Below are 70686 nucleotides of genomic sequence, written 5' to 3' on the forward strand. Positions count from 1 at the left end.
AAGAGGCTATTTATAGCGCTGGTTTTTAGAACTGTTCCCCTTACCTTACGCTAATAGGAACCTCTCGTCTTTAACTAGCGGCGGTAGATTATTAGGCTAACTCTGCGTTTAAGACTTAATACTAATTGCTAGTTAGCACCCTAATGTACGCTATGCTTAGTACTTAACCTAATATTACCTTCGCCGTCTCCTTTATTAGTTGCTTTACTTCTAATCCTAATAAGTCTTATATATAAGCTGTTCTTTAAATACTTTCCTACTTACGCGGCACACTTAACCTTTAACTTGTCCTTTAAGGAGAGATATAAGCGCTTTAGGGGTTTATAGACTCTAGCTAGGTAGATAACTTAGAAACTCGAAAATTAATGTCGGGATTTATATTTAATATTAGAAGCGGTGCGATTAGCTAGTCCTTAAAGCGCTAACCTACGGTAGTACTCTTAACCTACAAAGCAGAGTATATGGTATAGACAGTTGCAGTAAAAGAAGCCATTTGGTTATAATAACTCCTTTAAGAACTATTTTTAACTAACGAATCCCCTTACGCAACGATTATTTACGCCAACAATTAAGGTGCTATTGCTCTTGCAAAAGACCCTAAGTTTTATGCTTGAACTAAGCATATTGCTCTCCAATATTACTTTATTTGGGAGAAGGTTATAGACGGAGATATTAAGCTGGAATATATATAAACAAGTCAACAAATAGCTGATAGTTTTATTAAGGCGCTGCCAAAAGATGCATTCTATGCATTTAGAGATGCTTTAAGTTTAGAGAGATATTAACGTCTCTTATGACCTTTATATTGTTACCTATATTTAGCTTAAGGGGGGCTATTGAAGTGGGTTCCAGTTAGCGTGTATTGCTTCTTGTCGGGTGGAACCTCTAACACTCTTCTATATAATTGTCGCTTCCCCACCCTCTTAGAAATGTATGCTTAATAAAAATAATCATCAAACTATACCTATTTTAACACGAAGTACTAGAACAATTCTACGAGATACGTAATCCATTACGACTACTACAGCCTCGGCCTGGTTTTGCTCGAGATTGGCGCCTGGAAGCCGCTGGCTGACATTATCAAGGAGTCGAGATCAGAAAACCTGTCGCCTGAGCGCATCAGTACGAAACTCAAGACAATGGCCGAAAAAAACCTGCCTTCCACCGTGGGCGAACAGTACAGCAAGGCCGTGTTATCTTGTCTCTCTGATGAATTGGAGTCAAAAGAACCGGAAAGCTCAAGTCTTAAGTTTGAACAGCAAGTGGTTCGAGTACTTGCATCGTGTTCTGTGTGATGATTTAGAGTCACTTTGAGTACTTTCCTTGGCACGAGTATAGGGTTGGGATTTCTACCGTGTGTAACCTAGAGACCATTGTAGGTGTTAGAGAAGTTAGGTGGCGTGTGAGAGTCATCGGAATAAAAATAATTCAAACTTCACGGAGATAGCTTCTAAATTCGATATTTTCCCTTCTACTTTACAAAATCCTGTACCCCGACGTCAGCTCCAACATGTCAAATCGATTCACACCATCGAGATCCTCTAGACGACCTTGACCCCTAGCGGTTCCCAGGGGCCCCGCCACAGTAGTGGGCCCTGCCATAGTGCAGGTGCCCCTGCGCCACATACGCTACTCTGGGGCTGATCCCAACAAGTAGCGCCCCGTGTGTCTCATTGAGCCGCGAGGACTATCCGACTGAAGTCAGGGAAACGTTTGAGGTCAATCTAAGATTCGGTTGAGATAGTCACCCCCCGTTTCCAACATAGAGCCAGACTGTGTTCGTGTTCGTAGAAAAGCGGCAGTAGAGAAGAGGCCCTACAGGCGAGAGGATGAATAGAAGAATCAGAAGTTCCAGTACATGTTAGATTAATCGATCCTGCAACCTTGAGCATCTCTCAAAAACTCATAGGCATTTTTGAACAACCCTTCAGCTGAGGCTGCAGCTGAGAGTTCATCCAGAAGGGCCACCTTATAGCAGGGGTAGTCTATCTATCCCTTTCTATATTATCCCTTTCTGGACCCCCTTTTCTACAGAGGGTACAGGTGGAATTCTACCTGTTTAATAGCCTAGGTAGGCAAAATCGCCCAATCTATATTACTTCTAACCATATAATCGCGGCAAGCGCAAGGACGTCGAACAGGCCAGATGTAACATTAATTTTAGCTGCCAAGACGGCCCAATAGGTAGAAACCGAGCAGGCGAGGTAAACAAACGGCTCCTCCCTGTTGAATATCTGATCGACCAAGAAATATGCACCTGTTCGTTCCAGGTGGGTTTTTTGGGCCACGAACAGATAGGCACGAACAGGTGAAAAATAGTTAGTAAACGAACCCCAAGGCAACCCGAAGATATACTGAAACAGCAGGTTTGAGCGTCGCCTAAGCAGGCGCAGAGAATGCAACGGCACCATTCTTCTGGCCCTCTATGGACCCGTTCTGGTTTTAGAGAATTATGTTACGACTATCCAGTATTGTTTCAACTTGCTAAAGTAGCGACCAAATTGCATATATATACCGAGTCTCGGTAAAATAATAACATGAAAGTATCTGCTCAGCCTGACTGTCTTTAACGGCCTAGTTGATGAGATAGAGTGAGTGGCGTATAGCTGACTTTGCAGCTGCAACCGACGCAGTTGAACGCAAATTTAATTGCTCCATCTGGTGGCTTCAGGGAGTCTGAGCAAGATGGCAATGTTGACGGGCGTGTCTGGGTGTTCCCGTGTCGAACGTTGAGGTCACTGTCAAGTACCACCTTATGACTCACACCCTGTTTCTTGCCATCGTATGTCTTACTATCTATTTTCTATTACCTATTCATTACCTATCACCGACTGAGTGGCAATACCGACCTTGTGGCGATTGAGTAACAGTTACCAAATCGTCGTCAGCGTCGTCGTCAGTCTTTTGCCCCTACCTCATGCATATAGAAAGCTTCTAGAGCCAGCTTCAATCGACAGAGTTCTTATGAGTGATTTGTCCGTCCGACATCCTGCCAATTCCCATTTGTAAGCTTTTGCAGTGTGGGTATTGAACGAGCGACTTGATTGTAAATCTATGGAAATCAAGTGGTATAACAACATAAAAGTAGACCGAGTCGGTGACCGAGTCAAGGGCTAGGCAACTGAAACAAGGTGGTACGCTAGTGAGACAAATGACGTTTTGACATGGTACCGGTAGTCGGTTACACCATTTCTACTATCTGTACGGTGAGCATTTCCTTCTATCGTCCTTTATCCCGGTTCGCCGACATCAGCTAGAGATCTATGCAAAAGATTACATAACTGGCTTGGGTCCGTGGTACAAAGAGCGCTCCGGAAAGGCATTCTTAGTGATGGCAATCCGCTCGGGGAATCCTTTGAAAGACACGGCATATGTTGCTACGGAATGGGCGACGAGCTACAAGCCGTTTGTTAATGTCAAGAGCTACGCTCAGGAAGAAAAGCCACTTTACCTTTGCGTTGAGTTCCCAAGCTTCAAGATTTAGATTATCCACCGCATCGCAAAGTTGATGGTAACAATGATCAAAGCTTTCACCAGCCGTTCCACCAAACATCTCAGCCTCTTTTTTCGTTTTAACTCCTTCTGCACCAGTCGCAATGCCGCCAGCTGGGATCCCGTTCTTGATGAATGCATCATAATCACTGCGTCCATCAAAGGGGATGTAAGTGTAGTTCTGTCCATGAGCTTCATAAAACTCGGTGTACAGATCGCGTAACTCTTCGGATCCAACAGGGTTGACGGCGTTGGTGGCGTTGTAGACCTGATATGCGTAGTTTGGCGAGGCAAGCATGTCGTAGTCCATGAAAAGGCGAATCTTCATATTCTCTTCCTTCGAGAGTTGGGACACGTAGTAATCAGAACCGAGGAGGCCTTCTTCTTCGCCGGACCACCATCCGAAGCGGACGCAATTATTGACCCTGTATTTAGTCAAGTGGGTTGCAATCTCGAGCAAAGCCAAGGTTCCGCTTCCATCGTCGTTAATGCCTGGGCCTTCGGCGACGCTATCGCTGTGTCCTCCCAGCATTACACAGTTTTCAGGGTCTCCTCCTTTGGTCTGCGCAATAACATTCGTAGTTCTAATTTTCTCAACAATTGCATCAATATACGCAGACGAGTCTACAGTCTCGCCTGCCTGCAATTTCTTGACGAATGGCTCGGCATCGACATCCGAAATCCCAAAGGTCGCGACATGATATTCTGAGGGCTGCCCCAAAGTCCCCGATAGGTTGCCTTGAATATTATTATATATGACGGCTGCAACAGCTCCCGCTTTTCCAGCATTTTCAGACTTGGTTCCAAAGGGGCACGTGCCTCGGCGAATGAAAGCGATGGACCCGGTGACATTTGCAGGGTAATCAGATGCCTCACAGCCATCATCTGCCACGAGAACTAACGGCCCATAAACCGGCTCCTTATGCTTGGTGGGAGGAGTAAGGCTCATAGGCCCAGCAGATTTTGGTGTGGAATGTCCTAAGACGAGACGAGATTCGAAGACATTGCCCACTACAGCAGGGAATGCCTGGTTACTGATATCATAATAATCCCCCAGATCGGCGAGTGTCGAGTAAATGTAATCGATAGTAGCAAGATGCCCTTTGTAGGTGCGTCAGAGCTGTCTTAATAGGGACGGAGAGATAGTAACGAAGATAACGGAGCTTACCTTTGCTGCCGATGACTCGTGTCGGGTGGTTATACTCCTCAACCGCGAGCTCTGCGAGCTTGTAGAGGTGTTTGGCGCGTTCTAGGAGCTTGTTTGAGCTGATATCGTTTTGGATAGCATTTGAGCTGACGAGAGGCTTGGTGTTGACAAGGGTTTGGGAATCGGCCAGTTCGACCAAGGGATGCTGGATGACAGAAGCAGCGACGAGTGATGATATTGCGAAGAAGATGAGACGGCGATGCATAGCTGCGGAATATGATAAATATGCTTCTAATGTGGTTGTAGGAACGATAAAGCTGCTGAGGGAAGGGAAGTGCAGGTGAGCATTGTATTACGGCTGCAGGGTACAGGAGCTCGGGCCACCAGCTAGGCTCGGCTTGTCCTGATAGATCGTGCTCCTGGTACCTATATGTCGGGTATCTGGCTGGTACCTTATATATCACAGATCAGATTAGCTCTGGAGGCTCCAGATCGGTTTGATCCTGCCCTCAGAATTAGAATTAAGCCACAAAATTTTAAACGCCCTTTTCACCGCCAAATAAACACGCTAACGTAGGTGACAGGGTTATGACGGGTGTCAGAGTTATGACGGTTAGGAACACCAAAATTCTGCCGGATGGGCCCAACCATAGTAAATTAGCAGTAAAATTCATCCTATAGCATCCCGCAGTTTCTTTTATTATCCTAAAAAATAAAGCTTTATATTTGTATATAAATCACCTTATTTAGATATTTACTGGAGGCGAGGGCTAATAAGGGCTCCTTAGTCCTCCAGCCGCATATATATATCCTTATCTAGCGCCTTATCGTCGCTTAAATATATAAAGTCCTTAATAGGCTTATCAACAAGCTTATCTTCCAGCGTCTCCTCTATCTGCTTACCCTCTTCTATAACCTTTTTAGAGGCCGTAAGTAATTCTTTATAATGCGCTGCAGCTGCTATATAAGTAGCAGTAGAGGATTCCGCTAGCGTGTTCTTTGCAGCTTGATCTACTTCTACTGCTGCCACTAATATAGCAGCAGCGGCAGCAGCGTCTTGGGCCTCCAACGTATTCTTCTTCTTTGTGATATTAGTGGCTAAATTTAAAGCCTTGCGCGCCTTTTTTGCTAATCTTACTACCGCCTAAGTATCCTTTTAGTGTTGTTCCGCGATCTTTTTAGTAGTAGAGGCAGTAGAGTGAGCTTCCTTTCGCGCTATTACTTGCTCCTTCTTAAGTGCTGCTATATTCTCCCTCCTTTCCTTATCTTACTCCCTCTATATTCTAGCGTCCTCTTTAGCTTAATTAGCGGCCTCTTATTCGGCGATAATTTCTCTTATTAAGTCTGTAGTAAGTACTAATCCAGTAAAGAGGACCTGGCGCTTACGCTCCTTCCTTACCCTCCTTTCTACAGTGGCCTACCGAAGCTTATTATTTTCTATTTATAGAAGATGTTTCTAATCCTTACATAATTCTATATACATTATTAGTTTCTTTACTACTGCCTCTATTGCCTTAGGTATAGTTTCAGGATAGAGAATCGTGTAGGCGTACCGTATACAATCGTCGCGATTTTTAGGGGTATGGGGGTGTAAAGGTGAGGATAGGATTGTTACTTGCTGCATAGAGGATAAGGGGGTAGAAGGTTAAGAGGGCGTAAAAGGATTTATATAGCGCTTAAGTACTTTATCTAGATTATAAGGAAGAAGGCCTACGGCTTTAAAGGCGCTGTTAATTAGTCTTAGTGTATATATCTAAGGGCGGATCTCGCCTAGAATCCTTAGAAAATATTCCTTATTAATTCTAGTAATACCCCACGTTATATATTCGTTGACTTTAGATAAGTAGAGTTACTTAAGTTATAAGAATATTATAAGATCCAGAGGCTGTAAAAGGTGTGTTAAATAAGGTGGCAGGCAGATTGGTATAATCTTATAATCTTCGCAGAACTGTATAAACTTAAGATTAATGTGACTACTATAGCCGTCTATAATAAGCATTTAATAACCGTAGATATAGTTATTATCCTAGCCTTCGCCAAGGGCCTTCTATTTGCGTATACGTCGAGTATAATGCTTAAAATGGCGCAGCCACTGTATACCGAGTTCTTAATTTAACTATCTATTATCTGATATTCTAATAGTATAGTTACCTACAGCGCTTACAGCCTCCTGCCATAGTAAGTCTGTATACTACCATCCCTTAAAGATAATAAATAATGGTATAGTCTAGCTGTATATACTAATTACGTTAATCTGGCTCACCTACTCCCTTAAGCTGTTAATTATCTTAAAGTTGCTTATATTACCGCATAGTATAACTACTTTAGCGCTATAAGCAAAGCCTATAGTAAAGCCTATCTTATCTATATTCTAAGTATTAATATCTACAATATTATATTAAGTCTTAATATTAGCGTAGTCTATAAAGAAACTTATAACTAGGGCGGGATTATTACCAGCCATAGCCCGTTCTTAATTAATTAAACGTATATAGTAAGTACGCAATTCTTCCTACTAATTCAGAAAGTAATATACCCATTATTTGCCTAGTGGGGGGGGGGGTGGCTGGAGGCAAGGGATCCTCCAATACTCGCGCAGGTAGATTATTGTTACTATTATTTAAACGGTATTAATTTAACATAGAAATCCGCCTTTAGCAAGATATATATAATGTTAAATAATTATACCTTTGCTAGAAGACGAAATACGTTATTAATTATTATAGGCGACTTTATAGGACTGCTGCTTTTGGTTAATCCTCCTGTAAAATGTATTTGGGTTAATATCATATGCTTTTACGCAGGCTTTCTTGCTTTTATAGTAGCCCAAATTCTAGGCAGTAATAGCTATATCTATCTTCTTATCCGAATTAGGTTTGCGAGGCTAGCGGGGCATTAGAGCGTTGGTAATGAGTATTTAAATTAAGTAGTAACAATCAGGGGGAAGACGAGATTTGGAAAGTTAAGGCAGCAGAATACTAAATTAGGTGAGTGCTAAGCCTAATACGGCAGGCGGTGTTACGCGACCGTCATAACTCTGACACCCGTCATAACCCTGTCACCTACGTTATAATCTAGCACCCTCAACTATATTAAGGAGTTGAAATGGAGCTCTTGGCGTCATTTTAATACGGAGCTTGAACATTCAGATTCTATTTCAATTTGAAGCCTCATATTGCATACGGCCGTGCCACGGACGCGTGCCAAATTAGGAAGGAATGCCAGACTTTCGGTTCGGATTTTTTGCAACCGAACGAGCCTAACACTCTACAAGGGGGTAACACGAATTGCTCAGGCGCCCCCCCTGCTAGTATGGTACACAAAATAACCTAACCCTGCTATATTACTTGGGGCTCGCTTATTTTCCTCTCCATACTAGCAGGGGGGGCGTCTGAGGCATTGATGTTACCCCCTTGTAAGAACGAACTGCACAATTGCGCAATTCTACATTACAGAAATTACAATCATCCAACCTGATGGACAACTGTAGCTACCTTCGGTCTGCTAAAAAAAATTTATCGAGCACAGCAAGAAAGGATGGCTAAGTAACTTGACAGCCAATCTAATACCATATTGGCCATCAAGTTTACTCCCTTCGATTCATATCCACAAGCTCGTATCAACGCCTCCATCAGGATGAGCGTGCCCATTCCCGTTTTACACAACACCTGTAAACCTTAGAAGTTTCTGCGTCACATCCAGGGTCGGGATATTCCCATCGACATCCATCCACCCATCAAAGCCCCTCCTACTAATATCTTATAAACCTATACTTCCTTTAATAATATTTAATAGAAAATAGTAGAAAATAGTAGAAAGTATTAAATAGCGGTAGATAGTAGTAAAACGCCCGTGCTTATCTAATATTAGGTAACTAATAGGGCATTTTCCAGAAGCCTTCCTCCAAGTTCCTCTTATAAATTAATTGGCCTCAAGCACGTACTATAATGCCAAGTAATTATTAATGGTTATCGATTATCGACCTAGCGATTATCAATCGATGCTTTATCGGTAGCATCGAAGACCAGCCTGCTATAAGCTACATATTTGGTAAGCCTGCCTTACTATATCTACAAAATCAGCATCAGTTTTCCTCTCCCTTTCCCTGCCGTAAGCTACATATTTGGTAAGCCTGCATTACTATGTCTACGAAACCAGCATCAGTTTTCCTCTCCCTTTCCCTTCCTTCCCGAAACATATTTTCAGTTGTGACTAAATTACTTCAGGGCCTTCTTCTCCATGGATTATAGCTATATGCTCGAACTTGTGATCTTCTGGAAGCTGTGGAATGGGGTGCTGCGGAACGGGGCGCAGCGGCGATGAATCAGGAATCGGCGCTGTCGATGAACTATCGTCAATATCCATATCCAGCATCGAGTCCGTATCCAATTCCCACTCGTCCTCCGCGTACGAATCCCATCTGTTTCGCAGTTCCATTGCAACATCGTCATCGCTATTATCGCCATCATCGCAAAAGTCGTCCAGGGGTTCAGCAGCTCCACTCATTGCTGTCACGCGGTGTAGGAACCATTGCATCTCCAATACCTTGAAGTCGGGCAGGGGCCGTGTCGCTGGGTCATCGGTTTCAAGAGAAATTTCATCTCCAGAACAGATTTTCTTGTCGGTCTGATGATTCCATAGCTTGGCAAAGTTTGGTCCTTGGTCCAGGCCCTTTGGTAATGACGGAGTTTGCAGGATGTTGACTTGAGAGGCGAACTTGTGTTGCTGCAGCCAGAAAAACTGCACATCCAGACGCTTCTTGTCATCTGAAAGTCTGATCGGTTTAAGGGCAAAATATCCTCTTTCCCAATATCCATGCACGTGTAGGGCAAGACAAATAAGGTTTTGACAAACCTCGGTGCCTAAAGGGAATATTGCATTATGCCATGCATCCACACGCTCTTGAGCCCAAAACATGCGTAAAGTCGCCCAAAACGAGCGCCTCGGACGATCAACATTAAGAGAGCCATTCTCATATCGCATGGAGAACGGAAATATATGTGCAACCTCAATTGGCTCGCCTGCCTTCGTAAGCACACATTTCTCTTGGTCCCTCTTATAACACTAGGGGTTGTTAGCAAGAACTTAATTGACCAGGATGGAACTAACTAGGCCTCGCTGTTCTTTGTTGCGATTAATCACCAGATTTTCACTATCCCGCTTTCGCTTATAACCACGAGGAAGTTTTCCCTGTGACGGAGATGGCTGAAGTGACGGAGACGGCTGAAGTGACGGAGACGGCTGAAGTGACGGGGACGGCTGAAGTGGAGATGGCCGTGATGGCAGAGATGTCAGCTGTGGAGTAGATGACAGCTGTGGAGTAGATGTCAGCTGTGGAGTAGATGACAGCTGTGGAGTAGATGTCAGCTGTGGAGTAGATGACAGTTGTGGAGTAGACGACAGCTGTGGAGTAGATGGTCGCTTTGGAGTAGAAGTGGTAGAAGACGGGCCACGTCGTTGTGTCCCTTATAATATTAGCGGTCCATAACGTATTATAAGGTTGACAAACCTACATGTTTGAACTATTTTTATCTGATTTTCTACGGACGCAAAATAGCCCGCCAAGAAATCAGGTACTTCTTGAGCCCTAGCCACCAGAGTCCGTAGGTTATCAATGTCGCTAAGCCAGAGGCACGCCCAGGTTGTTGATCCTTCTATTACATGGACACCTAGGGCGGTTTTCAAGGCCTCGAGTAGTTCTATGCGCTCCGGTTGATGAAACTCAGCGTCCGGTCCCCCTTCAGACGCCATGGTGGTTGGTTCTGTTGATAGACTCCGACAGACAACGGAGGATCGGTGAAGAGGACTCGAGGACCTCGTTCAGAAGTTAACCGGGTGCAAACTTGTGGATCACGTGAGGAACAGAACCAAAAACGGCACTAGCAAGCTGGCATATGCCAGACACGCCCGCGAAGCCCTACTGCACGCGTCCACGTCGCCGCGGGTGGAAACATCATCGGGAAATCATTCCTTATGATGGCTAAGTGCAGAGGCGATGGAGGAGAGCCGTCGCAGCGCGCGCAGCGCGCTGGTGTTGCGACTCTGTGGTGTTAAGCCTGCGACGCGTACATCGCCCTCAACAACACCAGGAGTCCTACTGCCCCCGCTTGGGGCTCCTGCCATACCATCCAGGGGGGCCATCAAGGGAAACTGGGATACGAAAACCGCCCGACGTATAACTACCTGGCTCGCAGCTAGGCCCGAAACTGGCCTTATTCAGCCAGTCGACGTGGACGCGCCCTAGGCGTACGACAGGACACCCTTGGGCTTGCACTAGCTCTGAGACCGAGAGGATACGGCGAGGGCGTAGGGAACCTCTTTTTATAAGAACTTGTTAAGGTTAACGCGTTGCAGATACTTTATACGAAACTTGTTAAGGCCCCAAGGCCACCGTAAAGAACTTGTTAAGGCCCTGCCTAGAGAACTTATTAAGGCCCCTCCATAAGGGCCTATCTGGTATCCAGTACACCTAGGTAACTTAGAAGAGGGTCTTAATAGGCGTGGTGCGCGCGACCTGGACGACGGCGACGCGCCGGCAACGCGACGGCAACGCGACGGCGACCGGATGGCGACCAGACGGCTTAATAAGGTGGAAACACGGGTAAAGCTCTAGGCAGCGGAAACATAGGCCAGCTTCGACGGCCCTATGGCGTTCGACTTACAGTCGACTCACGGTCGACTTATAGTTGACTTACAGGCGACTCACAGGAGGGTCTTAATAGGCGTGGTGTACGCAACCTGATGCGTATATGCATAAGGCAACTCACAGGAGGGTCTTAATAGGCGTGGTGCACGCAACCTAATGCATACATATGGGGGAGGCTGTAGGGGAAACACAGGCCAGTCGGACGAGGACTCGACAGTTAGAGACATAGGCCAGCTTATAAAAAGGGGGGACACAAGCTTAGTTAGTAGGAGGGGGGAGAGCAGGTCGCCCGGTGCGGGACCTGGTCTCTACGGCCCCCCTCCTATAAGACACGGTCGGCCTATTATAAGGAGACTCTTATAGGCAACGCGAAACGGGAACTAGTAGTATATAGGGTGTTACGCCCCTATATTACTACTGGCTTCCCGCGGGGTGTAGTACGTAGTAGCCACTGCTAGCTCTAAGGACCTTATCCCTTAACTGGGCTCTAACCTTTGGTGTACCTGGTAGGCAGGCAGGATTATACCCTGGCCGGAGAGACTACTACGTGGCTCGAGAGAACGGATGCGCGTATTGGTATATCAATAGACGGAACCGTTCGCCTCTAGGGCGGCTCGCCGGTGAGATATGCTTAAGGAGCAAATAGGAGTTACTTAGGCGGGAGAGGCAGTGGCTCGGCCTCGTCCGTAGAAGGTGTACCCAACTATATTGCAGGATGCAGCTATGACGCCTCTGTAGGATTACGTTAGTAGGCGCAAAGATGGGAGTTGCGACCCCTGGAAACGGCAGCTTATGCCCGCGCCGGCGGAAATAATAAAGAAGGCATAAAACTAGAGGCTATGGAAGGCTCCTAAGCCATGTGAAAGCGTACCAACTCTAGGAGGAAACTCTTATATAGACTACTGGGGGGTAGACTGGTACTCGGGTAATACTATTATAAGATATCCAAAAGAACTGGTGAAATTCCCCGCAATTGGTGGTGGCAGCCAACTGCTTATAGTTTGGGACCAAAGCACTAGAAAACTGGGGTAGAGGCCTAGATAAGCAGGTATGTTAAACTCTACTGTATTACTAGCTAATATATAACTACCTGCCGCAAGACAGCTATTTGGGGCAACGGTAGCGCCGGTGGTAGACTACGCCTTAAACATCTGGATGCATGCCTATAGGGGTTCTGCTACAGCCACAATGAACAGGGTACAAAGAATTGGAGCGCAGGCAATCACAGGAACCTTCTATACGGTAGCTACAGTTATTGGGGAGGCCGAAGCATGCATACAGTTAGTACGCGAGCGGCACTCGGAGAGGGCCACTAAGCTATAGGTCGACCTCCGCACGCTGTATAAGATAAACCTACTATCAAGGCTCCGCACCAAGGTGCTTTAGAGGTTCACGTCCCTACTGCAGAAGATAGCCTACACACACCGATATACACCCATAGATAAGATGGAGGTCATTTAACCTTACGTGGTACCACCATAGGAGGACTAACTGCCTATAAGCATTAACCCAGATAAAGATAAGGCAACTGAAATAGCCAACTCCATACAAGGGATACGGATCGCAACGAGCTCATCCGGGAGGAGAGGCATAGTAGGGATAGGAGGTGTTGTCTGTGACACCCTTAGCAATAGGGAAGCAGCGATATACTCAATTACGCTAGGACTAAGAGCTGAACAGAACCTATACACGGCGGAACTAGCGGCAATATTAGTGGCGATAAAATGCTTACCGCCGGATCTATAGGGGAGACAGATTACTATATTCACCAGTAATTAAGCAGCACTACTGGCGCTTAGCTAACCTAAGCAACAGTCCGGCTAAATAAGTATTGCATAGATCTATAATACAGCCCGCACGCTAAGGTAAAGAAGTAACCGCTTTCTTATTATATGGGTCCCACAAGGGGAGTTTAAATTAGGCAAAAAGGCAAAAGTAGTAGCTCGGCAAGCCACTATATAAGGACGCCTACTGTAAGGACAATAATACCAGGCTAAGGCTATAATAATAAACACCGTAAGAATAAAATAGTGGGGTAGGAAAACACTGCCAGAAGGAGTAGGAAGGTACTTAAGAAAAATAGACATAGCGCTACCAGGTAAATATACCCGTAGGCTATATAACTCCCTTAAGCGAGGAGAGGCAAATATATTAGCCCAGCTACGGACAGGAATAATACAACTTAATGGATATCTACACCGCATTAGAGCGGCAGAATTAGATTAATATAATTGCGGACAGGTAAGAGAAACAGTTAAATACTTCCTCTTTAGGTATATAAAATGGACAGTATATTAAGAGCAAATGCTACAGCAAACAGATATAAGAAGAAGCAGCCTATCCTTCTATCTTGGGGGGAAGGCGCCAACCAACCCTAGATAATGGACACTAAACGTGGACGCGGTCCAAGCGATAGTAAAATATATAATAGCCACTAAACGACTTAAAGCGGGATTAGATCAATAACCCGTCCACCATAGTTAGAAAATCCCCCCCCCCCTTCTTACGCTTTAACCATCCCACACTACGCATCCTTATGCTACTAGCAGATCTTGCTTTAATCGCCAAAGATAGGACACTAAACACTTAGAGGAATAGCCCCCCAAGACTACCTGCTACTAACCACCCACGAGATCTCGTAGAATAAGGCATAAGTAATACTAGGGAATACTAAACAAGGTATATGTACGGGCTTGTATGAGAATATGGCGAGACTAAAGGAAGCGTAATTATGTAATATAGTACTAGTGCCCTTTAGGCTTAGTGCCTCCGAGCGGAATAAACTTCATTATATACCAGACACCGCAAATACCTCGATGTCGCCTACTTAGGGGTCTTAACAATCACGGGATTCTTATCAATAAAATAATCGTTAATCGTTAAGAATCGTGCGTAGAATCGCGATAATCGTTAAGCCATAGCTATTTTATTAATAAGACCCTTATCTAGGTATTTACGCTAATCTACATATACTGTTACGGACGCTTTAAGTACGATGTTACGACTACTAGGAGAAGAGTCGGAAGAAGCTAGTTGGTTGATTCAGGCACGGTTTAGGATGGAGCCGGTAGAGCCATGTGACGAGGAATGGTAACCGAGGTCACGTGGGGTGATCTGTATAATCTGTACGATCTGTNGGATCTGTAACAGAGCAGACGGAGCACATGTACATCACGTACAAGAAGGATTTCATAGGAGTATGGTTGTGTATTTAAGGACCCTTAGTCCCTACCTAGATAGTTCCTTCCTTATAGTAATTCTCAGAAACAATTAAAGTTAATCTATTAGGCAACTACTCCACCAGTTATTATCACGTTATTAACTTTTATACTTACATTTCCTATATACCTAGCCCAATAATAAGCCCATCATAGTTTTTGCTATAAGGTTCCGTTACACAATTACTACCTAGTTATAATATTAATATAAGAAGTTAAATAATATACCACCAAAAGCAGCTACCATAATGCCATTAACAGCGGTAACTACTTCGAGATTAGGTAATAACACTAGTATAGCAGATACTAACTTACAGCAACCTGTAACGGTTAGATAACTATAAGAGATAGTTAACTAGCTAATAGAAAATAATATAACGTTAGAAAATAGGATTAACGGGATAGGAGCAGTAAAGGTTAAGTTACTATTAATTAAAAGATACTTAGGAGAGAAATTAAAGCTTAAAGGATTCCTTACATAAATATACTTTAAGATTACGTAGGAAGGAGCGAAGCTAGCAATACTTATAGATTAAATAGCCTATGCAGGACTATTTCTATTAGGAAGGGCACTTAAATAGTTTAAACCCTACCTTATAGAAATATAGGTAAATAGAATAACGACTACTAATTAAGACGTATAGTATATGTTCTTAAATTAGGAAGGGTTTATAGAGAGATTTACGCAGATATTTAGGGACCTGGAGGTAATAACCACGGTAGAAAGGAAACTTTAGAACCTTACACAACGGACCTTAAAAATTAAGTACACAACGTAGTTCTAGACGTTAGTAATATAAGTAGAGTGGAATAATAGGGCGCTTATAGCATAGTATAAATAAGGACTTAAGGCTAAAGTCTAGGACGTAATTATCCTAATAAAAGATACGGACACCCTAAGGGAACTAATAGATTAGGCGATTAAGATTAACAATTAAATCTACTAAAGGGAATAGGCTAAGAGAGGCTAGGATAGAGTTCTATAGTTATATAAGGCGTAGAGTATACAATAACAAAAGCTAAGTTAGAAACTATGGTATAGCGCAGAGCTAATAGACCTAAGTGGTACTAAAGAAGCCTATAAGAGATAGAGTAAGATACCGTAGAAACCTAAAGGATAAGGATTAAGTAATTAGAGGTCTAAGGAGTAGAGGCTAAATTAGGGATCTTAATAGCAGAAGATATTTAGGCGGACTCTATAGTAAGAAAAATAGTTTAAAGAAGGAGCTTATATAAATTGCAGAAAATAGGGTTATTACGTCAAAGACTATAGAAGTAGGTAGAGTTACTATACAGTAAAGGGTATAAGACTAGTAGACAATATATACGTATAGAGGGATAATAATATACTATAAGGAACAAAAGAATGTTTAATTAGAAGTTTTACGTTTTATTATAATAATATATACTAAATTTATAAAGACGCTAAGTATAGCGCAAGCTATTAGCTATAAGAGCTAGCACCTATAGGATATAGAGGAATTAATAAACTAGTTTACAGATTAGATATTAAGGATAATAAATTTAATATAGGCGAAACATTTCGTGACAATAAGGCAATAAGAGCGGTTTACTAGGAATACGTAGCTATTAGAGATATTATACTAGAGGTAAAGGATAATTCCACTATAGAATAGGGAATATTAGTAGGGATTAAGACCTTACTAGACATAATGTCTATCGCTTTATAAGACGCAAGAGAAGTAGGACAGTAAACCACTTCGGCACTTAATAAAGGTAAAAGGCTAAAGGCTTAAGATTTTTATAGTAAGATGTAAGACAACTAAGACTCTTAAGATAAGATAAGGTAAGCTTAAGGACCTATAATAAACGATAACCGATAGAGTAGAGTAATGGCTTAGTTTAGTAATATACGAATAAGCTTAGGACGAAGTTTCCTATAGGCACAAGACTCTTAAGACAAGATAAGTAAGATTTAAGACTCTTAAGACGAGATAAGAACACTAAGTAAGCCTAGTTGGACTAAGGCTAGAGCTAAGCTTAAGTTAGAAGCAAGCTCAGGATTAAAGAATCTAAGGGACTAAGAATTTGGAGTATAAATTAGGATACCTATAAGCAAGAGGCAAGGAGCTTCTTTACAGATTAGAGAATCTATAGCGTAAACAGTAATTAGATTAGGAGACAAATATATAAACCTAGAGGACTTATTAGTAGAATATATTATTCGGACTAAAGATCAAAAAGTTAATACCGAGATTAAGAAGTAAGAGAACTTTAAGGATCTAAGCGTAAGACGCAAACTAAAGGAAACTATAAGAGAGTTTAGATAAAGAATTATTGCATAATAAGAATAGAAACTAGATAAGAGATCTAGCATATTAGGACGTACTAAGGACAGAGCGCTAGTATAAAGAATTACTAATAGGCCTAGGGTAGGCATACTAAGAGCTAAGTAGCTTACTAAACTAGAAGATGAAGAGGATTTAGGGATCCTAACTAGGTTCGAAAAACGACATATAAAGGGCTGTTATGACATAGTAATAAAAAGATACTTCCTTACGGACAAGCTGTATATACTCTAGCAGCTATATTAAAGATAGTATAGACAAAGGCATAATAATAAGTGGGAAGATTTCTATATATAGTTAGACGAGAAAGTTATCTAAGACCACCTAATTATAGAAAAGGCTATAACATATATTAAAGGAGCCTTAATTATAATATTAAAAGATCTAAAGGAACAATCAGAGGACTAGAGAAGCGAGAAACGTATCTTAGTACCTATAAATAAAGTTATAATATTCAGATCAGCATAACAGAGGTTTAAACTTAAAGATAAAGATAAGTTAAGAGTTAACCTAAAGCACCTAGTATACTACACGTTATTATAGATTACGTATATAGATAATATATGCGAAATGCATAAGAATCCAAAGGAAAAGAATCGGAAATACCCTATAAAGATGTACTAGATAATAGATAAGCAATAATATAGGAATGCCAAATATATATATAGATAGCATCCAGCAGAGGTTTAAGAGGAAGGGAGTTTAGTACTTTAACTAGGAAAATTCCTTATAGAAGAATACTTAGACGGATAATAGTAGTAGGAATGCTTAGAGAACACATATCTATAGTATATTAAAGACAAAAAGCGAACTAGGTATTAGCTAAAGAGCGAGCTAAGTATAACAGGATTAAGTAGCTAATAGTTAGGAAAAGTAGAGGCCTATAAAACTAGAGGGAGCTAGTAATAGAGCCTTAGACCCTTAAAGGAATTTAAGGACAATACCTAAATTTATAAGTTAAATAGTAAGATTAGCAGTTTAAAGTGCTAATAGATAATAGAGCAATAAGAAACCATATCTTACTAGCAGCAGTTAGAAGAATAGGGCTACCTTATAGATAAAAGGAGGAACCTTACCTATTAGTAATAATTTTAGAAGATCTAATAGCCTATAGGGGAGGGATTATTAACCTTAAAACAGGACCTATTTAGATAACCATTAAAGGGAGACAAATTAAGATGTCTTTTAATATCCTACTATTAGGAAGGGATAAGGCGGTATTAGGAATACCTTAGTTACAGGAATACAATCTAAGGATTAATTAAATTATAGGTTAGGTTAATATTAGAGATACTTAACGCCGTAAGATACAATAATAAGCTAAATTAGTATAGTACTAAGTAGGAGCGACCTATAAAGAAATAGAGAAAGGACTAAGTTATGTACTAAAGAGATACTATAAGTATAGTGAGAAACTATAGTCACTAGAAAGTAAAAGGCTATTAGAGTATATAGTATAGGACTATAAAATAAAATTAGAACTAGGAATAAGTCTAAGGTTCTTTTTAATCTATAAGCTTACTAAAGAAGAAGATAGAGCACTAAAAGAGTTTATCTAGGAAAACTTATAAAAGGGATATATTAGACCATTATAGTTATTAGCGGGATATCCAGTACTATTTATACTAAAGAAAAATGGCAAACTAAGGCTGTATATTAACTATAGACAGTTAAACAGCATTACTAGAAAGGATAGATATCCTTTACCCTTAATTAGCGAAATTTAAGACAGGATAGGTAATATACAAATCTTTACGAAGATAGATCTAAGATAGGCGTACTATTAGATTAGGATTAAAGAAGGCGATAAATAAAAGGCAGCCTTTAGGTTAAAGGAAGGACTATATAAACTATTAGTTATGCAATTTAGGCTTATAAACGCACTAGTAACGTTCTAGAAGCGTATTAATAATGTATTAGGAGAACACTTAGATAAATTTATTATAGCATACCTTAATAATATTATTATCTACTTAATAACTAAGGAAGAATACGGGGAATATATTAAATAGGTCTTAAAGAGACTATAAGAAGAACAGATGCTAGTAGCAATTAAGAAATATAAGTTCTTTACTAAGAAGACCGATTTTGTTAGATTTATTATTAAACTAAGCCAACTTAGTATAGATCTAAAGAAGATCGAGGCTATAGTAAATTAGTAAGAACTAGAGAACGTTATATAGTTAAGATCGTTTCTAGGGTTTTGTAATTACTATAGAAGGTTTATAGCGCAGTAGTTAAAGGATATTAAGCCATTTACACAATTAATAAAGAAAGAAGAACTATAGGTATGGGGAAAGGAACAGAGAGAACTCTTTAAAAAAGTTAAAGAGTTATTTACCTAGGAGCCAGTTCTTAAGATCTATTAACTAGGACTAGAGACAGTTATAGAAATAGATATATTAGACTATATACTAAGGGCATACTTTATATAGAAATATTAAGATAGATAGCACCTAGTAGTATACTATAGTTGGAAAATAACACTACCGGAACTAAACTATAATATCTATAATAAGGAGTTATTAGGTATAGTTACAGTATTAAAGAAATAGAGAGTATTCTTATAAGGTATAGAAAAACTATTTATAGTTAAAACAGATTATAAGAACCTAATAGGATTCCTAATAATAAAGGAACTCAACTAAAAATAGGTTAGATGGGTAGAGATGCTTATAGAATACCATTTTAAGATTTAATATATTAAAGGTATAGACAATACAAGAGCAAATACTCTAAGTTATAAGGCTAAACTATAAAACGATAAGAAGCCATTAGGGGCTTTACTACGAAAAGATACAGACGGATTAATTAGGTATAATTATCCAAAAATTATAGCAACTTAAGAAGAACTAGATAGGGTTTATAAGATACTAAAAAGCTTTTAGGTATAAAGAATTCTAGAAGTATAGCTAGAAGATCCATAGACGGATATATATAAGAATTAAGAAGTAAAGTATATTCTAAGAAGCATAGCAGAGCAGTTTATAGAGGACTTTTATAAGGGATTAACTTAAGGATATAATAGAGCTATAGGCTTAGTGTTAAGACTTTAGGAGAAGTATATTATTAATAAAATCTAGAGTATAGCTAGAAGAGTTACTAGAGAGTATTTAGATTACTAAAGGAATAAACTAATAAGGCATAAGCTATATAGAGGGCTACAACCTATTAAGACACTAGAGAGACTATAGGAGGTTATATTATAGGACTTTATTATTAAGTTACTAAAATTAAGAGATCCTATTACCGGACAAGATTATAATACAATTTTAGTAATAGTGGATAAGCTTATAAAGTGGGGATACTTTATAGTATATACGGAAGAAATCTTAACGGAAGATGTTGCTAGAATCTATATTAAAGAAGTATTTATAAAATATGGAGCATTAAGTAAGATTATATTAGATAGAGATCTAAGATTTATAGCAGTATTTTAGGAGGTATTCTTAGCGGAGTAAGGAGTTTAAGTAGCAACTTCTACCGCATATTATCCGCAAACAGACGGTTAAACGGAAAGACTAAATTAGACGCTAGAGCAGTATCTAAAACATTATATTAATTACGCGCAGAATAATTAGGTATCGCTATTACTAGTTATATAGTTTACATATAATATAACACCTTAAGAAGAAATAGGCATATTACTATTTAAGGCAAATTATAGATATAAGCTAAGAATATCGTTATTACTATAGTAAGCGAAGAAAACAAGTAGTATAGCTAAAGAAAGAATAAAGACGTTAATAAATCTTTATATAGACCTTATAGAATTAGTAAAAAAGGTATAAAAGAGAATAAAAAAGTACTATAATACTAGGAGATCTAAAGGACTAAATCTTAAGGAGGGAGATAAAGTATGGCTACTATATAAATTTTTTAAAAGTTAACAACTAAGTAAGAAGTTAGACTATATTAGACTAGAACCTTTTAAAATTATATAAAGAATTTTACCGGTTATGTTTAAGTTAAACCTATTAGCTAAGATAAAGATCTACCCTATATAATATATTATAATACTAGAGCCAGTATACGGGAATATTAAGCTACTAGTTTATAAGGCAGATATATATAAAGAATAGGAAGAAGATAAATAGCAAGTTTTAAAGATTATTAGTTATAAGGATATTAACGATAAAATATAGTATAAGGTTAAGTGGATAGGCTATACTAAGACTACCTAGGAGCTACTAGAAAATTTAAAAAACGTTATAGGAAAGGTATAGGAGTATTAAAAGAGATTAGGTTAGGCAGTATTAAGAAAGGAGGATTACTAAAGAATAAGTTACCTAAGGGGGACCTAGAAAGAGCAGTTGCCAAACTACTTAAATCTATTTCCTTCTCTATTAGAGGAGAATCTGTTCTTTTGTCGCCAAGTTCCTGTAAGCCTTATTCTATAAGCTTCTACTCCTTAAAACATACCTTCTTACAAACCTTTTTAAGACAGATTAGTTAAGTGGACGCCGCTAGACGAGGCTTAAGGGCCCTTTACTAAGCATTAGCAGCCTCCTATTTAGCGTCCTAAAAACGGCGCAATTCTACTAGAGTAATAGATAGTTTATTATCTAGCTGTATAGCAGTAGATTAAACACAAGACCCTAAGACAAATTAATTAGGGAACTAGACGACTATTAAGAGTAATAGATCGCGTATATTTAGTATTAAAAGTAGAGTAAACGTTATAGGATAAACAAAATATTCGCTTTAGTGTACTCTAAGTAAGAGGACGGTTATTATAAAGATAGGTTCGCTAATATAATATAAACTAACCCCTCTTTTAAATAGTGAGAATATAGAGACAGTATAATCTTACTAAGAGACAATATCGTAGCAATAGTGCGAGTACGACGAGCAGTTAAGAACGAAGAAATTGCTTTAGGTATAATAAGTAATAATATTAACCAAATTAATTAGACGGATATTACACCTCTAGTAAACAACTTAGAGATATTTTAAATCTTTAAGAGCAAAGATAAAGAGGAGGGAGATAGTATTACGGACGCTTTAAGTATAATATTACGACTACTAGGAGAAGAGTTAGAAGAAGCTAGTTAGTTAATTTAGGCACGGTCTAGGATAAAGCCGGTAGAGCTATATAACGAGGAATAGTAACTAAGGTTACGTAGGGTAATCTATATAATCTATATAATCTATAGGATCTATAACAGAGTAGATAGAGTATATATATATTACGTATAAGAAGGATTTTATAGGAGTACGGTTATATATTTAAGGACCCTTAGTCCCTACCTAGATAGTTCCTTCCTTATAGTAATTCTTAGAAATAATTGGAGTTAATCTGTTAGGCAACCACTCCACCAATTATTATTACGTTGTTAACTTTTATACTTATATTTCCTATACACCTAGCCCAATAACGAGCCTATTATAGTTCTTGCTATAAGGTTCCGTTATATATACGCTATTATAAAACTTACCTATAATATCTTATTTCTACCTACCCTGCCATTTTTTGCCGTCTTTAATATTAGAAGTTGCTTACTAGCATCTTTAAACTATAAGGACTATTTTTAAAAGCCTTTCTAAATATTACCTTATATACTACTCTTATATAAGCTAGAGTTTTATTTCTACCCTTTTAAAATACTACTTTTATACTAGCTTTTTAAATACTTAGGTTTTTTTTTTTTAAATATTATTTAGTTATAAGGGTATAAAGAGACTTTAAAGTAGATTTAAAGAAATAAAATATATTCTATTTAAATCTAGGGGTATAGCTCTTATAGAGAACAAGACATTGCATAAAGAAGAGAAAGAAATAATGAGAGAATCTTATAATTAAATAGTTAGAGGTCTTGGTAGTTAATACGTACGTATATATATACGCAGTCTTTAATAGACTTTAGTAGAATTTAATTAATCTAGCAAAACTTAGCAGAAGTTAGTTAAGCTAGCAAAATTTAATAAATTTTAGTTAAAGCGTCAGAATTTATCTATTAAGTATTTTATTAAGACGTTCCTACTATAACTAGGCTAGTTCTATTATAGTACCCCCCTTTTAATTAAAGGTCTAAAATAATTTAATTTTAGTTAAGACTTATAACTTATCGCGTTTTATATATTTACATTAAGTAGTAGTATAATATTTTACTAGTTCTAATTATTAAATAGACTAATTAGGATTTTCTATACCTAGTATAGAAAATTACTATAACGGAACCTTATAGCAAGAACTATAATAGGCTTGTTAATAGGCTAGGTATATAAATAAAGCAAGTTAAAGTTAATAAGTAATAATAACTAGTAGAGTGGTTGCCTAATAGATTAACTCTAATTATATTTTAAGAATTACTATAAGGAAGGAACTATCTAGGTAGGGACTAAGGGTCCTTAAATACACAACTATACTCTTATAAAATCCTTCTTATATATAATATACGTCTTATATATAAGGTACATAAGTTCCTCTTATTCCTTTTATTTAATATATAGCACATTATATAACCTTAGTTACCATTCCTCGTTATATAGTTCTACTAGCTCTATCTTAAACTATACTTAAATTAACTAACTAGCTTCTTTTAACTCCTCTCCTAGTAGTTATAACATTATACTTAAAGCGTCTATAACACTATCTCCCTCCTCACTATCTTTATCCTTAAAGATTTAAAATATCTTTAAGTTGTTTACTAGAGGTATAATATCCATCTAATTAATTTAGTTAATATTATTACTTATTATACCTAAAGTAATTTTTTCTTTACACGCCCAACGTCGTGCTTATACTATTACTGCAATATTATCTCTTAGTAAGATTATACCGTCTCCGTGTTCTCATTATTTAAAAAAGGGGTTAGTTTATATTACGTTAGCGAACCTATCTTCGCGATAACCATCCTCTTACTTAAAGTACACTAAAGCGAATATTTGTTTGTCCTATAATGTTTACTTTACTTCTAATACTAAATATACGCGACCTATTACTCTTAATAGTCGTTTAGTTCCCTAATTAATTTGTCTTAGGGTCTTATATTTAATCTACTGCTACGCGGCTAAATAGTAAACTATTTTAAGCCCTTACTAAATTAGAACGTTCTTAGGATGCGGAATAGAAGGCCCTAAATACTTATATCGCGGCATCTACTCATTTACTCCGTCTTAAGAAGGTTTATAAGAAGGTGCGTTTTAAGAAGTAGAAACTTATAGAATAAGGTTTATAGAAACTTAGTAATAAAAAAACGGATTCTCTCCTAATAGAGAAGGAAATAGATCTAAGTAGTTCAGTAACTACTCTTCCTAAGTCCCCCTTAGGTAACTCGTTCTTTAGTAATACTTCTTTCTTAATACTTCCTAACCTAATCTCTTCTAATACTCCTATACCTTTTTTATAGCATTCTTTAAATTCTCTAGTAGCTCCTAGGTAGTTTTAGTATAGCCTATCTACTTAACCTTATACTATATTTTATTGTTAACATTCTTATAACTAATAATCTTTAAAACTTACTATTTATCTTTTTCTTATCCTTTATATATATCTACTTTATAAACTAGTGGCTTAATATTCCTATATACTAGCTCTAGTATTACGATATACTATATAGGGTAAATCTTTATTTTAGCTAGTAGGTTTAACTTAAACGTAACCAGTAAAATCCTTTATATAATTTTAAAAAGTCCTAGTCTAATATAGTCCAATTTCTTACTTAGTTATTAACTCTTAAAATTTTTATATAGTAGCTATACTTTATCTCCCTCCTTAAGATCTAGTCCCTTAAATCTCTTAGTATTATAGTACCTTTTTATTCTCTCTTATACCTTCTTTACTAATTCTATAAGGTCTATATAAAGATTTATTAATATCTTTATTTTTTNTTAGCTATGCTACTTATTTTCTTCGCTTATTATAGTAATAACGATATTCTTAGCTTATATCCGTAATTTGCCTTAAATAGTAATATGCCTATTCCTTCTTAAGGTGTTATATTATATATAAACTATATAACTAGTAATAGCGATACCTAATTATTCTATATATAATTAATATAATATCTTAAATACTGTTTTAGCGTCTAATTTAATCTTTCCATTTAACCGTCTATCTATAGATAATATACGGTAAAAGTTACTACCTAAACTCCTTACTCCGCTAAGAATACTTCCTAAAATACTACTATAAATCTTAGATCTCTATCCGATATAATCTTACTTAGTACTCTATATCTTATAAATACTTCTTTAATATAGATTCTAGCAATATCTTCCGCTAAGATTTCTTCTATATATATTATAAAGTATCCCCACTTTATAAGCTTATCTACTATTACTAAGATTACGTTATAATCTTATTCGGTAATAAGATCTCTTAACTTTAGCAACTTAATAATAAAGTCCTATAATATAACCTCCTATAGTCTCTCTAGTGTTTTAATAGGTTATAGCCCTCCATACGGCTTATACCTTATTAGTTTATTCCTTTAGTAATCTAAACACTCCTTTATAACCTTCCTAGCTATCCTCTAAATTCTATTAATAATATACTCTTCTTAGAGTCTTAACACTAAGCCTATAGCTCCATTATATCCTTAAGTTAATCCCTTATAGAATTCTTCCATAAATTGCTCCGCTATGCTTCTTAGGATATACTTTACTTCTTAATTTTCGTATATATCCATTTATAGATCTTCTAGCTATGCTTTTAGAATTCTCTATACCTAAAAGCTTTTTAGTATCTTATAAACTTTCTCTAGTTCTTTTTAAGTTGCTATAATTTTCGGATAATTATACCTAATTAATCCGTCTATATCTTTTCATAGTAAAGCCCCTAATAGCTTTTTATTGTTCTATAGTTTAGCCTTATAACTTAAAGCATCTACTTATATATTATCTATACCCTTAGTATACTAAATCTTAAAATAGTATTTTATAAATATCTCTACCTATCTAACCTATCTTTAATTAAGTTCCTTTATCGTTAGGAATCCTATTAGGTTCTTATAATCCATCTTAACTATAAATAATTTTTCCATACCTTATAAGAATACTCTCTATTTCTTTAATACTGTAACTATACCTAATAACTCCTTGTTATAAATGTTATAGTTTAACTTTAGTAGTATTATCTTTCAACTATAGTATACTACTAGGTACTATCTATTTTAATATTTCTATATAAAGCACGCCCCTAGTATATAATCTAATATATCTATTTCTATAACCGTTTNTAGTTCTAGTTAATAGATCTTAAGAACTAGCTCCTAGGTAAATAACTTCTTAACTTTCTTAAAGAGTTCTCTTTATTCCTTTCCCTATGCCTATAGTTCTTCTTTCTTTATTAATCGCGTAAATAGCTTAATATCCTTTAACTACTGCGCTATAAACCTTCTATAGTAATTACAAAACCCTAAAAACGATCTTAACTACATAACGTTCTCTAGTTCTTGCCAATTTACTATAGCCTCAATCTTCTTTAGATCTATGCTAAGTTGGCCTAGTTTAATAATAAATCTAACAAAATCGGTCTTCCTAGTAAAGAATTTGCATTTCTTAATTGCTACTAGCATCTATTCTTCTTATAGTCTCTTTAAGACCTATTTAACGTATTCTCCATATTCTTCCTTAGTCATTAAGTAGATAATAATATCGTTAAGGTATACTATAATAAACTTATCCAAGTATTCTCCTAATATATTATTAATACGCTTCTAAAACGTTGCTAGTGCATTTATAAGCCTAAATTATATAACTAATAGTTTATATAGTCCTTTCTTTAACCTAAAGGCTGCCTTCTATTTATTGCCTTCCTTAATTCTAATCTAATAGTACGCCTATCTTAGATCTATCTTCGTAAAGATTTACGCATTACTTATCCTATCTTAGATCTCGCTAATTAAGGGTAAAGGATACCTATTCTTTCTAGTAATACTATTTAACTATCTATAGTTAATACACAGCCTTAGTTTACTATTTTTCTTTAGTATAAATAGTACTAGATATCCCGTTAATAACTATAATAGTCTAATATATCCCTTTTATAAGTTTTCCTAGATAAACTCTTTTAATACTCTACCTTCTTCTTTAGTAAGCTTATAGATTAGAAAGAACCTTAAACTTATTCCTAGTTCTAATTCTATCTTATAGTCCTATACTATATACTCTAACAGCTTTTTACTTTCTAGTAACTATAGTTTCTTGCTATACTTATAGTATCTCTTTAGTATATAACTTAAGCCTTACTTAGTCTCTTTATATATCGCTCTAACTTAATACCATACTAACTTAGCTTATTATCGCATCTTATAGTATTAAGTATCTTTAATATCGACCTAACCTATAATCTAATCGATTCTTAGATTATATTCCTATAACTAAGGCATACCTAATACTACCTTATCTTATCCTAATAGTAGGATATTAAAAGACATCTTAATTTGTCTCCCTTTAATAGTTATCTAAATAGGTCCTATTTTAAGATTAATAATCCCTCCTCTATAGGCTATTAGATCTCCTAAAATCGTTACTAATAGGTAAGATTGCTCCTTCTATCTATAAGGTAGTCCTATCCTCTTAACTACTACTAGTAAGATATAGTTCCGCGTTACTCTACTATCTATTAGCGCTTTAAACTATTAATCTTACTATTTAACTCGTAAATTTAGGTATTATCCTTAAATTCCTTTAAGGGTCTAAGGCTCTACTACTAGCTCCCTTTAGTCCTGTAGGCCTTTACTTTTCCTAACTATTAGCTGCTTAATCCTATTATACTTAGCTTACTCTTCAGCCAATACCTAGTTCGCTTTTTATCTTTAATATACCATAAATATATATTCTCTAGGCATTCCCACTACTATTGTCCATCTAAGTATTCTTCTATAAGGAATCTTTCTAGTTAAAGTACTAAACTTTCTTCCTCTTAGACTTCTGCTGGATGCCATCTATATATATATTTAGCATTCCTATACTATTGCTTATCTATTATCTAGTATATCCTTATAGGGTATTTCTAATTCTTTTCCTTCGGATTCTTATATATCTTGTATATATTATCTATATATGCGATCTATAATAATATATAGTATACCGGGTGCTTTAGGTTAACTCTTAACTTATCTTTATTTTTAAGTTTAAACTTTTATCGTGCTAATCTAAATATTATAACTTTGTTTACAGGTACTAAGATATATCTCTTGCTTCTCCAGTCCTCTAATTATTCCTTTAGATCCTTTAACATTATAATTAAGGCTCCTTTAATATATATTATGGCCTTTTCTGTAATTAGGTAGTCCTAGATAACTCTTTTATCTAACCATATATAGAAATCTTCTTACTTATCATTATGCCTTTACCTATACCACTTTTAGTATAGCTACTAGAGTATATACGGCTTATCCATAAGAAAGTATCTTCTTATTGCTGCGTTATAATAGCCCTTTATATATTATTCTTCGAACCTAGTTAGGATTTCTAGATCCTCTTTATCTTCCAGTTTAGTAAGCTATTTAGCTTTTAGTATGCCTACCCTAGGCCTATTAGTAATTCTTTATACTAGTACTCTGTCCTTTATATATCCTAATATACTAGATCTCTTATCTAGTTTCTATTCTTGCCATGCGATAATTCTTTACCTAAACTTTTCTATAGTTTCTTTTAGTTTGCGTCTCGCGCTTAGATCCTTAAAGTCTTTATACTTCTTAATCTTAGTATTAACTTTTCGATCTTTAGTCCGAACACTATATTCTACTAGTAAATCTTCTAGGTCTATATATTCGTCTCCTAATCTAATTGCTATTTATACCACAGATTCTCTAATTTATAAAGAAGCTCCTTACCTCTTACTTATAGGTATTCTAATTCATACTCCGAATTCTTAACCCATTTAGATTCTTAATCCTAAGCTTGCTTCTATCTTAAGCTTTACTCCAGCCTTAGTCTAACTAGGCTTACTTAGTGTTCTTATCTTATCTTAAGAGTCTTAAATCTTACTTATCTTATCTTAAGAGTCTTGTGCCTTTAGGAAACTTCGTCCTAAGCTTATTCATATATCGCTAAACTAAGCCGTTACTCTGCTCTATCGGTTATCGTCTATTATAGGTCCTTAAGCTTACCTTATCTCATCTTAAGAATCTTAGTCGTCTCGTATCTCATCTTAAGAATCTTAAGCCTTTAGCCTTTTACCTTTATTAAGTACCGAAATAGTTCGCTATCTTACTTCTCTTACGTCTTATAAAGCGATAGACATTATATCTAGTAGGGTCTTAATCCCTACTAATGTTCCCTATTCTATAGTGGAATTATCCTCTACCTCTAGTATAACATCTCTAAGGTNTACNNNCTCNTANTAAGCNGCCNTTATTACCTNATNNTTANNNAATNTTTCGCNTANNTTAAANTTATNNTCCTTAATATCNNATCTGCGAACTAGTTCATTAGTTCCTCTATATCCTATAGGTGCTAGCTCCTATAGCTAATAGCTTACGCCATACTTAGCGTCCTTATAAATTTGGTATACGTTATTATAATAAAACGCAAAACTTTTAATTAAATACTCTTTTGTTCCTCGCAGCATATTATCGTCCCTCTATACGTATATATCGTCTACTATTAGTCTAGTTCCCTTTATTACATAGTACTTCTAACCATCTTTATAATCCCTTACGAAGTGACCTTATTTTCCGCAATTTATATAAGCTCCCTCTTTAAACTATCTTTCTTATTATAGAGTCCGTCTAAATATCTTCTACTGCTAAGATCCCTAATTTAGCCTCTACTTCTTAGACCTTTAATTACTTAATCCTTATCCTCTGGGTTTTTACGGTTTCTTACTCTATCTTTTATAGGCTTCTTTAGTACTACTTAGGTCTATTAGCTCTACGCCATACCATAGTTTTTAACTTAGCTTTAGTTATTACGTACTCTGTGCCTTATACGACTATAGAACTCTATCCTAGCCCCTTTTAGCCTATTCCCTTTAGTAGATCTAATTATTAATCTTAATCGCCTAATCTATTAGTTCCCTTAGGGTGTCTATATCTTCCATTAGAATAATTACGTCCTAGACTTTAGCCTTAAGTCCTTATTTATACTATGCCATAAGCGCCCTATTATTCCACTCTACTTATATTGCTAATGTCTGGAACTGCGTTATATACTTAATTGCTAAGGTTCGTTATATAATATCTTAGAGTTTCCTTTCTACCATAGTCGTCGCCTCTAGGTCTCTAAATATTTGCGTAAGTTGTTCTATAAATCTATTTTAACTTAAGAACATAAACCGTACCTCTTAGTTAGTGGTTATTATACCATTCGCTTATATCTCTGTTAGGTAAGGCTTAAACTATTTAAGTGCTCTTCCTATTAAGAATAGTCCTATATAGGTATTGCCAGCTTTGCTCCTTCCTGTGCTACCTTAAAGTGCATTTATATAAGAAATCCTTTAAGCTTTAATCTCTCTCCTAAGTACCTTTTAATTAATAGTAACTTAACCTTTGCTACGCCTATCCCGTTAATCCTATTTTCTAATATTATATTATTTTCTATTTTTCTATTAACTGGTCAACTATCTCTTATAGTTGTCCGACCGTTACAGGTTACTATAAGTTAGTGTCTACTATACTAGTGTCGTTACCCAATCTTAAAGTAGTTACCGCCGTCAATAGCGTCGTAGTGGCTGCTTTTAGTGGCATGTTATTTAACTTTCTATACTTATTACTGTAACTAGATAGTAATTGTATAATGGAACCTTGTAGCAAGAACTACAATAGGCTCGTTAATAGGCTAGGTGTGTAGGTAAAGTAAGTTAAAGTTAATAAGTAATAATAACTGGTGGAGTGGTTGTCTAACAGATTAACTCTAATTATATTCTAAGAATCACTATAAGGAAGGAACTATCTAGGTAGGGACTAAGGGTCCTTAAATACACAACCGTACTCCTATAAAATCCTNCTTATANNTAATATACGTNTTATACNTAAGGTACGTAAGTTCCTNNNNTNNCTNTNNTTTAATANGTAGCACNTTATATAACCTTAGTTACCATTCCTCGTTATATAGTTCTACCGGCTCCATTCTAGACCGTGCTTAAATCAACTAACTAGCTTCTTCCGACTCCTCTCCTAGTAGTCGTAACATCGTACTTAAAGCGTCCGTAACAATTACTATTAACCTAGTTAAGGTAGTAAGCTAAACTAATATCTTTATAGTAGGTCTTAATAAGGTAAATCTAACTAATTAGGTAACTTTAACTGGTGGTTAAAGTCCCTTAATATATTATATATTATATAACTATATTATAAGTATTATAATATATATTAAGTTTTTTTAAATTTAAGTATTCTACTATTATGTTTTATATATTCGTATTAGGTAGTTATTACGGCACTAGTAGAAACTAGTAGATTATAGCTAATAGATATTAGTAGATTATCGTAGACAGTTATAAACAGCTATAGATAGTTTTATACAGTTTTAGATAGTTACTATTATATAACTAAAGGATTATATATAACGTTAAGCGGCGCTAACCTCTATCTCCTTTCCTTTCTCTAGCTTTAGATCTTCGTTTATAAACTACTAATCGTATAGGCTTGCGCGTCCCTCTTACTATGCTTATACCTTAATTAACTAAGTCGCTAATATTATCTAAAGCTTAACTACCTCTTCTTCTTAAGAAGGAACTTAAAAATATTTACGGACTATAAATAAGAATAGAATATAGAAGTAGACCTAAAGACTATTACTAGAACTTAAAGAATAAAATAAAACTAGAAGAATAGAAAAGAATAATAAGATTTATAGAATATATATAGACCAGAACCCCTACAGAATCCTACTAAAAGTTACCCTAATAACTATATTACGATGCTAAGAAATATAGTAGCCGGCAAAGCAGCTATAGGACCCTTAAATACCTCTAATAGTAAAATAGCAATTAACTTAAACTTCTAGGTAGAGCTTATAGCAGCTAATACCAAAATTAAATAACTTTAAGAGCTGCTTAAAGCTAGAGAACCCCCTATACCTAGTAAAGAGTTATTAGATACCTAGAGACTTACTATAGTCCTTAAAGCTCTAGCCTAATATATAGCATTAATATTATTGCGGTCCGTAAAGGTTGTAAACCCCCTATTACTTATAAACGGAACCAACCCTATATTTAATAATTGGAAGCTTTAATTATAGAATAAGCTTAAAGTTAATGTGGACCACTTCCCTACTACTTAGGCTAAAATGGCCTATATCTTCGGCCGTACCGGTAGGGACGCCTAGACGTATTTACGTTCTTAGTATATATAGGACTTAGCAGATCCCTTCCTATTTAAAGAAGAGATAATTATCTACCTATCTTTTATTTATAAGGACCCCTTTAAAGTATAAAACGCCTGACTTAATTATAAAAGCCTAAATATAAAAACAATAAAGACCTTTTTGGCCTTTTAGACCCGCTTTCTGCACCTAGCCAGCTAGGCTTAAATTCCCTAGAAAGATCTAATACTAGACCTATTTAATAAGCTTACCCTAAACCTGTAGCGAGCTATACTATTAGTTTTACTACTATATAGACGCTAAAGGAACTTATAGATTAGTGCTTAGCTATTAACTAAGGCCTCCGCTAAATTAAGGTATGCGCTAAATAGTATAAAGCTAGAAACCCTTTAAATTAGACTATAAGTAATATAAGAATGGCCCGCAATACCCTAACATAATTAGCAACCTCCATAGCACCGCCTATATAGCCCGCCGCTAATTTAGCAGCTAGCTATACGGCTAGTCCTATTATAGGTCCGGTAAATACTTGGCCTATATATAGTAACCCCTATATATAGGCCCTTAGTAATTAAGGAGCTTGCTTTTCTTATAGTTAGAAAGGTTACTATATAAAGGATTACCTAACGGGCGTAAAAGCGGACGAGGTTCTGTTAATCTAAGAGAATAGCATAAAGTTAGAAAAAGAGGAACCCTAGAGGAAAACTCCTCTCTAGGGTTAAAAGGGATTAATATATTAGATATTAATCTAAGTCAGCTAGTTAGTAAAAAAAGCTGCACTATCCCTTATACTTTATTCCGTGATAAATACTAAGTTTTAACCTCTACTTTAGCTAACTTTAAAGTAAATGCCTTTGCCTTAATAGACACCTAGTATACCGTAAAGCTGGCTAACTTTCTAAATATACCTATTAAAGAACTACCTAAACTAATTCCTATCCGCGGGTACAATGGGCGGATAGGGCTACTTATTATAACTATCTTACGGATTTACCTCCGTATTAACAGACGAAGGCAATATAACGCCCCCTTCCTTATTATAGACCTAGGTAGCTATAATATAATCTTAAGGTGAAAATAGCTAGCCTATTTAGGCTTACAGCTTAAGGCAAGACATGTGATCGCCTAAGGCATTCATGCTAAACCGCACGAATGAGACGTAGGAGGAAAACATAATGTTAATACCCCCATCAGTTTTGCGGCTGCCGTCAAAACACGGGACGCTCCTCGATGCTGGCCATGCTCGATGCTGGCCATTTCAACTGTGAGTGATCCAAAAATCGTATATTCGGTTCTAGATACGAGACGCGGCGCAAAGAGAGTGAGAGGGTCGTTGTGAGTGTCATTTTGTTGGTGTCACGCGACGAGGTGTTGTCGTAGGATGAGGTGTAACAAGAAAGAAAGGGGGTAATTTTGGCAAGAGGACATAGGAAGTAGCTTGCAGGATTGTTTGTTTTGACATTCCCTACCCTGAAGCTTACGGCAGGCGACACCGTCCAAAAAGACCGCTCCAACTCTTTCTCGAAGCTCTACTTCACAGGAACCGAAGTCCTTTGCTCGTTAAAGGCGCTGTTATGATAAGGTAGTTGGGGTCGGGGAGGCTGAGGGTGTGGATAATGGTGTACCTGGAGGAAGGATGATGACTGGGACTGATATGAACACCACCATAACTGCCGAGAATCTGTTGTAATGTCAGCAACTCCAGATATCCGGGAGCGGAGTACTTACGCGGCCGTTGCTGTGAAGATCTCAACTCTCGTGCTGGTCCCTTGAGTAAGGAAGATCAGCCCTACGGCAAAGATCACCGCGAATCCGGCTATACATAGCAGCAAGTCTCTAGTTCCTTGAAGCTGGGACAAAACGGTAATGGCGACGACGGGAAGCACGCATGCGACTACCGTTGACGCCCCAGACGTAAATCGCAGCGCACTCGTCTCAGACCAGGTCTCTAAGGTCTTTTGCTTCTTTACCTTGTCAACCCAACCGCTGGCACCGGTCGCGGCCTTCTCCACATCGGACCTCTCCTTCTTTTTCTTCTGTTGGTGCTTCCGTAAGGCCGTATAGAATGGGATGAAATACCAGACTACCCACCGCGTCAAGCCGTCAATCTTTGCCTGAGGCTTTGTCGTCGCCAAGTCAAGACCGTCCGTAGGTGGCGGTTGCGCCCAGATGAGAGTCCAAAGAAGTCTTCCAAATTGTCTCCAGAGGCTCGGTGCATGTTTGTCCGGGTCCGTATAAATATCACCCCAGGTGTTCTCTAGGCCATCACGACCGCGGACCTTGAAGTTTCCCCCCTTTTTATACCGTAGCCACTTCCGGAGACTTCGCATGTTGTACGTGTCTGGGTCGGGAAGCGCACATATCTGCGAATATTGTAACAGCGCTTCGTCTATTCAGCGTCAGATGGGTGGCTTGAAGTTGCAGATTTCAGACCTAGGACTCACTATACTCCTTTAGTACAACCCTCATGTCCTTGATGAGTAAGAATTGGTCTGATTCGGTACTTTCCACCAACTTGTCTGCACGCTCAGCCCAATTTTTCCCTTTACCCGCATCTGCGTATTCTAGGTCGTGGAGCTTCTTTCTCAACACCGTCAGCTGTGCCTGGTAGTACAGTAGGCTCTTGACATTCAGGTCTCTGAAACGGGAGAACGTCGCAAAATCCGGAGTTTTGGCCATCAGCAAGGCCAATTGAGGCCATCCCTGAATTGGATCTTCGGGAAACGGAGCCTCAGATACATCATCATCCTCGTCGCTTGAACTCGAACTGCCTGCGCCGCTTACAGCATCTGACAGTTCCGGAAAATCGGGAACCTTTGGCGTGTTTTGGCTTGAATTCGGGTTAACTGCCGTGGCCTCGGCTGAAAAATTGGAACCGCGACTCGACGTTGAATGCCGTGGGTCTCCCATAGCCATTGCTATGATTGATAAAACTTTGTAAAGTGGTTTCGGACGAGGCAATGAAGGCGGATAATCGGAACACAATTCTGGGACGTCAAGCCGCTTAATACTCGAGAATTTTGCCTGCGCTGGGCTGTGTTCAAGCCATGGAAAATTTGAGAGCTGGGGGGGGCGGAGTGTGAACCCGGCCACTGCTGCAATCAGTGGCGGGAAGGGCCGATATGTCAGATAGCGGGACGGGCTCAATTCGGTGGATGTGCCACGTCTTCGCTCGTGATCTTCTTTTGCAGATGAGTTTACCGGATTTTCCTCGATGGGCTCTCTTTGCGTCCAGCCGACGTGTCTCGACTACCTTGATTCGCTCTTTCACTTGTACAGAGCCGCCAAGGTGCAGAGATGGCGGGAAGGTTGCCTGATGCTCGCGCTATCTTTGCCTTACTCCCCACATTGTTAAGGCAAACTCCAACGGGAGGAGCTAAGAGGGCTGTGGGCTGAAATAAACGATTCCTCTTAGCACCCGATTTCGACATGCGCAACGGGACTTTATTCCTCAAACTCTTAGACAGCATCCTCTGGACATCTAGTTCAGCGGCTATCCCTCGCAGCCTACCGACTCCAATCTGCATCCGGGGATGCAGAGCAACGTTTTACGCTGAGAGGCAAGGCATGTGGTACAACTGTTGCAATTGCCAACACAAAGCGGGGCTAAGACTTCCATTTGCTCCAGACTCTGGTTGTACTGTGAGTACGTGCGGCAAATAAAACGATCAGGCTACTCACACTGCTCAGCCGTTACGCCCATTTTCGGGTGAGATTCCCGACGTCCCGAGTTAGAATGCGACATACACATCTTTTAGGACTTCAAATGGCCCCCGTTGTGGCGCGCAATCAATTTCCAAATCTCTTTTCTCTGTTTAGAGTAGTGCGAGTAGCAGGAGTAGTGATCGGACGATGACCGGTCAGTGCGCAACGGGCTGCTGACATGCATAACATCGAAGCGTACTTGCGCGAGCTGAACTCGACCTTGCGTGAGCTGAACTCGACCTCGGCAACATCCCTGGCTGCTAAGAACACTCGCTGCCTTCCCGGATTGCGGCTCTATAAGAGGTGGAGTTTCCCCGAAGGTGTTGACAAGGTGAAAAGGAATCTGTATGAATGGAGGACCTCGAGGTCCGCATGTTTCGTTTCGCGCCCGGCCGGTTATTTTGTCGCTCGTGCCATACCAATGGAAGACGATGTTTCGAACCCTCTGGGGGCCAAGGGGTTGAGTGGTGCCGACGAGATTCCGGCCTCGAGGCTTCAAGAAACGGGCAGGGAGTAAAGAAGGAAAGCAATGGCTTAGGCTCGGGAAAGAGGATGGAGGGTGGGAGAGCGCCATCTTATGCTTGAACTGATCGCCACCTACACCCACGCACCTTCATGCCGAAATTGGACACGAATTGGAACACAATTAGACTCGGCCATCCTTACCGTCGCTCAGCCCAATGGCCCCAAGCTGTAACCCGTAACCCAGACGAGTCCATGGTGGCGAATGTCTTAAGAGCTTCCTCGGCGTTCCCATGACCAGCGAAACCCGTACAGCATCGATTGGCTCAAAGTCCAGGCAGCACTGCCTTTCCCGGTCACAATTTCACCGGCGAGGTGGAAAGAGGCTCACACACGGGAACTGGCAGGATTTCAAGGGGTTTTGGGGGCGGCCTGTCAAGATAAAAGACCCGCACCGCTTCACTTTTGGCGAGAACCAATAACCAGAATATGCCAGCAAATACCTACAGCATCATGGGTGGCCCTGAAATACGTGGTAAGCTGCGGCACTATCCTCTTCAGCGAATCTAAAAACTTAACGAAGTTCAATAGGCCGGAGCCATGAAGGCGAGAAAAATGAGCGTCTTTCAGTATCATCCGGCACAACGCGAATTGGCTCTTCGCATCATCGCTCGGCCTCTCCAGCACCTTCCTTTCGCACTACTATCGAGGAAAATCCAGAATTCGTGCGTACAAACGCGGCAATCAAGAGGCGCAGAACCCAGGTAGCTGTAGTCAAGTTGTCGTGGTGGGACTGCTTCAAGGGATTTCTTTTGGGTCCCAAGCGATTAAAGCGGAAGCTGGCTGCCACTGTGAGAATGGCGGATCTGGAAGATGCCGATGTGGATGTAGGTGTTCCCTGAGTCCCGATTTCGTTCCTTGAGCACTCATGAGCCAGATGTTTGATCACAAGGAATGCCCTTTCATCCTTACGGTTTCCGTCTTCCCGTGTGTGAGTTCCGGAGTCGAGCAAGTGAAGTGTGTATTCGATACTGCGTGTTTGCAAGGCAACATCATCTCCTCAGCACTTGCGCGTCGTTTGGGCTACAAAGAGTTCCAAAACCTGAAATCCAGGGAAGAGCCTGGCGGCACTGTCGCAACAGGGCAAATACACAAAGTGAAGGGAGCTGTTCACGTATCATGGTTCCACAGCGCCAGTCCCCAAGTGTTTAGGGACATGCGTTTCCTCGTTTCAGAGAGTGCGCAAGTCGACCTCGTGATCGGGACGCATTCAATCGTGAGGCATCAGCTCATCTCACCGCCTAACCTTCTTGTAGATTTCACAGCGGATGCTGGTAAGAACGAAATCTCGCGTGAATTTCTGCAACTCGACTGATAGCTCCACAGATCCCGACTGCGAAGACCTGGCTGGAAAGGTAGCAAAACTGAAGACCGAGCTTGAGGATCTCAAAGACGATCGTGAAAGTAAGGGCGAAGACAAGAAGCTCGATAGGAAGATTAAGAAGAAAGAAAGGGAGTACAACCTTGCAAAAGTCAAGCTTGACATGTACAAGACCAAGGCAGCTTTGAAGGAGAAGCCAACGGAGCGGACCAACGCGATTTTATTGGATCTTCAACGGCAGATTGATACGCTTGAGGCTGAGTCAAAGAAGCATGTGCATAAGAAGAAGGCGGACAAAGGGGATGCGGAGAAGCCTGCACAAGAGATACCTGATATCAAAGTCCGAACCGCAACCGGGCTTTCGGCTGCTTCGACGACTGGCGAGGTTCGTAATCGCAAGTAGGTATTTCCTTCAGGTTCCTAACAGGTGGCTTTCTCCTATTGCATAGTAAAGTCTAGCTATATATACTCTAAACTATTTTTATTTCGCCATGCGAAATTTTGCTGCTAGAACTTTGGCATGGGAACCAAGGTTTAGCTATAGGGATTCCTTTCCGTGCCGCATCGCAAAGCCTGTCGCCAACAAGGAGTGGCACAGCGCCATAGGAAAGAGTGAGGGAAAGGGATTGGCTCCAGGACCTTGTATCCCTGCAGCCAGAACCTTAAAAGAATCGTTCCTCCATTTTTCTGCCCGAAATCATTCAAATTGGCCGGTTTTACACTGACATATTGGATTAAACTGCTGACTCCACACTATCTAATCCAACCTGTATACAGGACCTTTATATCTTCACCCAGCCTTAACTTTGCCAACACCATTGTTGCCTCATCATCCGTCCCGCTCCTCAAAATACGTACCAGGCGCTCCAAATCCTCAACCTTAGCTTTCAAAGCCTCCATTCTTGTCATCCCCTCTATGAAGCGTCAGCGCAGAGCGATGGTGGAGACCGGCGCATTTCTCCTGGCCATGGCAGACATTGCTGGTTGGGATGTTGATTGGTCAGATATGTGTCGAAAGCGTTTGGATAGGAGTAGCCATGGTCCATTGGGTTGAAGTCTGTATATGCTGTTCATAAGTGAGAGCTGTAGGGATGGAAAGTATAAGTGAGACCCTGGAGCTCCTGGACCCCCTGGAGCCTCCTGGAACCTCCTGGCGGTCCTGACAGGAACCTGCCAGGAACCTGTTCGAGCCGAGCAGGACTGCCAGGAGGCTTCAGGAGGCATCCTCACACTCCAGTTCCTGTCAGGATCCCGATCGGACGGTCAGTGTTGTCGGGTCCCCGTGTTGAATTGAGGTTATGGAGCTAAAACTATATATAGGTGGCTGAAGAGATTTTAAGGAACTTTGACCGCACGGTTGAAGTTGTCTGATTGGTCAGATTTCTGCCAAGAGGTTTCTGCGAGTTCTAGGGGCCTAAGTTTAATTATATTATAAAACTGCCAATCTATGCCAATAATTTATATAATATTTATTTTTGAAATAAGTATATTTCTACTACAATAATTTTATCCAAACTGTTGCCAATATTGAATATTGACACTGCAAATATTAACAAATGCCAATATTTTATTGGCTGGAATTTCGCTTATTGAAAACCGCGCTGCGCACGATGTCGCGTGCCTCCCTACTTTGTTCGACACGACGACCCAGTTCGATACAGCCCAGTCGTTTTTATTGTCGAATCTTGGATGGAATTCCCCTCCAGCTTGCGGGGCCTAAACCTTCCAATCGAGTCTAGCGTCATATTGCATCAGCCTGTCAGGGCCGCTTGTGGCGACTATTCGCCATTTCCATTGGTTTTATAACTTGCACCGTCTCCAATGCTGCTATGAGGACCAAGTATTTAGTGGAACCACGATTGCAACTTAATTCGAACATCTCTAGGGCACTGCTAGCTGTCTGTAGACCATGACTTAGACACAGCAGTCTCTCAAAAGTTTATCTTAGCAAAATAGATATGAGAATGGGCGAACACTGCCCGCTTAATTCAAGCAGCAATCCTTAAAACAGACCCGAGAAAGACAATATTTTTTGATAGTTCAGGTGGTCTAGATACCAAGAATGTGGCCCAGTTCGTCTTAAGACTGAAGAGAACCCCGTAATCCATACCTAGCCTCCACCATCGACTGTTTCGTAGCCCATCATGACATAACTCCAACAAAGGGAAAGAAGGAGAGAAAAAAACGACCTCACAACCCGCAAGCCATGCAAGTCCCATTCTATGCAATTCCCTCAAGAGACTCCAGCCAAGATCCTTCCCCACCCCACCGCTTCGCCCATTTCCTCAGAGAATAAAGCCGCAAAGAGCCCCCCTACGCCTTCTTCTTCCCGCCCCTACCCCCACGCTTCCCGCTCCCCAGAGCCGCCTCGCGCATCTTGCGCTCCCGCTCCACCTGCTCGCTCTTCGCCTTCTCCGCCTCAGCCTTCTCCTCAGCCTCGGCCTTCTTCCGCGCAGCCTCCGCCTCGCGCCGCTCCCGCACCAGCTTCAGACGCTCCAGATCCGCGCGCGCCTCGTCCGTCTTGCCCTCAGCATGCAGCTTCTGGTAGCGCTCGCGCGCCTGCTGCGCCTGTAGCGCCTCGCGCTCGCGGCGGCTCAGCTGACTCAGCGGCGTCGCCTTCTTGCCCGCCGCCGCATCGCCAGCGCCACCGGCAGCAGCAGCAGCGGTGACGGCCGCGGCGGGCGCGGCGGCCTGGCTGCGCGCCTTGGCCGTGTGGTTCGGGTTGGCGGGCATGCCGTCCTCGTCCTCTTCTTCATCCTCGTCGTCGTCGGACGACGGCGGCAGGTCGCCGGGCTCCGTGGCTTTCTGCTTCTGCTTGGCGATGGCGGCTAGTTTGCGCGCTTTGGCGGCCGCGCGGCGCTGCTCGCGGGTTAGTTCGGGCTTGGGCTGGCCGTCGTCGTCTGAGGATTCTTCTTCCGAGGATTCTTCTTCGTCGTCATCGTCGTCTTCTTCTGAGGGCTCGGGTTTGGGTTCCTGTGGGAGGGGTGGGTTAGCTGGTGGAGTTTTGGGAGGGAGAGGTGGGGTGGGGGCGCGTGGTATGAGGTGTTTGGAGAGGTACGGTGGATATGTATTATAGGAGGGCGAGATAGGATGGTGTGGGTATCGCTAGTGGCCGGGTTGGGAAGGAGGAAGGGGGAAACACATACACCCCACATGCCCAAGACCTCGCCATCTGCATTGAGCGGTTGTAGGTCTCGAGAAAAGTGCTTGCCGCCTGTATGGACACCCGAATGTAAGTCACACGATCCTAAACGCACACAGCAGCAAGAGTGGGAGAATGAATTGCGGCCTACCTCCACGCTTGGGCTTGCTGAACTTGCCACCGCGGCCACGGGTGCTGGTAGACATTCTTGCTGGTATTCCGTCTAGTATTCTACTCCAAGCGGATATTGTAGTCGTAGTCGAAAGAGTACCGTAGCGTTGACTCAGACAACAGATTGTGTGTGTGGGTGCAATATCGGAGTCGAATATTGAGGAGCGGAGGAGTCGGTGCAGAAGTGGGTTGTGAGAAGAGAGGACAGAGAGACCGCAGCAGCTTTATAGTCGGTGGGCGAAGGTAGAAGTTGAACCAACGGCGTGACTCTTGTACGCTCTAATGGTCTTCCACCAGATGCCAGCCAACGCACACAAGGGGGTGGGTCAGTAGGAAGCGAGAGCGGATGACAGCCCCAGGCAAAAGGGACCCCTCCTTCTGATGTAAGGCCCCACCGCCACTCGCCCCATCTCACTATACCCAAAACGACCCCTGCCGAACACGCTTAGTCATTGGCGAAAAATTCCTATATCTACCCGCCTCGCGTCTCTCTTCCCTCCCTACATAAAACTATCAACCCTTCATATTCACTCTGCTTTCCCGCTTTCCATGGGGCTTCGGAGGGGAAAGTGGAGGGGAGAGTGACAATTCGTCTACTTACCCCTCGGCCTTCTTCTTGAGAGGGACTCAGTCTCTTGGTGGAGGTCGAGGAAATTTTCAAGATGGGACATCCTTTTGTTGGCATAATGGGGTCCAATGGAATAGATGCTTTACTTGAAGACTCCTGTTTAAGCTAATCTCTCTCTGGATTTGCTTAGTATACTTCGGCGTGCTTGTTCTTGAATGCCAAAGGATCAAGCATCAAAGCTTCGAGGTTCGGCGGGTGGGAGATGAACACATAAACTATGAAACACCAATGTATTCCTGCTTCCATAGTCGTGAAGTCAAGACTGCACGCCATTGCCTGGTCTCCAGCCATTTTTTCAATTGTCAAGTAATTGCCAAGTCATCGCCATGCATAATCTAGATCACACTCACAAAGATGATGCTAAAGTTGATTTTTTGGGAGAAGATGTCCATCTCACATTAGCTCATAAGGAGCAATTTTAGTATTTAAGGCTTGTTAGCTAGGTGAGAGACAGCGCCACCAACCTAATCCTCAACTTCGCCACCATTGAAGTAAACCATAACCCGTAACCAGTAACTTGTAACTCATAACTCACAAGCAACCGCCCATTCATATTCCCAAGTAAGCCTTATGGCCGAAACCTGACCACATTCCCTGGCCCAGATCCTCCGAGACAGATGAAAAGCCAGCAGGAAGCCTATGGAGCTATATTGAAAAGGAAAGTATAAAGCTTGTTATAAAGAAAGGGAAGAAGCACCACCACCTACCCACCATATCGAGGCTACTCCGAAGAGTGCAAGAACGAACCAGAAATGGATCAAAGGAAGACTTGACCATGAGTAAGTTGGGTGTGGATATGATCGCCTAAATGTACCACATGGTCTCGTTGATGCCCAAACCAGGGTTCATGGGAATAAGAGGGGCAATCTCCACTGGAGGCTTGTCAGAAGAGCTCGTTTCAGTCTTTGGCTTTTCAGCCCGAGTCTCTTTCTTGCCGGAAGACACCGGTGCAGTGTTGCCATGGGATCGAGCGCGATCGGCGGCAAGATGAGCGTAGTAGACTGCCGGAAACAGCGACACGGGGGTGGTAGACCGCGCGTACTGGAATGAGTGTTCCAGAATGAATTGCTGGAGCTCCTCGCCTCCCCAGTTGCCTTCATTTAGAATGACTTGATAATGGATAGGACGGGCCGTACCCTTGATGGCTGAGTGAGCGCAAAGATAGAAGTCAAACTCGAAAGGATGTGTGCAGCCAGATTCGACAAGAGTACCCGGGTTTGGATTGCCGTTCCTGTCGCCGGCGTTTCCCTTAGGGAAGAAGCGGATATGGTGGCGCTTGCCAGCAATGGCAACCGTAAATTTTGGATCAACATTTGGAGCTAGTTCTTTGAACAAGGACTTCATATCGCGCACTTCTTGATCGAGGACATGCTGATATTGTCCTTCGCTAACACCATCACGAACATATAGAACTCTCTGCGGTGCAGCACCTCTACCGGTGTTCATTATCCAGTGCTTGGCCATGCTGCCAAGGTGATCCCGGATGTTTTGCGTCGTAATCATTTCCACACGGTGGCCGTTGGTATCGCATTGAGCGAGGTACCGAGTGCAGCCTGCATCTTGAGACATGGTGATGGCGCAGAAAGACGCTGATTGCGTAGCATCAGAGCCCGGAGCAGGATGAGAAACGTCGGCACCAATACACATTGTAGGGATCTTAGCATTGTTGGGAGCAATTCTCATCAACGTACTGCCCATCGCCCGGCATGTGGACCCACCAAGCTTCGCGTTGACTTTCATGCAAACGTTGGAGATGTATTGCGCCTTATTGTCGCGAACATGCTTGGCCTGGAGGACTTGAGACACTACACCATAGCGGCAGTCGCATGACTTCTTAATGCGCTTGTAGATCTCAGAGTTCCTGTCGGTGACAATGAAGACTATGAACTGGGGTTTGGCGTTGAATTTGTTGCCAGTTGCATTCCAGATATCAGTCACCATCTCACCACCTCTAGCTAGGTTTCCTGGACCAAAGGCAGGTTGTTTGCCTTCAGGTGTGAACCTTCCGCCATGGCCCCCATAAATTTTGATGAACTGGGAGATGAAAGCCCTGGCAGTTGGTTCGTCAACACCACCACGGCCTTGGACGGCACAAACGCCCCATGCATTGAGAGGCTTTGAATTGGGAGTGAGAAACTTCATGTTATCAATCCTCCAACGGCCTTGAGAAGCCTGGCTAGCCGCGATTTTCTTATTCGCACCAAAGCAGACATCTGGCGTGGGGAGTACGCGAGCTTTAACATCTGCCGGTGTAGGATTAATGCGCACTCCGTAATGCTTCAGATATGGGTCGTTAGCCCAATCAAGGAGCTTCACGCCATGCTCCACAGCACTCCAGCGATCCCTCGGGAGTGTAACAGCAAATTTGATCATTGCTGACGTCTGTGTCTCGTTGAGCTTTGCATTGTACCGTTGATTGGGTTCGATCCTAAGAACATCCATTGGAAGATATTTGTCTTTTTTGGTCATCTTGACCACAGGAAAGTTGCGTTGGAGGATGAGCCCATACGCCTCACGGAAGTACTCGTATAGAGTAATCCATTTCTTGGATATGACGTTTCCGTTAGAATCCCTTTTTGTCTGCTCAAACTTACACTCCGTTGGATCCTTGGCGATAAACTTATCAATACACCACGAAGTGACTTGATCTTTTCGATGCGTGTCAATGACGTGAAGCCTGTGGAATCGCTTTAAGTCCCTTCGGAAATAAGACCTGTCCCAGTCCTCTTTGGCAGCCTGGAACTTGACTTGGACATCGGCCGGAGCACGAGCATTAAAGTTTTGCATGACAGCTTGAATCAGCGGTTGGGAAGTCCAGAAAGTGCCATTGGCGACGTCAACGTTAACAGTCATGGCCTTCACGCCCTTGTCGTTCAACACCGGACGAAGTGAAGAGAAGACGCCTTTGAAAGCCTCAATACCTTGACCAAGAGGCGCGCGCTGCTCACCACGCTGAAAGAATGACTTCTTAATCTGCGTGTACCTCTGAGATGGCCGTTCACGCATGACATGATCTAAGAAGTTCACAGTGTCGATACAGTCGTTAGTCCATGACGCTTTACCTTCTAGAAAAGCGCTGAGACTAATGAAGTCGATCTTCTTGGTCTTGCGAAGGTAGACTCTATGCTGATTTTTGCCAGCCCTCTCCGGGTTGAACTTCCGACCCTCTTCGACATCAAGGTCAACGGTGATGCGGACCTCGGGCTTGGATAAATCCTTCATCGACCTATTGATGTGTAAGCATTGCTTTAGCATCGTTAGGTTTCTCTAAGATTTGCTTACCACGCCAACTTGTTTCCATCATAGAGCCACATATTATCTGCGCCAAGCTCTTGCTGGACAGTCTTCGATGCCCAGACTTTCTTGATGAGACCGCGCTTCTCAGTACCACTACCAATAGTGACCTACGATAAGTTCAGCATAACTTCATGGACAAAATGCGTGTGGGCTTCTAGGGCTCACATCGTACTGCCAGACCGATTTGGTGGGTAAAGCCAGGACATTGAAGGTGTTAAGAGTCAGGCTAATCTCCTTGCCAAGAGAATTGAACTTCTTGGGCCGAGGAGGCAGGGAGGGCGGAAGCCCGAACTTGACAATGTTAGTCTTGGTATCAAAATGCCGAAACTAAGTGATGTCTGCCAGGCATCGTAGATCGCCCATGATGAATGAATGGTAAGATAGAAGGTAAATGAAAGACAATAGGAAGATAAGAATAGAGATGAGAATACCCTATAAGATGGAAGTGTGATGGAAGGATGATGGAAGGATGATTGAAAGGATAGAAGATCAATGCGGCAGAATGCGCGGATCACGAAATCGGAGCGGCGAGGGCCAAGGCAAATTGAAGACAGGTGGTGATAAGACAGTATGAAGGAGCGCCGGGTAAGGGCAACGGGTAAGGGAGAGACAGATGCAAAGGAGACGTGGAGAAATTTGGTTCAGTGCTTTGACCAACGCTCTCCCATAATAACTTACTCCACGTGCGATGTACCATCCTGCCATTCCAAGGGCATCCGAGATATTCCTCAAGTTCGCATAATCAGCGGAATTCTGGCTTAAGGTCGCCAAATCCATCGTCTGGGGATCTCGATTGCCATCGAAGCGTGGCAAGGACTTCGGGGTAGAGCGCTGCGGGGTCTCTTCACGTCCAGAATTATGAGACGACTTATGTTCCTCAGAAGAGACATTGCTCTTCTTTTCGGCTTGCGCACGCTTCTTAGCTGGGCCGGCCATACTGGATGTTGACTCTGAGGCGCGGATTAGCGGTGACTACGCGTGGGGGTGAAAACGGCAATGAGCGGTGATGGTAAACAATGAGGCCGGACGAACAGAACGGTATGTGACGTGCTTAACCGGAGCCTCAGATAGCCGTGAATTAAGAAAGGCGAGCGGGAACAATAGCGGTACAAGCTACTTTGGTAGTCAACAGAGCAGAAGGTGAAATTTGTGAAGAGTGAGGTGAAACTGGATCAATAGAAAGAAAAGCCTGTGATTCAAAGTAGAGACTACGTACGTCAGAGAAAGAAGCTCTTGCTGTGAACTTGCGAATGGCGAGACTTCGTGATAGTTGGAGTTGCGAAGCTCTAGAAGTAGTGAGATCGATGATAAGTCGACGGTTGCAAAATATATATGAGCTGACTCAGCGGTGCGTGCGGCAAGCGTGAGGACTTCCTTAGCGATTTGGTGGCGTAATGACTGTTGGTGGTAAGAGCATCAACGAGAAGAGATGGTGATTGATCAAAGTTAGATGAGCTAAGCAAGTAGTGGTGAAGAGATTGTGAGGTGAAGAGGTGGAGGAGAGACGGAGGCTTGATGATGAATGAGATGGGGCTTTATAGTTGAGGTAGGATGGAAGGGAGAAGGAAAGAGGGCAGTGACATTGCCTGCTTGATTTGACCCACGCAAAGTAAGGCGTAAATCTTAGAACAGAGACATTTATGGAGATACGAGACACAGCAAACGTTTCACTATCAAGGAAATTTTTTGAGCAGAGAGATATCAGCATCAACATCATGGAGCTACAGCAAAGGGTGCGGCTCATCTGGATAGCCGTTTGGGGATCTACCAGGTTGAACTAGAAAAGGGAACTACGAGATCTTACGAGAGAGTCTAGGACCCTGACAGTTACCGTTCATTACGTTAGATTTTATGGCTTAAACTTTGGGAGGATGGAACTGCTTAAAACTCTAGCAATTGAAACATTCCATGTAGGAGCGAGACGCGTGAGGTCACATCTCGGCAAAGCCTCGGCGTAATTCCAAAGCCACTAAATTCTTCACCACAAGGAAATAAGTTGATTTTGTACAAACTTTTGATTGAGATTAGGTATGGGTGGTCTATGCTACAGAGTGAGATCATTTGATGAATTATGCTGGTGAAATCCCTCTGACGCCTAGGTTTCCACCTCCCGTGCTTTGCGACAACAAGCACAAAGAACCCATCGACCAGGAATTACATGGACGAACTCCATTTTTACAAGGGAGACCAGCGATGAAACAAAGCGCCATTTTAGATGCAAGAACCGACTCTATGGATCGCGGGAAATCAATGCCACCAAAACAGACCCACTAGTATTTGGAATATCCGCTGTGCAAGCAGGCACCCGCCTGGTGTGTATCCACCGGGCACGGTAATTCAATACCAATCAAGGACATATTAGGCATCGATCCGCACGAGGAGCAATTTTGAATGGTATTTAGGCCTACGGCTGCCATTGCGATCACCTGGGATAAGGATAGCCTAGTGATTTGGCGTCAGCTTTGTTTCAAGGTAAGATAGATTGGCGATTAACTCTGCAACGACCGACGGATTTCGGCTACAGCACTCTTTAGAAATCCGGAAGGTTGGTACTCACTGCCTACTTGGCCGTATCCTCCTACCTGCGGAGGCATCGGCGTTTGTCTCGTTTGGTTTCCCCCCGGCCGATTCAGGTCTGTGTTCCTGAGTAGCTCTACCATTCGTTCTGCATTGAAACGTGTCTCCTTGTAAGTATGGGCACCGGGAATGATGCTAAGAAGGAAAAGAATATCTCGGGGTAGGGAGGGCGGAGGAGCTGCCTGTGGCATATTGAGAGTGGATGAGAGACCCTCTGACGCCCGCGCCTGGTTCCGTCTAGCAGCGTCTAGCCGTCGTCCAGCCGCGCCTTTGAGTGGTGACTCGCCACGAGGAATCTTCCGTGGCTGGGCAGCTTCGCTGTCCGATTCATCGGGAACGAATGGTCTCTTGGGCGAGTTCGATATTTGAACTATAGCTGGAGCTGGTCTCGGTGAGTTTTGCACTGATGGAGGTTGCGGGGGAGGTTGCTCAATTGATGGTAGCGCTTTCGGCTTTGACTGGGTGGCAGGTGAGATGATTGGTCGGATTGCAGTCGGATCAAAGCCGGGTGCTGAATATCGATGAGAAAATCGGACCAGCTGAGGATCTTCGGGAAAGAGGTCGCTCATGCGTTTCTCTAGTTTGGTGATTTGACTTAGTTCACCATATTGCGATTCGTATTCGTGGAAGAAGGAGAATATTGGTTTCGCGCGGGGGATAGTCTCAGGCTTCTGCGTCAACTTATTTACTGTTGTTTCGAATACCGCGCGGGCATCTGGATCTAAGTTAGGTTGCGTTGCCTAATGCGATTCGCATCACTTACTTGTGATATCGTTGATAGCGATAAGGTGCTTGAGGTACTCTAATGCAAAATTCTCATCATCTGGGAAAAGTTTCATGCCTCGTTCAAATATCTTCGTTGCGGCGGGGTCTTTGTAGCAGTGATATTCAATGAGAGCACTGGTGACGTATACCTCACTGAGTATTCGCCCTTTCCTGCGAGCATCTGCAAAGATTTGCCTAAATCCACCAACAGCACCGTTAGGCTTGCCTTTGCCTTGGATACGACGCATCGCCCTCATCAAAGCTATCCACGCATATGATATCGTCCGCTTTAGAAGATGAATCTGCGCATTATTCCCTGCCTCTATCGCCTGAATTTGTGCCTGGAGCGCAGCTTCTCTAGGGTTGACAGCTCGATTCCCAGAATCCTCATCGTCATCGTCGTCATTCGAGTCCTCCGGAGAGGATGGCGCCTGCTGGGCAAACATTTCTTTTACTCGGGCAATCGTTTGTTCTTCGCGCTTCTTTGTTTGGTTGATAAGGTCGTATAGCGCGTCAAGTACTTTGTTGTAAGGCTCTCGAACGGCATCACCTCGACGCTTTAGACCCTCCTCTCCTTCTTCGGGTTCCGCAGTGAGTTCGATGCGATCTGCTCGCTTAAATGCGAGTAGGCAGCTCTCAGGATTAGCATTGACACCTTGAATTAAGAATTCATTGCCTTCTGATTCCATATCATTTTGAAAGCAGAACTCAGCGGCTTCGTACCACATCTCAGGCCAGAATCGCAATGCCATAAGTGCTTGTTTGTAAGTATACACGACACGGGCTTTATAGGCAGCAGGGTCTTCATCTTTCAGAACCAACGGATCTTCCTTCTCCCAGTTGATCCATCTTTTCCAGATTTCGACCTGTTTAACGTACTCTGCGTCTCCTTCAAACCCCAGTGCTGGTGGTAAGCGAGGACGTGTTGTGCGAACGAGATCCCGCGTTATGTTCTCAAGTGCTATACTAGAGCTTCGGGCTGTCATATATGCTGGAGATTTTTCCTGCAGAAATTTGCGACCCTATCCCTCATTATTAGTCTTGAATCCAAATGCGGGTACTATTGTTCTCACTGTCGTCTTATTTAACCCCATCTCAAAAGAATCGTACTGCTTCCAAAGTGCTTGGACTGCTTGTGTAGGAATACAGATTGCTCGTTGGTAAGCCTTACGTAGCGAATCCATCTTCTGCTGATCCTGCCAGCCACTACCTCCAATGTTGCCAGGGCCTGAGCGAATGAACTGGATAAAGTCCTGCCATATCTGTCCAGAATCTTTATCGAATCCGATATTTTGGAGAACAAATTCATATGCTTGGGTGACAATCTGGCGGGCATTGCCTGAAGGATCTGTAGTAAGGTTATTGCGACGACGGACATAGTCTAAATAGATTGACCACAGCTGAACATTTGGAATTGACTGAAGAGACTTTGTAAATATCTGTTCAACTCGATAAAAATCATCATTCTGCAATTCCATAGTCGCGTAGTTCACCCATTCCTCCGCCTGTTGACATTAGTACTGTTGTTGAGAAGTAATACAGATGCCAATGGACTTACTGCTGAAGGAAAGACTTTGAAGAATCGATCGTAGACAGCTCGAGCTTCATCAAACTTGTTGCGCTTACGATGTTCACTAATTAAACTTAACCAGGCATCCATGTCACCACGCGGATCCTCAGCTATTCGATCTTCTAGAATGCCGACCCGGTCATGCGGAAGACGCGCCTTTGAAAGAGAAGTCGCAGCTGCATTTGCTGTTTGAGAGAGGGTTGGAGCTTGGGACGGCTTAAGAGTCTCGTGAGCGGAAGCACCCTGATTAGGAATGACAGCAACAACGTTGGGAACAGTGTCAGTGACGCCAGTTGGAACAACACCTGAAACACCCTGATCTTGTGCAGCACTATGTAATGGTACATTTGTGGAGGGAAGAGTATTGTTTGGAGTTTGAGAAAGGGAACGCTGTGGTGTATCTGAAGAACCCCGTGCAACATTCAGTAACGCAGAACCAACCGCCTTTGGTCTCACGGTTGGCAGCTCATCCTCATCATCTTCACTCTCAACAACAAATCCACCCATTGTCCGCGGTTGCTTCGCAGGCACAGGGGCTTCTGCAGGTTTCTGGTTGGATGGGGTTGCGGCTTTGGAAGGACTCTGAGGAGCGGATTCGGAGGCGGAGGAACGCTCAGAGCCGGCTTGCAGAGGTCGTGACGGGTAGTCTGTTTCGGGCATAAGGTTCGAAGGATCATAGTCCTCTTCTTCGTCATCGTCGTCGGTAGGTAGGTGTTGCTGCCCTTGTGTCCCGTTCGAGTAGCCTCCGGTGAGGTCTGATTGCAATGATTTGAGGAAAGCAAGCTCAGCCTCCATGTCCGCCATGATCACGACTGTGCTTCCGATAATCTGTAACTGAAGTCGAATGCTAGCGATGTCGCAAAGATAAAGTCACGCGGTTGAACGACTACTCACAGAAGGCGCGCAAAGCCTCAAGGGGGTGCAACGAGGACTAGACAATTTGCGACAGGGGAATGGCTGGCCTTTGTCTACGAAGGTTAGTAAGAGAGCGGGAGCAGCCACAAGATGGTCTTTGGGGTTGTGGTGGTGGTGGGCAGGACAAAGTTGAAAGATCAATCAATCCGTCACTAGCGCGAAATGACAAAGCTTGGAGGGAATGAGGATGCTCCAAAGTAACAGCCACCAAGAACGGAGTATTTATAGATGACATTACTGCTGCACGAATATATTCACTGCACCCACTGATGGTGAATAACTCAAAAGAATCCTTGATACCCATCCACCAGAAAGTAAATTTCTAAATAACACCCTTCGATCCCGCAGGTTAAACCCATTAAGCCGCTCTAGGGCAACCCTCAAGGCCTCCTTCAGGCGCGTGTCCGAAACACCAACATTAAAATCCTTCCTCATGAATCCTCACATATCATTACCTCGCCAGAATGGTGGGCCTTCTAACTTTGGAGGTACGACACCATCAAGCCGAAGTGAAGGACTCCGAATGCCACGCTTCTTCAAACGCCTGTTCAAATTCCCGCAGATGGACTTTGAGATGGCCATATGGGAGATGACGAGCTTGATAATAGCACCCAAAAAGGTGTTTCGATCGATATATTACCATGTAAAGCTCAAATAATCCCCAGACGGAACCGTAGCTCCGCTGACACCATTTACAGAAACGTAGGTAGCCCTCAACTGCTCTTCCGACCTCGAGCGACGTAGCTGACGGATAGCACTCTAGAAACCAAAAACACCTGGCACAGGCCCGATCCATCCTTCACATACCTCCTGTCATTCTTCCTACTCCTCACATCGCTAGCATGGGGTTTAGCATACGCCGATGGCTTCTCAAAAACCCTCCAGATAACCCTAGTCTTCATATTTGTGCATTTCCTAGCCATGTCTCTACTCGTGGCAACGGCTGCATACTTCCTTGTTGGACGGTTATTAGGACCAGGAGTTCCAGGGCTACCAGGACGGAGAAGACAAGGGCTATTCACACAGCCCGGGGAAGAGGAGCAGCTTGAATTTGGCTATTGCTTTGATGTGAGAACATCTCGAGTTTCAAGATATAACCCGGCGAATTACTGAACGTAAATAGGTTGCGATACGCGCATTCGTACCCATATGGGTATTCCTCTACGTAATCCAGTTCCTCCTGATGCCCCTCATCGCTTCAAATTTCTGGTAAGCCTTCTGTCCCCTTCATCACACTATATCTCACCTGCTCACTGATCAATTCAATCTATCTTCCCTCGAACTAACCAATACAGGGTCTCTCTCCTGTTCGGAAACTCCCTCTACCTCCTAGCTTTCGGTTACTACATTGTCATCACGTTCCTCGGCTACAACGCGCTCCCATTCCTACACCACACCGAGCTCCTCCTAGCCCCCATCGCCATCCTCACCATCCTCTGGTTCACCAGCCTCTTCGGACTCAATCTCCCCAAGCATCTTGCGCCGGTATTATGGGCTGGGGCAAAGTTAAGGAAGGATGTCTGATATGCGACGACAGGAAAGCTGTAAAGTAGCCACGCATTTCTGTATACTATCTCGGCGTGTGGTGTATTCTCCGGCGTTGGAATCGGTTTTGGAATAAAAAGCAAATTATGATACAACGAATGTTTAAACAATCTTACATCCACGAGGCCGTTGTAGGGACATGGTAAAGATTTATACAAGAAGTGGGGTTTCTAGACTTTACAACAACATGAAAACGCCACAATGTGCGTCCATCTTTAACCCATCCCGCCCGTGATACATTCAAATCCAGGGCCATTAAATACGTTATGCATGTTTAAAACATTGTAAGAAAGGTAGAGCGGATATTACAAATACCTCTTTTCCTGCTTCTCTTCGTAGCATTGGACCTGATCGCCGACCTCAAATCCTTCCCAGTCTTCGAAAGCCATGCCACACTCGGTGCCCTTTCGCATCTCAGACACATCTTTCTTGACCAACTTGAGCGATGAGATAGTACCTGCACAATAGACTGTTAGCCTGAACTCTCATAATATATCTCCGTGCTTTGTTGTCATGTTAGATGAAGAGGAAATAGAACTCACCATCGTAAATCACGTTATCTCCCCTTAGAACTTTGACCTTTCCTCCTCTGTTCACCACTCCATTCCGAACCTTGACACCCGCAATCCTAGCTTTCTTCTTTCCACCAAGACCAATCTCAAAGCCCTGCGCCACCTCCGCCTCGCCCGTGACTCTACTCACGACGCGAGGCGCTAGCTTCTCGCTGAGTAACGCCTTAGCGTCTTCGACCACTCTGTAAATGATATTACTGTCCACAATCCTGACGCTTTTCTCCTCGGCAAGGCCGCTAATATTCGGCGGTACGACAGTATTGAAATTGATGATATGGCCCTTGGCAGTCGCCGCATGTTCAACGTCGAATTCTGATGGTGAACCAACCCCAGAGCGCAAAATCGTGCAGCTAACTTCTGCGTTCCCGAGAGGAGCGATGGAGTTGACAATCGCCTCCACGGAGCCAGAAACATCAGCCTTCACGATAAAGGGGATAACCTCTGGACCTGCGTCCTTGTTCGTCTTCTCCGTGCTCTCAATGCCCCCGGAACCATCAGCCGAAGCTGCTGCAACCGCGGCTGCTGCGGCCTCCTTCTCTTTCCTCTCAGTTTCAAGACGTCGAGCTTCATTGATGGCCTCCATGTCTTTCGCCATACGTTCACGCTCCTCTTTGTCCAACCTCAATTCCGAGACCGCTGCTGCCTTTTGCTCATCTGGCGCCTGCAGCACTTCATCTCCAGCAAGCGGCTGTTCTCTCCACCCATCAACTTCAACCGGCATACCCGGCCCAACCTCCTTAATCGCCACTCCCGCTTCATTCTTTAACGTACGCACTCGCGCCCAGGTAGTCCCCGCAACCAACACATCACCGACGCGGAGCGTACCACAGCGCACAAGGACGGTCGCCACGCGACCAGATTTCTTCGTTGTGGCTTCAAGGACCCAGCCCTCCACAGCACCTCCTGTTTCAGCACGATGGTCGAGGATCTCAGACAGCGTGACGACAGCTTCTTCGAGTTCGGACATGCCTTGGCCCGTTTTCCCGCTCACGCACACGACTTGAGTATCGCCACCATAATCTTCAACCTCCACACCATGTCTAGCCAAGTCCTGCTTGACTCTGTCCGGAGCAGCTTCGTCTTTATCGACTTTGTTAATGGCTACGATGATAGGTACGCTAGCAGACTGCGCATGCTTAATCGCTTCGATAGTTTGAGGTTTAACTGAGTCATCTGCTGCGACCACGAGAACCACAATGTCAGTAACATTTGCTCCGCGCTGGCGCATAGAAAGGAAAGCAGCATGGCCAGGTGTATCCAAGAAAGTGATGGTTCTGCCAGAGGCAAGCGGAACGCTGAAAGCACCAATGTGCTGCGTGATGCCACCAAATTCTGCCGCCGCCACACTTGATTTCCTTAAGTAGTCGAGAATGGTGGTTTTGCCGTGGTCGACGTGGCCCATGATGGTTACTACGGGAGGTCTCGGCGGTAAAGAAGAAACATCCTCGGGGATAGGCGCCGCATAAAGATCCGCGTCCTCTTCGGTAGGTTGGATGATGGGCTCGAAGTTGTACTCCATGGCGATGAGTCCAGCATTTTCGGCGTTTAGAATGTGGTCGTTCTGTACATCTTCGAAACCTAGCCGTTCCATCTTACGCACAAATTCTTCAACGCGAATCTTTAGCACTGAAGCTAAGTTTGCCACACTAATATATTCAGGGAGATATATTGGCGTAGGTTCGGCTTTCTCGAGCTGAGCTTTGCGTTTTTCTGCCTTGCGCTGCCGTTTTCGTTCGGCACGGAGGGCCTCATCGTCATATTCATCTTCATCTATGTCTCGCATAACACGGTTATTGCGGCGGGCTTTACGGCGGTCACTCGATTTTCGGTGTTCAGGCTCAAATTCAAGCCCACAGGTAGGAGCGGCGTACTCTTCATCTTCATATTTGAAGCGGCCAGAGCGTCGCTTATATGAATCAGCTGCACGACGTTTCTCTTCGTCATGGTAGAGAGCTGGAGAAACTGGGGTTGAGTTTTCCTTTGCCCAAGACTGACTAATATTATCTGTTGTAGGTAGAGCATCGTTCCGTCCCTCCCTAAGTGGCTCAGAATCGGAGCGTGAAGGCGCACGATTGACTTTAATCTGATTTGGGCAATCTCGTCCTCGGTGCCCTTCCTCGCCGCATCGGAAGCAGCGCAGCGATTCGCGGGACCTTTTTGCTAAGGGAACATAACGTTTAGATGCTCCACTCAGAAGGCTTTGAATCTCATCACTGTTCAGCTTGCGCTGTGGCGGCGGTTGGGGCGGTGGATTGCGCTCCAAACCCCTTAGGAAATCACCAATGTCGGGGTTTTCAGATATGCTAGATTGCGATTGACGTTGATCAACCGCATTCGGCAGTGGGCTAGGCACATTCCTCCGTTTCAGATGCGTCCAATTTGAAGCAGCTTCATGACTGAATGTTGGAATATCTGAGGGGGGGGAGGAGCTGGAATTTAGGTTGATTCGATAAGATTTTAGGCCAGGCTGCTGTTGATCATTGGGAGGAGCTACCCTTTCCCTAAATCCACTTCGTTCTTGACATTCCGGCCATTGTAACGGTTGAGACTGGCCACTCGATCCACCAACCCCCGGAACTTTGGACTGTTTCGTCATTGGATGGTCTGCCTCTCGTAATCCTTGGTGGCTTAGGTTCGATGATAACGGGGGAACCTCTCGAGATGGCTGACTACCAAATCTTGCCAGTAAAGCTCGTCTCTCCCGCTCTTCCCGTGTGATGAAAGTCTCGCCGCGTGAGGAAGGCTGTTGAGATGCCTGAACACCAAATCTTGCCCGCAATGCCTCCCTCTCCCTCTCTTCTTGTGTACTCATTCTACTGCTTCCTTCAAACGACCGCCCCCATCCACCTGAAGACCGATGTTGGCCATTAGAGGAATTCTCTAGGTGCCCACTATCACCTTCGCGGTATGCTACAGCCGCTGAGGCTGACTGAGGTGCATTGCTCGAGGAATTGAGATATCTCCGTTGGACGACGGCGGGCTGGCGGATCGATGGGATAGCTCCATCAGCATATCGCCGGGAGGCGCAGAATATGCAGATGTTGCGGTTTGAGGTCGCCTGCAATCGGGCATTAGTAAGAACATCCAGGGATTTCCGAGGCTGAAAATACCCGTAACACACGGCAATTCCGCATATTTGGATGGAGATGTTGGCGGAATGAAGAGGTACAAAATTTCAGAATGGATGGTATCGCGATCGCCATATTGGGAATGGTTTATCTTGAAGGCGGGAAAAGACGGCAAAATGCTCAGACTTCAACATCGGTATACTACCTTACCGCCTATACGTCTGACTATATGCGAATAACCTAAGACCTACCATAGTAGTACTCACTCAGCACTCACTCACTTAGTACCTCCATAGTGGGCAATAACTCTTTTTCTCCCCGTTCCAGTTAAGGTCACCAACCTGAGCAGCGACCGCTTTAACCTGACCTGAGGGTGAGTACACCTAAAGAGCAGTTAAGCAAGCCCCAGGGGTCCGCTTTTAGCCCCCCTCGGCTCTTCAGTGTCGGGGCGCCAGACCAAGGTCTTGGCGCGGGGCCCCTCCGAAAGGCTGTGCTACGAGATAGATTCTCGAGAGCTAGCGTGCAATTCTTTACTATCAGCGACTATAAGCGATTCACCACTATTATGGCATTCAAACCAGAGAAGTTCGCCTATCAACCGCTTCAAGAGCCAATGGACTTTCGTCTTCTAGAGCTCTTGCCCGGTGAACGAGACGAAACCATAAAATGCTCGCTCACTCACAGCTCTTTGACATCACATCCATACTACTATGCTGTCTCATACACATGGGGAACTCCTGGCCTCTTCCAAGAGATAGAGCTCGGTGGTGTAGCCCACTCCATTCAAGCAAATCTTTTTGACTTTCTGCAACAGCTGCGCTTGACCTATGCGGCTGTGACCCTCTGGGTTGATGCTCTCTGCATCAATCAGAATGACATTTTGGAAAAGAACATCCAAGTCCCACTGATGGGGTTGATCTACTCGTATGCAAAGTCAGTATCTGTCTGGCTTGGACCTCAAGCTAACGGGAGCGAAGAATATTTTGACTCCTGCAACCAGATCCCTTCAGAATCACAACCCCCCTGCTCAAGCATCCTTAAAAACGTCGATCCTGACGCCACAAACCCTATCTCAGCCGCCATTGCATCTCTCCAACGCCGCACCTATTGGACGCGAACCTGGATCATCCAAGAAATTGTCCTGGCTTCCGACATCCACATCTTCTGTGGCGACCGATTCTCTCATTGGCCCAACTTCATCCTTCACATGCCAGATCATGACACTGGCAACCAGGCAATTGGCATGAGAAACCCGACCCATCCATTCGGCAAGCTGAAAAAGCTACGCATCATCGCCACCAGGCTAACACTTCGGCAACTCCTCTTCCAATGCCATATGTCCAGATGTTCCGAACCCCGAGACCTGATCTACGGCCTCCTAAACATTGCAAAGGACACCAAAGACAACCCTGGTAGCATTGTGGCCGACTATTCCTGTTCCCTCGAGGCATTGTTCCTGCAGAGCATGAGCTGCTGCCCGCTTCCTCAAATAGAATACGACGGCATTCCATGCCTGCAATTCTGCGATACCCTGTCGACACGTCTTGGGGTGGATCTTGGACGGGCTCTCGCGTGTGCAAAGGAGATCCTACAATTTAGTCCGACATCAGCCCTGGCCGAGAAGTTGGCCTCTAGATCTTACTTCGCGAAAATCACCCGGTTTGGTCGTTTTATTACACAACCTCCTGTTGCAAACGGAAATTCACTGCAGGATTCTGCATTGTCCCAGGCAGAGAGTAAAACCCAGCACCCTCTCACACAATACACCGTCCGCAAAATTCCTGGAACGAAATCGCCGCATCACATGTGGAGCTTCGACATCCCCGAAGCAACCGACACTATCTTCATCCTCAACTTCGAGAGCCCGACCAACCCAAGCCAGCGACTCGCCTGCATTTGCCGACCAATCCACCACGACGCAGATGAGTACGGCGTGATCCCGTATCGCGTCGTCGGGCTGGGGGTGATCCCACACCAATCCAATGATAACGAGGAACGTGAGCGTGAGCTGGACATGCAAGCCACACATGCGTTCCTGCGTGGCGATTTGCACTCCCTGCACGGCCGGGTGGTCGCCGACAGCATCCCGGGCTACGGGTTGGAGGTGGGATTACTGGAGCTGATCAGGCTGTGCATGTTTGCTCGCGTCGCAGGCTCATTCGTGCACTGGAGTATTGACAATACGACTGCGGCTGAGCACTGGCAATGGGCGTGACCTAAGTAGGATGCTGAAACTGGGTCCCCCTTCTCTGTCTAAAGTTGACACGAACGACATTAGATGATAATTCGCCTGGACAGAACACGATTGGCTGATCAGGACAAGGCAGGAATATTCCTGAGCAGAGGGTGAGTGGTGGGTGAGTCGCGCCTGTGCAAGGGCGGCGATGCTGATTGGACTCTAGGAAAGAAAATCTTATGTCCTAATACCTAAGGAATCTACAAAGAAGATTGGCTTGGTCAAAAGTCCATGCTTCTTCTGGCCTAGGGTTGTTTTGGATAATGTGAATAAGCGAGCATAAAATATTCTTTATCCAATAGAAAATGCATAAAATATCGCAATCGATAAGGATAAAAGTGCCCGTGCGGAGCTTTTTTACCCTAACTGGTAAGACTCCTGGCAGAATTCGGCAGAATTCAGTAGACTTAGCAGAATTTGGCAGATATTGCAGATATTATAGATATTATAGATATTACGGATATTACGGATATTGTAGATATTGCGGATATTATAGTACCTTTCCCCCCTAACTATATAGCTAAATACTTAGAGAAAAATTACCTATTTCTTTTATAGTTCTTCTCTAATGCTAATTCTTTAAACACTTTATTTTCTTAAGAGTTTTAGGATCTATCTATATTCTCTCCTATAATACTATACAACGTCCTCCTAAAAAGACTCTTTTTAGCTTATTGCTTATTACTAAAATTAAGAGAATTTTAATTGCTATAAGCAAGAGCCATAGCTAGCGCTTTTATTACTGTTCTTAAAACCACCACTAAAGTGCAGTTATTAAAATCTTATATAGCGTCTTAGAGATAAAGTCCTTATACTTATCTTAACTTTTTAGTCGAAATATTATGCTATTAAAATCCTTAGTAATCTTATTAAACTCGTTAAGGTCTTAAGCTGGAGCTAGCCTTTTATATAACAATATACTTCTAAGCGTAGAACTCCTATTCTAATATCTTTCTTAAAGCTCTTTAATGCTGTTAAGTGCAGGCTTATACTACTCCTTCTTTTAAACCTGCTTAATATATCTTATATAATAGGCTAGATAAAAAATAAGTACAGTGGCGTAAAGGGGCAAGTTATCTATTTTATAATAATATTTATTAAAGGTATTTGTTACGGACGCTTTAAGTACAATGTTACGACTACTTGGAGAGGAGTCGGAAGAAGCTAGTTGGTTAATACAAGCACGGTCCAGGATGGAACCCGTGGAACCATGTGATGAGGAATGGTAGCCGAGGTCACATGAGGTGCTACAAAAGGAACGAGAGGAACGAAGGGAACTCACGTACCTTATATATAAGACGTACATCACGTATAAGAAGGATTTCATAGGAGTACGGTTGTGTATTTAAGGACCCTTAGTCCCTACCTAGATAGTTCCTTCCTTATAGTAATTCTTAGAATATAATTGGAGTTAATCTATTAGGTAACCACTCCACTAGTTATTATTACGTTATTAACTTACTTATAATACCTATATACCTAGCCTATTAATAAGCCCACCGTAGTCCCTACTACAAAGCTTCGTTACATAATTACTACTATAGTTACGGTTTTAATAAGTCAAATAATATGCTACTAAAAGCAGCCACCACAACGCCATTAACGGCGGCAACTATGTTAGGATTAGGTAACGATACTAGTATAGCAAACACTAACTTATAACAACCTATAACAGTAGGACAGTTATAAACAATAGTTAATTAGTTAATGGGAGATAATGCGGCACTTAAAAATAGGATTAATAGGATAGGAGCAGTAAAGGTTAAGTTACTATTAATTAAAAGATTCTTAGGAGAAAGATTAAAGCTTAAAGGATTCCTTACGTAAATATACTTTAAGGTTACGTAAGAAGGAGCAAAGCTGGCAATAACTATAGATTAAGTAGCATATGCGGGATTGTTCTTATTAGGAAGAGCACTTAAATAGTTTAAGCCTTACCTTATAGAGATATAAGCAAACGGAATAATAATAACGAACTAGGAAGTACGGTTTATATTTTTAAGCTAAAATAGATTTATAGAGTAACTTATATAAATATTTGGGGACCTAGAAGCAATAACTATAGTAAAAAAAAAGCTTTAGGACCTAACGTAATAAACTTTAATAATTAAGTACACGATATAATTCTAAACGCTAGCTATATAACTTAAGTGGAATAATAAGGCGCTTATAGTACAGTATAAATAGGGACTTAAGGCTAAAGTCTAGGACGTAATTATTCTAATAGAAGATACGGACACCCTAAGGGAATTAATAGATTAAGTAATTAAGATTAATAATAGGATCTTCTAAAGGGAATAGACTAAGAGGGGCTAGGATAGAGTTCTATAGTTGTATAAGACGTAAAGCACATAATAACTAAAGCTAAATTAGAAACTATGGTATGGCGTAGAGTTAATAGACTTAAGCGGTACTAAAGAAGCCTATAAAAGATAGAGTAAGAAACTATAGAAACCTAAAGGTTAAGGATTAAGTAATTACAGGACTAAGGAGTATAGGCTAAACTAAGGATCTTAGTAGCAGAAGACGTTTAAACGGACTCTATAATAGAAGTAATGGTTTAAAAAAGGAGCTTATATAAATTGCGGAAAATAGGGTTATTTCGCTAAAGACTATAGAAGTAGTTAGAGTTATTATATAGTAAAGGGAACTAGACTAGCAGTATATAACACATATATATAGAGGGACGATAGTACGCTGCGAGGAACAAAAGAATGTTTAATTAAAAGTTTTGCGTTTTGTTATAATAATATATACCAAATTTATAAAAACGCTAAGTATGGTGTAAGCTATTGGCCACAAGAGCTAGAATTAAAAGGACTTAGAGGAACTAAAGAGTTAAATAAAGAATAAGATTAACTTTATAAGCTAGATTAAGATATTATAGCAACATACGGATAAAGATTAGTAATAATAATAATAGAGTCGGAGTACTTATTAATTAATAGCAATAAGGATAATAAGGGAACTAACTAGGGGTATCTAAACCTTAATAACGCAATAGAAGTAGAGATTAAGACCGCTATAGAGCAAGGTTTAGTAACGGGTATTATAACACCGTTAAATACGGCATCTATTGCTTTATAAGACAGAAGGAGTAATATCTAGAGACAATTAAGCAAGCAGATAACTGCTAGTGCTAGCTTACTACTTAAAAAAGGTAAAAGGCTAAAGGCTTAAGATTCTTAAGAGGAGAAGAGAGATAACTAAGATTCTTAGGACGAGATAAGGTAAGCTTAAAGACCTATAACGGATAGAAACCGATAGAGTAGAGTAGTAGCTTAGTTTAAAGACATATAAATGAGCTTGGGATAAGAATTCCTAATAATATAAGACTCTTAAGATAAGATAAGTGAAGTCTAGGACTCTTAAGACGAGATAAGGACATTAGTAAAGCCTAGTTAGACTAAGGCTAAAGCTAAGCTTAAGTTAGAAGCAAGCTTAGGATTAAAGAATCTAAGGGGTTAAGAATTTGGGGCATAAATTAGAACACCCACAAGTAAGAGGCGAGGAGCTTCTTTATAGATTAGAGAATCTATAGCGCAAATAGTAATTAGACTAAGAGACAGATATATAGACCCAAAAGACTTACTAGGGGAATATAGTGTTTAGCCTAAAGATCAAAAAGTTAATACTAAGATTAAGAAGTACGAAGACTTTAAGGATCTACTTGTAAAACGCAACGTAAAAGAAACCATAGAGGAATTTAGGGTAAGAATTACCTTATAGCAAGAATAGAAACTAGATAAGAGATCTAGTATATTAGGACGTATAAAGGATAGAGCACTAGTATAAAGAATTATTAATAGGCCTAGAACAGGTATATTAAGAGTAAAGTAGCTTACCAAACTAGAATAAGAAGAGGATTTAGGGATTCCTATTAGGTTCGAAGAACGACACACTAAAGGCTATTACGATGTAGTAATAAAGAGATATTTCCTTACGGACAAACCGTATATACTTAAGCAGCTATACTAAAAGTAGTATAGACAACGATATAATGATAAGTGGGAAGATTTCTATATATAGTTAGACGAAAAAGTTATCTAAGACCACCTAATTACAGAGAAGGCTATAACTTATATTAAGGGAGCCTTAATTATAATATTAAAGGATCTAGAGGAGTAATTAGAGGACTAGAGAAGTAAAAAATAAATCTTAATACCCGTAAATAAAGTCGTAACGCTTAGATTAATATAAAAGAGGTTTAAACTTAAGAATAAAGATAAGCTAAGAGTTAACCTAAGACATTAAGTATATTACACACTATTATAGATAGTATACGTGGATAATACGTGTAATATATATAAGACACTAAAGAATAAAAATTAAAAGTATCTAATAAGGATATATTAGATGACGGATAAGGCGAAATATAGAAATGCTAAGTATATATATAGTTAGTACCTAGTAGAAGTTTAAGAATAAGGGGACTTAATACTTTAACCAGGAAGATTTCTTACGGAAGAATGCCTAGACGGATAATAATAGTGGAAATATCCAGAGAACACCTATTTATGGCATATTAAAAATAAAAAATAAACTAAGTATTAGCCTAAGTTGGACTAAGTATAAATAGGATCTAGCAGCTAACAGTTAGGAAAAGTAGAGGCCTACGGGACTAAAGGGAGCTAGTAGTAGAGCCTTAGACCCTTAATGGAATTTAAGGACAATACCTAAACTTATAAGTTAAATGGTAAGATTAATAGTTTGAGGCATTAATAGATAGTAGAGTAATAAGAAACTATATCTTGCTAGTAGCAGTAAAAAGAATAGGATTACCGTATAGGTAAAAGGAATATTCTTACCTATTAGTGACGATTTTAGGAGATCCAATAGCCTATAGAGGAGGCATTATTAATCTTAAAATAGGACCAGTTTAGCTAACCATTAAAGGAAGATAAATTAAGATGTCCTTTAATATATTACCATTAGGGAATAATAAGGCAGTATTAGGAATACCTTAGTTACAGAAATATAATCTAAGGATTAATTGGGTTATAGGTCAGGTTAATATTAAAGATACTTAACGCTATAAGATACAACAATAAGCTAAGCTGGTATAGTATTAAGTAGGAGCGACCTATAAAGAAATAGAAAAAGGATTAAGTTATATACTAAAGAGATACCATAAGTATGGCAAAAAACTATGGTTACCTAAGAGTAAAAAGCTGTTAAAGTATGCAGCATGGGACTATAAAATAGAATTAAAACCAGAAATAAGTCTAAGGTTCTTTCTAATCTATAAGCTTACTAAATATCACAGTGCTGCAATGAAATAGACTAAATAACTACGTTGTGGTATGAAGAGGGGAAGAAGGTAGAAAGGGGGTATTGTATACAAATAGTAGGGCCGGCCGCTAAGTTGCTAGTAGTGGGCCAGCTAACAGTAGGGAATAGTACGAGACAGTATGAAATAGTATACGTTAGGTTAGTGCCGTGACAGTACTCCTCTCCCCTAGATGGTTTGGTCCCTAAACTAAATAGATAACTTAAAAATAGGCAGTATACGGGGTTGCCTATTTTCTACTACAAAGATATTAGTTCCGCTTACCGCCCTTAACTAAGCTAATGGCGATTTTTTATACCGGGCATAGAAAATCCTAATTGGTTAGTTTAGTAAGTAAGGTCGGTAGAACTCCATACCGCCACCCAAATCGGTCCGTGTGGCGTTTCTTGGCGAGAATTTAGCTAATTAGACAACTTTAACCGCTGGTTAAAGTTCTATAACATCTTAACTACCATAAATTTTAATACAGTGGTCGGCCGCGACCTTAACGTAACTTTTCCTTATCTTGTGCCTAGTCTGGGGGTCCTAGCTTCTTAGGGTATTGCTTATAGAAGCGCTGTACAGCTTATTTATAACCCTTTAGGTCTTCCTCTAGCTACTAGGTTATATCCTTATAATATTTCCATTTAATCTTATAAGTTAGGCCCTAGGGGTCTTCGTTATATATATTAAGGATTTTCTTAAACTCCTATTTGTCTTCTATATTGCCATTATTATCTCTCTCTGTTACTTATCCTTATATATTACGGCGCTCTACAGTATTAATATTTGCTTAGCCAGGGATCTTTTTAGCAGCCTAAAGGCGGACCTTAGATATATAAAAGGATTTATTTACTTAGATATAGTCCGGGAGGTCTACTATAACTGCCCCTTAGTATACTGCGAGTACGGGGTACAGGCCGTCCCATTTATTGTCCCATTTCTTCTTAGGTCTATTTATCTTTATATTTTCTAAGCTAACTATAACTATATTACCTTTATAGAATAATACGCTCTTATCCCTACGGGTATTAGTATTGTCTTTATAGCGTTACTATAAAATCTAGGCTAGGGCCTTAAGCTATATTAATATCCGCTTAAAGCGGTTAGCTATAGAGTCTACGCAGAAGAACTCCTTCTTTACTTATACTAATAGTGTTAATAGGCAGGGGCTAGCAGGCTTAATTCCAAGGCGAGGGTTAAAGCTATAATTTATAAAAAACGGGGAGATACCTGTACTCTCGTTAACTTAGTTATTTATAGCAAACTTAGTAAGTAGTAGGTAGTTAACCTAGTTATCCTATATAAAGCTAACAAAAGCATAAAGGTATTTATTTACGGCGGCGTTAATAATTTTGGTTTAGCTGTCTATTTTTAGGTGCTAGGCTAAGCTTAGTTGCAAGGTTATCTTAAGGCGTTTACTTAGTTATCGCCAGAAGTTACTAATAAATTATATACCGCGATTGGAGATAATCGTGCTTAGTACACCGTAGAGCTTATATATATTGTTAACAAAGCCATTAACTAACTCCTCTATTAAGAGTCCTATTACTAAAACAAGGTATTATATTTTAGTTAGGCGGTTTATAATAATAAGGATATATTTATATACCTTGCCGTGGCGTTAGTATACTAGCAGCGTTATAATATAGTCGATTAAGATATCGGTCTATAGGTAGGTAGGTAATTCTAGTGGCTTTAGGAAACTAGGCGGGGTAAAACGGGGGGTCTTAGTATAAAAGCATAGGGCATAGTCTTTAACGAAGGTAGCTATAAATTAGGAGATTCCTAGCCACTAATATATTTGGTTTAAAAGGTTAAAAGTCTTAACCCAGCTAGGGTAACTAGCGGGGCCGCTACTATAAGAGCGATAGGTAACTTCTAGACGGAGGTCTAGGGCGTTAGGGACAAAGAGACGTTAGCAGAAGTAAATCTGTCTGTTAATAATACTGTATTCTAACTTATTATAACAAAGTAATTTCCTAATTTTCTTTAGCTAACGGCGAGCTTTCCAATTACACAGGGCTATTACTATATTTCTTACGAGTTTGTTCTCCTGGTATTCTAGCCGAATTAACTTATCTAGTAACTTTTCAGCTATTTTAGGGTCTAAAGCGGCTATAAACTCCGCGTTATTAGAGTTACGGGACTTATATAGTAATTCTTCTAAGATTATAGGGTTAACTTTCTAGGGCGGTATAACGACTTAGGCTTAGTAGCGGAGGTGTTTATTATTAGCGTCCTTAGGCCTTATTCCTAGTAGCCAGCTTAGGGCGTTAGGGAGCGTGGCTTTACTATTAGGTCTATATATAATTACAAAGTTAAACTATAAAAGGAACTCTGCCTACCAGACTTGGCGCTAGTTTAGCTACTTAGTAGTTATAAACGTCTATAGGTTCTTATAGTTGGTAATAATTTTAAACGGCTCCTTAGTCCCTTATAGCTTAGGACGCTATTCCTCTAAAGCCTTAATAATAGCTAGGAGTTCTTTATTATAGATCTTATAGTTATATTTTAGCGCGGAGTGCTTTATAGAGAAGAATGCAACCAGTCTTAATTTTCCGTTATTATTATACTAGGAAAGGACTCCGCCAGAAGCCCAATTTAATACGTCTGTCTCTACCACTATTTTCTTTATATAGTTATAGTATACTAGTACTGGTGCTAAAGTAAAGGCTCCCTTAAGGGCCTTAAACAATTTAGCTTGTTCTGGTCCCCATAGCCATCTAATATCCTTCTTTAGAAGTTTTGTTATAGGTATAGCAATAGTAGAGTAGCCTTAGATAAATCGTTAGTAGAAGTTCGCGAAGCCAAGAAATTATTATAGTTCTTTAATTAATGTTGGGTCCTTTTATTCCTATAAGGCCTATATCTTCTTAGGGTCCATAGTTATACCATTAGTTAAGATAATTAAGCCAAGGTATTTTATTTTAGTAGAGTAAAACTTAGACTTATTAATATTAATCTAAAGTCCAGTATTACCGAGTCTTTAGATAACTTCATTTATATACTTAGTGTGCTTAGCGCGTGTTTTAGAAAAAATAAGGACGTCGTTAAGGTAGGTAGTGCAGTAGTTGTTAAGGGCGTTATATAGAATATAGTTAATATAGTTTTAAAATATAGCGGGTGCGTTATAGAGGCCGAATAGTATAACTAGTATCTTATAGAGTCCAAACCGGGTAATAAATGCTATAAGCCACTTATAGCCCTCCGTAATCCGGATCCGGTTAAACGCAGCAATTATATTAAGTTTAGTAAAGTACTTAGCGCTATAAAGTGTATTAAGTGTCTCGTGGATTAGTGGCAGTGGGTATCGATTCTTAATAGTAACTATATTTAGGCCTCGGTAGTTATAGCAAATTTATACACCGCCACTAGGCTTAGCAGCGAGGAGGAGTAGTACGGCAGCTAGTAAGGTTAATTCGCGGATAAAACCCTTATCTAGTATCTTATTAATCCACTTCTTTATATACCTAAGTTTAGTAAGTAAGAGTAGTCTATTTTTATAGTACGGGGCCTAGTTTCTAGGGGTAATCTTAATTTTATAGTCCTATGGTCGGTAAGGGGGCAGCTTATCTACGTTTTTAGGGAGGAAGTGCTTAATATATTTACTAAACTCCTTTAGTAGGCGTTATAGAATGTCTTCGTGGGTTAATCCTGGTTTACCTTTTAGGAATTTTTCAACATTAGTGTTAACTATCTTCTAACGTAAAAGCTCGGGTTTAGTTTTTAGATTTATCTTAAGGAAGTTATAGAAATAGGGGGGGAGCGCTTTACGGGCTTCCTTTATTATATAGTCGCCTTCCACTAGCCGGCGGAAAGACCTTTTTAATAGGTTTGGTACTTCTATTAGGCCTATAGGTAGCTCTTTAAGCAGCTATCGGTGCTTATCTTATTTAACTAGTTCTACTAGCTCCGCTATATAGATCCTTATCACCTTTACGTCTTTTTATTTACAGAACTAGGTAAAATTAATAGTATAGGTGTATTTAATATCGTCCAGGTTAGGGCATATCTGGCTCTCCGGTGCTATGGCTAGGCTAGCACAGCTTAGTTAGCCTAGGGGGGCGGAAATAAAGCGGCGGCCCTATATAGTACGCGCGGGAGACAGGTATAAGGTTAGGCGTTACAGTGGCGCGGTTTCTATTATCTAGGTCTTAGTAGTTCTATAGCTAGTCCTTACTATAACGCAAGCTATTATATGCGTATATAGCATATAGCTTAGTTCTAAATATCAGGCTAGGTAGCTGGGGTTTAAATAGTGCCTAGGTTAGGGTTGGTTTCTTAATAGTGGCGGCGCAAAGCAGACCTTCTTCCTTAGTCTCGGTAGGGCTAGCTGGCCCATTGTTTTAGTCTTAAGTGCTAGGTTAGTCCAGTCTTCCACTATCTCGTTTCTTTATAGCTATACAGGCTCCCCTTTATTAGGAACGTCTTCTACTATTAAGGCTTTATATATAGTCCTAGGCACTAGGCTTAGTAGTGCTAAGTGTCCATATAGGGCGTCCCTACTAACGTTGGCTATTCCCTACGGGAGGCAGTGCCTAAAGTAGTAGTCTAAGTCAAAGCGGATCTTAAGTTTCCTAAAGCTAGGACGGGGCTCGTACTTCTGAAGCCAGGGTATACCTAAGATAATTAGGGTAGCGGGCGAGAGTTTGGTAATAAAAAAGAATATAGCTTTAGTATAGAGGCCGATTAACATTTAGGTAGTAAAGTAGTCCGTAATAAGCGAAGTTGGGATACTATCTGCGAGGCGCAGTAGCCTAGGTACTAGCAGCTTCTTAGTTATAATATTATACTTTCTTATAATAGACTCTGCATTAGCAAATGCTATTATAGTACTACCGGAGTCCACTAGGCTTACTATATTAATATAAACTTAGGGGTATAGGTTATATAATAAGGAGAGTTAGGTTTAAATAAGGATTAATTTCTTATTACTGTTTGCTGATCTAAGATTAAGTAGCAGTTTACTAATAGAAAGGACTAATTAATCTAGTAACAGGGACCTAATCTTCTCGTCTTCCTCCTTATATAGTTTAGACCCTTAGGCGTAACTTAGTCTAAGGGTCTGCCTTTTAACAACTGGGGTATAGGGCTGTCTTAGCGGGGTGGTCTAGTGTCCGTCTGGCTGGCGGTGTCTATCTCTATTTTAGTCGGGGTATAGGAAAACAATATCTCGCTAACAACGTGGCTATGTTCGTATTTGCTAGTACGAAGTCACCAATACTAGGCGTTATTAATAGGTTAGGCTCCTATATAGGGCATAGTTTAAAGTAACTGAGCCATAGGGTTAAAGGGGGGGGGTCGTCCGCCGCGGCCATAATAGGCTCCGCGGTTGCCGCGTCTATAATAGACTCTATAGTCGCCGCGTCCACAGTTATTTATTCGCGTTATTTAATAGGGTGGCATTAGGACTAGGTTTACTATCTTAGTGGGGTTATAGGCATCCTTTTAGTGGCTAGGTAGACCATAGGTAAGGCACAGTCTATTATTAACGCGGCGCTTGCGCTCTGTGTTTAAGATTCTATTAAGGTCTATAGGTTCTCTAGTTACTACTAGGGTTAGGGTTAATATAGGGGCAGGGGCTTAGGCAGGTAGGCGGTAATTAGCGTTCTTCTTAAGGTTAGCTCAGTATATATAGTTCGCAAGGTTCTTAACAAATACATCTATCTGCTTACTCTAACCTATATAGTCGCTATTATTAATTTTATAGGCCAGTCTAAGTACCAGCTCTTCTATCTTTGGAGAGATAAACTTTTAAAGTAGGTCTATCTTCTATTCATTTGTCTTCTTAGCGCGGACTATTAGCTTATTAAGCTCTCCCTTCTAGGACTAGTAATTACGCTCGCCTTAGGGGAAATAGTTAAGCTTATTCTTTGCGACCTAGGTTATATTAAGGACCTTATAGTGGGCAGTAAGGTCTTTAAGCATATCTTCCTTAGTAGGCCATTTCCACGTAGATATATTATTTAGGTTCTTGTGTATAAGCTCTAGGCCCTACTTAATAAACTTATAGGCCTTGTCCTNTAGNATATCNNAGATNTAAAGGATCTANGACTAAACTNTNTTAAAGTAGTCCCAGTCCCAGTTAAAGACTCCCTTAATCTTAATATGCCAGGTTTTAAAATTAGCTTATTATTCTAGCGGGGTGCCTTTTCCGCTAAATATTAGCGGGTCTTTAGATCTCCGTTTTTTCTGCTAGGTTACTACCGTTATTATAGGGGTTAATTATTTTAGAACGGTAATAGTCTCTGCCTAGGAGTTAATAGTTCCTGTTTAGAAAGCGATAAGGGCACTAAGGTTTTTATTAGCTTTCTTATTAGCGGTATTTATGTTATATATACACTATAGTCCTACTTTAATATTATTAAGGAACTTATTAGTATAGTTAATAAGGGTAAGGTAAGCTTTACTAGGCTTAAAGGTCTTAGGGTACGGTAGGGAGCGGCGGATTGTCCACGCGATATTGGGGTATATCTCTATAAATAGGTCTGCGAAAACGTTACGGGGGTTCTAGGTTTCGGCTATTTTGGCGTCGTTGGTGTCGCCCATTTAGGCGCTAGGTAAAAACTAAGGATTATTCTAGGACTGTGCTGGGGACGTGTTAGTTTTAGCAGAGGCGTGCGCAGGTCGCGATTGCTCTAGGGCGGAGGTTAATTAGCTAGGGTANNNGGAATNAGTNATNNCNANNGGGCGNAAATTAAAGATACNANAAACTNTTANAGTGCTNTAATAAAGTAGACTAAATAACTACGTTGTGGTATAAAGAGGGGAAGAAGGTAGAAAGGGGGTATTATATATAAATAGTAGGGCCGGCCGCCAAGTCGCTAGTGGTGGGCTAGCTAACAGTAGGGAACAGTACGAGACAGTATGAAACAGTATGCGTTAGGTCAGTGCCGTAACACTAAAGAAAAAGGTAGAGCATTAAAAGAGTTTATCTAAGAGAACCTACAAAAGGGATATATTAGACTATTATAGTCATTAGCGGGTTATCTAGTACTATTCGTACTAAAAAAGAATAGCAAACTAAGGCTATATATTGACTGCAGATAGTTAAATAGTATTACTAGAAAGAATAGGTATCCTTTACCCTTAATTAGCGAAATCTAAGACAGGATAGGTAATGCGCAAATCTTTACGAAAATAGATCTAAGATGGGCGTACTATTAGATTAGGATTAAGAAAGGCAACAAATAAAAGGCAGCCTTTAGGTCAAAGGAAGGACTGTATAAGCTACTAGTTATATAATTTGGGCTTATAAACGCACTAGCAACGTTCTAAAAGCGTATTAATAATATATTAAAAGAATATTTGGATGAATTTGTTATAGTATACCTTAATATTATTATTAT

General features: G+C 41.4%; 9 protein-coding genes across 9 annotated transcripts; 3 read left to right on the forward strand and 6 right to left on the reverse strand.

Moving 5' to 3' along the window:
• Window positions 1-3273: 3273 nt before the first annotated feature.
• On the reverse strand, window positions 3274-4904 carry K441DRAFT_538656 (Zn-dependent exopeptidase; the record flags this gene model as incomplete). The annotated part of the gene is made up of 3 exons (XM_067642533.1): window positions 3274-3396; window positions 3452-4593; window positions 4661-4904. 3 exons carry the CDS (start codon window positions 4902-4904, stop codon window positions 3274-3276), a joined length of 1509 nt encoding a protein of 502 aa, XP_067508867.1.
• Window positions 4905-9115: 4211 nt separating this feature from the next.
• Window positions 9116-9703, reverse strand: K441DRAFT_516884 (uncharacterized protein; the record flags this gene model as incomplete). Its single annotated transcript, XM_067642118.1, has 1 exon — window positions 9116-9703. A coding segment is annotated over one exon (588 nt), but the record flags the coding sequence as incomplete, so codon positions are not given.
• Window positions 9704-33603: 23900 nt separating this feature from the next.
• Window positions 33604-34941, reverse strand: K441DRAFT_539637 (uncharacterized protein; the record flags this gene model as incomplete). The annotated part of the gene is made up of 3 exons (XM_067642565.1): window positions 33604-33712; window positions 33760-34420; window positions 34476-34941. The coding sequence occupies 3 exons, from the start codon at window positions 34939-34941 to the stop codon at window positions 33604-33606; spliced, it is 1236 nt and encodes a 411-aa protein (XP_067508869.1).
• A 705-nt stretch (window positions 34942-35646) lies between these two features.
• Window positions 35647-36400, reverse strand: K441DRAFT_213598 (uncharacterized protein). The gene is made up of 2 exons (XM_067640550.1): window positions 35713-36400; window positions 35647-35662 (listed from the first exon to the last, which is right to left on the reverse strand). The coding sequence occupies exon 1, from the start codon at window positions 36308-36310 to the stop codon at window positions 35786-35788; it is 525 nt and encodes a 174-aa protein (XP_067508870.1). The 5' UTR covers window positions 36311-36400; the 3' UTR covers window positions 35647-35662; window positions 35713-35785.
• Window positions 36401-36499: 99 nt separating this feature from the next.
• On the forward strand, window positions 36500-37822 carry K441DRAFT_213636 (uncharacterized protein). Its single transcript, XM_067640551.1, has 3 exons — window positions 36500-36733; window positions 36790-37085; window positions 37136-37822. Exons 1-3 carry the CDS (start codon window positions 36688-36690, stop codon window positions 37571-37573), a joined length of 780 nt encoding a protein of 259 aa, XP_067508871.1. The 5' UTR covers window positions 36500-36687; the 3' UTR covers window positions 37574-37822.
• A 1617-nt stretch (window positions 37823-39439) lies between these two features.
• K441DRAFT_652850 (uncharacterized protein) lies at window positions 39440-41156 on the reverse strand. The gene is made up of 3 exons (XM_067647431.1): window positions 40873-41156; window positions 40726-40793; window positions 39440-40552 (listed from the first exon to the last, which is right to left on the reverse strand). Exons 1-3 carry the CDS (start codon window positions 40925-40927, stop codon window positions 39893-39895), a joined length of 783 nt encoding a protein of 260 aa, XP_067508872.1. The 5' UTR covers window positions 40928-41156; the 3' UTR covers window positions 39440-39892.
• A 5667-nt stretch (window positions 41157-46823) lies between these two features.
• K441DRAFT_652853 (Suf-domain-containing protein) lies at window positions 46824-50760 on the reverse strand. The gene is made up of 5 exons (XM_067647432.1): window positions 49718-50760; window positions 49233-49664; window positions 48158-49181; window positions 47375-48109; window positions 46824-47259 (listed from the first exon to the last, which is right to left on the reverse strand). The coding sequence occupies exons 1-5, from the start codon at window positions 50531-50533 to the stop codon at window positions 47240-47242; spliced, it is 3027 nt and encodes a 1008-aa protein (XP_067508873.1). The 5' UTR covers window positions 50534-50760; the 3' UTR covers window positions 46824-47239.
• A 317-nt stretch (window positions 50761-51077) lies between these two features.
• On the forward strand, window positions 51078-52168 carry K441DRAFT_684310 (UNC-50 family protein; the record flags this gene model as incomplete). Its single annotated transcript, XM_067651765.1, has 5 exons — window positions 51078-51287; window positions 51343-51346; window positions 51408-51712; window positions 51768-51853; window positions 51940-52168. 5 exons carry the CDS (start codon window positions 51078-51080, stop codon window positions 52166-52168), a joined length of 834 nt encoding a protein of 277 aa, XP_067508874.1.
• Window positions 52169-56442: 4274 nt separating this feature from the next.
• Window positions 56443-57018, forward strand: K441DRAFT_539243 (uncharacterized protein; the record flags this gene model as incomplete). The annotated part of the gene is made up of 1 exon (XM_067642548.1): window positions 56443-57018. A coding segment is annotated over one exon (576 nt), but the record flags the coding sequence as incomplete, so codon positions are not given.
• Window positions 57019-70686: the final 13668 nt, after the last annotated feature.

The sequence above is a fragment of the Cenococcum geophilum genome, assembly GCF_001692895.1.
Source record: "Cenococcum geophilum 1.58 unplaced genomic scaffold K441scaffold_4, whole genome shotgun sequence".
Lineage (NCBI taxonomy): Eukaryota > Fungi > Ascomycota > Dothideomycetes > Gloniales > Gloniaceae > Cenococcum > Cenococcum geophilum.

What these genes read in the sequence shown, in the direction of transcription:
- K441DRAFT_652853 (XM_067647432.1), bottom strand. Translation starts at nt 50,533, where the DNA reads ATGGCGGACATGGAGGCTGAGCTTGCTTTCCTCAAATCATTGCAATCA. An exon ending in TCAAAGTCTTTCCTTCAGCA is followed by an intron (nt 49,665 to 49,717) that starts GTAAGTCCATTG and finishes TAATGTCAACAG; the next exon opens with GCGGAGGAATGGGTGAACTA. An exon ending in TGGGGTTAAATAAGACGACA is followed by an intron (nt 49,182 to 49,232) that starts GTGAGAACAATA and finishes AATGAGGGATAG; the next exon opens with GGTCGCAAATTTCTGCAGGA.
- K441DRAFT_652850 (XM_067647431.1), bottom strand. Translation starts at nt 40,927, where the DNA reads ATGTCTACCAGCACCCGTGGCCGCGGTGGCAAGTTCAGCAAGCCCAAG. An exon ending in CAGCAAGCCCAAGCGTGGAG is followed by an intron (nt 40,794 to 40,872) that starts GTAGGCCGCAAT and finishes GTGTCCATACAG; the next exon opens with GCGGCAAGCACTTTTCTCGA. An exon ending in AGGTCTTGGGCATGTGGGGT is followed by an intron (nt 40,553 to 40,725) that starts GTATGTGTTTCC and finishes CCCCTCCCACAG; the next exon opens with GAACCCAAACCCGAGCCCTC.
- K441DRAFT_213636 (XM_067640551.1), top strand. Translation starts at nt 36,688, where the DNA reads ATGCCAGCAAATACCTACAGCATCATGGGTGGCCCTGAAATACGTG. An exon ending in GGGTGGCCCTGAAATACGTG is followed by an intron (nt 36,734 to 36,789) that starts GTAAGCTGCGGC and finishes GAAGTTCAATAG; the next exon opens with GCCGGAGCCATGAAGGCGAG. An exon ending in TGGAAGATGCCGATGTGGAT is followed by an intron (nt 37,086 to 37,135) that starts GTAGGTGTTCCC and finishes CTCATGAGCCAG; the next exon opens with ATGTTTGATCACAAGGAATG.
- K441DRAFT_213598 (XM_067640550.1), bottom strand. Translation starts at nt 36,310, where the DNA reads ATGGCGCTCTCCCACCCTCCATCCTCTTTCCCGAGCCTAAGCCATTGC.